At 33.0% G+C, this 72,089-nt stretch overlaps 2 protein-coding genes and 1 pseudogene across 2 annotated transcripts; 2 read left to right on the forward strand and 1 right to left on the reverse strand.

Annotated features, from left to right (window-relative positions):
• Positions 1-14,953: 14,953 nt before the first annotated feature.
• Positions 14,954-18,010, forward strand: LOC139897164 (uncharacterized protein At1g01500-like). Its single transcript, XM_071879822.1, has 2 exons — positions 14,954-15,852; positions 17,325-18,010. Exons 1-2 carry the CDS (start codon positions 15,148-15,150, stop codon positions 17,553-17,555), a joined length of 936 nt encoding a protein of 311 aa, XP_071735923.1. The 5' UTR covers positions 14,954-15,147; the 3' UTR covers positions 17,556-18,010.
• Positions 18,011-27,114: 9,104 nt separating this feature from the next.
• On the forward strand, positions 27,115-30,426 carry LOC139900763 (protein REVEILLE 6-like). Its single transcript, XM_071883518.1, has 8 exons — positions 27,115-27,402; positions 28,166-28,223; positions 28,344-28,467; positions 28,563-28,646; positions 28,748-28,846; positions 28,997-29,106; positions 29,689-29,748; positions 29,954-30,426. Exons 1-8 carry the CDS (start codon positions 27,239-27,241, stop codon positions 30,056-30,058), a joined length of 804 nt encoding a protein of 267 aa, XP_071739619.1. The 5' UTR covers positions 27,115-27,238; the 3' UTR covers positions 30,059-30,426.
• A 2,211-nt stretch (positions 30,427-32,637) lies between these two features.
• LOC139900764 (uncharacterized) lies at positions 32,638-37,464 on the reverse strand (annotated as a pseudogene).
• Positions 37,465-72,089: the final 34,625 nt, after the last annotated feature.

Below are 72,089 nucleotides of genomic sequence, written 5' to 3' on the forward strand. Positions count from 1 at the left end.
TTAATTTTCTATAATCAATACAAACACGCCATCCTGTTACAGTCCTAGTAGGAATAAGCTCATTTTTTTCATTTGTAATGACAGTCATGCCACCCTTCTTAGGCACGCATTGAACTGGGCTTACCCATGGACTATCAGAAATTAGATAAATTAAACCTGCATCTAGCAGTTTAATAATTTCTTTCTTAACAACATCTTGCAAATTAGAATTTAGTCTTCGTTGGCGTTGCACATACGTTTTATGACCTTCTTCCATATGGATTTTATGTGTGCAATACGAAGGACTTATTCCTTTAATATCATGAATTTTCCATGCAATAGCTGGTTTATGAGCTTTCAATACAGAAATGAGTGGAGATTTTTCATTTTCAGTAAGGGAAGACGATATTATTACAGGTAATTCAGATTCACCATGTAAATAAGCGTATTCCAAATGGTTTGGAAGTGGCTTTAACTCTAATGTCGGAGGTTCGTCTATCAATGATTTATATCGATATCTGTCTTCCTCTTTTAGCATTTGAATTTCTTCTGTTGTTGGCTCATATCCATTAGCCATAAGTGTAGCTAACATTTCAGTTTCATCAATTGGTTCAGTTCCTTCTCCTAAAGAACATTCTCCTGTTCCTTATAATTCTGGAAATTCTTCTAACAATTCTGTATGTGAATCTATGGTTTGAATATAATAACATGTATCATCTGCAGATTGCGGTTGTTGCATGGCTCTATCAACTGAAAAGGTAACACTCTCGTCCTCTATACTTAGGGTCAGTTTCTTACCAAACACGTCTATTATTGCTTTAGCCGTGTTTAAGAATGGTCTTCCTAATATGAGAGGAACTCGAGAATCTTCTTCCATGTCCAAAATAACAAAATCTACTGGAAATACTAAAGTACCAACTTTAACTAGCATGTTTTTCATTATCCCTCTAGGATATTTTATTGATCTATCGGCTAGTTGTATGCTTATTCTTGTTGGTTTCAATTCTCCAAGGTCTAGTTTAGTGTATAGTGAATACGGGCATTAAATTTATACTAGCACCTAAGTCTGCCAATGCTTCTATTGAACTAAGACTACCCAGAAAACATGGAATTGTGAAACTTCCTGGATCTGATAATTTTTCTAGTATCTTATTCAACAGCACTGCAGAACAATTAGCATTCATAGTAACAGCCGAGAGTTCTTTCATTTTCTTTCTATTTGTGATTAGATCTTTCAAAAATTTACCATATCTAGGCATTCCTGAAATCACATCAATGAAAGGAAGATTTACATTTATTTGTTTAAACATATTCAAGAATTTGGATTGCTCGGCTTCAAGTCTTTCTTTTCTCATTTTACTCGGGTAAGGAAGTGGTGGTTGGTATGGTTTAACATAAGGTTTAACCTTAACTGTGTTATCTTCATTAACCTTTTCAACTACCGGTTCTTTTTTCTTATCTTGATCAGATTGTGGTTCTTGTGGAGTAGGAATAGCATTATCAGAAATTACAGGTATTTCAGGTGGTTTAAGTGTGATACCACTTCTTGTGGTAATGGCTTTAGCTGTTTCATTCCGGGGGTTAGCATTAGTATCACTAGGTAGACTTCCCGGTTTTCTTTCACCTATTAACCTTGCTAGGTTGCTTACTTCTTGTTCTAGATTTTGAATAGAAGCTTGTTGATTTCTAAATGCTTGAGCATTTTGTTCATTGGTTTGTTTCTGAGATGTGAAAAACTGAGTTTGAGAATCAACTAGCTTCGACATCATGTCTTCTAAATTTGGCTTTTTATCATCGGTTTGTGGTGGTTTATTTTGAAAATTAGGTCTTTGCTGATTGTAAGTATTATTGGATACTTGTTGATTACTTGGACCTTGTTGGTTGTTGTATGGAACATTTAGGTTATAGTTCTGATTTTGATTGTAGATCGGTCTTGGCGGTTGATAATTATTCTGATAATTATTTCCAGGCCTTTGGTTTATGTATGAAACATTCTCTCTTTGTTCCAATGTTAGTTCAATACTGAGACAATCTTTTGTCAAATGTGGTCCTCCACACTGCTCACAACTAATTCGTATTGAGTGGATATCTTTAGTCATCTTTTCCATTCGTCTCTCGACAGCATCTATTTTTGCGGAAATGGAATCTAAGTCATGGCTAGAATCGGCTCTAGCTACTTTAGATGATCTAACGATATCTTTTTCTTGGTGCCACTCATGTGAGTAGGAAGCAGTGTTATCAATAATTTTGTAAGCATCAGTTGCTGTTTTCTTCATAATGGAACCACCAGCTGCTATATTTATGTCTTTTCTTGTAGTGATGTTGCATCCTTGGTAGAATATTTGTACTATTTGACAAGTGTCTAAACCATTTTGCGGACATCCTCTCAATAACTTTCCAAATCTTGTCCACGCCTCATATAGAGTTTCATTTGGTTTCTGTGTGAATGTAACAATTTCTCCTTGAAGTCTTACGGCTTTAGATGCCGGAAAGAATTGTTTAAGAAATTTTTCAACTAAAACGTCCCATGTATCAATCGCCCCTTCAGGTAAAGATTCCAACCAATCTTTGGCTTCTCCCTTTAAAGTCCAGGGAAATAACATGAGATATATTTGTTCATCCTCCACTTCTCTTATATTTTAAATAGAGTGCAGATCCTATTAAAGGTACTAAGATGTTCATTTGGATCTTCCTTCGGTGCACCACTAAATTGGCATTGATTAGTTACCATATGTAGAATTTGTCCCTTGATTTCATAATCTGGCGCATTTATGTCAGGTTGAGTAATTGCGTGACCTTGGCCAGTGCGTTTAGCTTTCATTCGGTCTTCCATACTTAGAGGTTTCAGATTCTCCATGATTGAATTTGTTGAATCTGAATCACTAGAGGATTCTGATTTAATGGTTCGTTCCTCAACAATCTCTATTTGAATGATTGGTGGTTCCGGAGGAAAGATTAGTGGTTCAGGATCTATGAATCGTCCCTGAATATTCTCCGAATTCTCAATTGTGAGGTCGGGTTCAAAAAATGGATTATCGGAAATTTGAATTGGAGTACTTGGTCGACTGGATGACGATTCTAAAGAAAAATCAACGGCGAAAATATTTGCTAGATGTCTAGATCGAGTTACAGGTGGTGAACGTACAAAAGGTGGTGAACGTTTTGCTTGGTGCATTCACTGAATATCCTATTAGTTTTTAAAAAGGAAGAAAAATTATATAAGTTATCAAATTAATAGACTTTTCTGATTTTGCCCACGTTTCGAATAGCCAAAAGATGCAGCAGAGGGGCAGGATTCGTTTGGTCTCAATATAATTGAGTACTGTTTGGCTCCAATAACCCGGTCCACGTACAAATCCAACTATTACTACGAACCAGAAAATTTTGATGTCTATCAATTTAACCACTTTAAAATAATTTTTCGTTTTGAAATTTAAAGAAATTTTAGATAAGAAATAGAAAAAATCTAAGTCCTAAAAACTAGATCGGCAAGAAATAAGAAAGAAAAAGAGCGCGTCGAAAAACGTCGAAAAATAAAAAGTGTCGAAAAATAAAAATAAGAAAGTAGCGCGTCGAAACTTAAAAAGGAACTAAAAACTAAGAATTAAAAGTTGCGTCTAAAAATATTAAAGTTTAAAAGAAAAACTAAATTCAAAATGGCAATAACTTAAAAAGGTACTAAAACTTAAAAAGGGGTCGCAAAATTCTAAAGCACCTAAATCTTAGTCTAAAGAAAAAGCACTTAAGGGATTTTACGGCAAAGCCTAAAAATCTGGAAATAAAAATAACTATGGCAAAAACTATAACTTAAAACTAAATACGAGCGAAAAATACAAATATTGCGCTAAAATAAATTAAAAGTTACAAAATATAAAAATAATCTTAAAGTTGTAAAAAGTACAATTTTTATAAAAATATTATTTTTATATTATTTATTTTATAAAAGTATTAATTTTATAATTTAATTAAACTAATTAAACTAAATATATAAATTAAATACTAAAACTAACTTAATTAATTAAATAACAAAACCCTAATTAGGGTTTTATAATAATAATAATTAAATATACTCCGTAATTAATGCGAAACTAGGTCAAATGTGGCGTGTCTGACAGGGCCATGCGATCGCATGGTCCTCACGTTAAAAATCCATGCGATCGCATGGAGTAGATTTTCGGGCCTGAAATTGGGCTGCTACAGTACGGGCCGAGTAGATTTCTTTTATATATTTTTTTTCTGTTTTTTTGTTTTAAAAATATAGAATATTTATATAAAACTTATATTTTTTTTAAAATAAAAATAAAGAAACTTTATAAAACTTATATATTTAACAAACTCTTAAAAATATTTATATTTTTGTTTTTCTTTTTATATTTTCGGTTTTTAAAATTTAAAACGTATATTTTTTTACAAAAGCGTATTTTTATAAAAGTAAACTAAAAATTAATAAAAATCTTTTTTTTTCTATAGCATTGCGCTTCCGGCGTTTAAGAAGAATTGTCCCCGGCAGCGGCGCCAAAAATACTTGATGTGTGCGAGGTGTACTAGGAAACAGTATTATTTTTACAACGAAATAACTATTAAATACGATACAATTTTACACAAGATATTTATTTATTTATAGAATGGATATACCTAAACCTTGCTACAACACTTATAGGCAGTGTACCTAATTGTACAGTAGTGTAATTTTTAGTAAGTCCGGTTCGTTCCACAGGGAACTCTTAAACAAGCTTAACGCTATATTAGTTTTAAATTTATAAAAATACAAATATATATATATATATATATATATATATATATATATATATATATATATATAAGTGATATTATTATTATAAAAGGGGGTTTTTACCTTTTAATGACCGGTTTGTCGATTTTTAAAACTCTAGTCGCAGTTAAAACCTAATGTAAAATATTAAAAATAAATATAACTTAATTTAAAGCGTAAAGTAAATAACGATAATGAAATTGCGATAAATAAAAGTGCGATAAAATAAAATTGCGATAATTAAAGAGTACGATAATTAAAAGTGCAATTAAATACAATGACAATAAATAAAAGTGCGATAATTAAAAGTGCAATTACATATGAAATAAAAGAATTATGCTTATTTAAACTTCCATAATCATGATGTTTGACGTGTTGATTTTTAGTTTATTCCCATGGGTTAATTGTTCTTTGTCCTGGATTATTCGATATGTCCATACGAATTTGTCCATAATAGTCCATCAGTCATAAATATAAAGTACGAAAGTCTTCGTCAAATTATTCTTATTCCCGAAGTCAAATATTCCAACTAATTGGGGATTCGAATTATAACAAGGTCTTAATACTTTGTTTAATGAATACACCAGGTTATCGACTGCGTGTAAACCAAGGTTTTACTACTTTGTTAACAATTACACCAATTACCCTTGAATGTAATCCACCCCTATTTCAACAAGTCTATTAACTATTAATCCAGTTTCGTGTCCGGTAAAATGAACAATTATTGGTATTTATAGATATCCCGCCCACCGTACCCAGTCAAGCGTATGTGGTTATATATAAATACGTCAAATTATAAGTCTATATATTAATTTAACGAGGTATTGTTTAGTTAATATAAAACCCATTAATAGCCCATAGTCTAATTTCCACAAGTGTCGTTCTTTTGTCCAAACCCCAATTATGGTACAAAACCCAATTACCCAATCTTAATATTTTCAGCCTAACATCATAATTACTTCGTCTTAAATAAGCATAATAATAACTTAGCTACGAGACATTAATTTAAAAATAACATTAACCATAACTTACAGTGATTAAAAATAGCATAGCGTTACACGGACAGAATTTCGACTTACACCCTTACAACATTCGCTAACATACCCTTATTATTAGAATTTAAAATTAAAATTAACATTCGCTAACATATGTATGTTTACATATGAAGGAAGAAGAAAAAGATGTTAAATTTCGTCCAAAACTCGCGAACTTTATAGGACTAGGCCTGAATTTCAGGGCCATGCGATCGCATGGTTTTTGTTCTTCCAGGCCATGCGATCGCATGGCCAGCTGGGAGAGCTCAAAAGTCTTTAAAAACGTGGGCTGCTTATTTATTTATTATATAATATAATATATATAATTAAATATAATTATATATATTATATTATATTCTTGTACTCCGTTGACTTGTAATTTTAGCTCCGTTGCGTCGCGCGTTGATAGTTGGTTCATGTCTCGGTTCCGGATTTTCGAACGTCCTTGCGTACAATTTAATATCTTGTACTTTGCGTTTCGCGTCTTGTACTCTTGTAATTTTGAGACGTTTCTCATCAATAATTGGAACCACTTTGATTGTATTTTGTACTTTTGAGCTTTTTGGTCGTTTGCGTCTTCAATTCATCGAATCTGTCTTTTGTCTTCACCTTTTATTATTTAAACGAATATCACTTATAAATAGAACAATTGCAACTAAAAGCTTGTCTTTCTTGAGGAATAATGCTATGAAATATATGTTCGTTTTTAGCATTATCATTTACCCAAGGGAGGGACGAGAAATTTTATTATCATTATTTTTAATCTTATTGATTTAAAGTATGCCAAAAACATTTAAAAAAACTCAAAAATCTTTGCTTTTAAAACAAACGCTTTAAAATGACAAATTTTAAAATTTTGTCGAGGGACGGACTAGGTAAACGTACCGAAACAACCTCGTCCTAAATAAAAAGGAAAACAAAATTTTAAATTTAAATAATTGTTTTATTATTAAAGATTTTATAAAAAAAAAAGAAAAAAAAAGAAAAAAGAAATCCGCACTCGCGGAGTTTTTGTGATACCCACATCCGCACTCGCGGAGTTTGAAAATCCCAGACCAGTTTAACTGGTCGAGACAGACCAGTCCCCAACACACCCACACACAAAATTCTGCGAAAAACACACACAAAACACTCTAAAAATCGCGAATTTTCACCATTAATCATCAAATTTTTTGCTAAAATCATGTTGAGAAGGATCCTACCAAGAAGTTACTCAAGGAGATCAGTAATTTCTACATCTAAACACTCTTTAATTCGGATTTTTAGTGTTCTTGAATAAATTTATACCTAATTTGATTTTGATGATTTCTAGTTTAATTATGCTTAAATTGTTTGTGTATTATGCTTGTATAACCTAGATTGATGTTATTTAACATAATTAGAAGCCTTAAAATTCAAATTTTGAGTAATCTAGGGTTTGTGTTCTTGAGCAAAATTGAGGCTTTTTGATATAAACGGGTTATGGCCGAATTTTGTTGTTAGTTTATACTAAATTGAGTAGTGTAACATGTTTAGGTTGCTAAATGATCAAAACTTTGATCCTAAACATGATTTTTGAATATTAAAGTGTAAAGTGTACTTTTTGAGTTAAAAATGCATGAACTCGATTTAATTAATATGAATGCCATTTGGAACTCGTTTAATTGCTATAATGATTATTTTTGACATGATTTAGAAGATGAACGCTAAGGAACATTGGATACATTTTCATATATGTTTATTTGTAAAAGTGTAGAATTGTTAATATTGTGAAAATGCATATAAAGTTTAATATAGATTAAACATGTCATTATGATTGTTTTGATTTATGATTCTGATAACACTAATGCATATTTGGATGCACAAAAATTGTGTTTAATATGTTTTGCAGACTGAAAGGGGTGAATCTTCATCCGCATCTCAGGCTCACAATGCTCATCCTGAGAATGCAGAAGAACACGAGATTAACGACCAATATAGACAAAATCTACCGCATCAATTCATTTCATATTCAAATATAGAATTGGCAGATTTACACCCTAATTTAAGGTTTGACAGACATTGGATAGATTATCGAAAATATCAGAGGAACTTGCACACCCTTCAGTCTAATGTTGTTGAAGTACCCAGGGTAATAGATTGGGAACCGTTAGAAACAGTGGGATTGGCCGATCCAATCAGAGAATTACTTACACAAAGGTATGGTAATTCTACTTTTAATGATTGGGAACGTTTGTTCAATATACGTAGGCGTGTATATAGAGAATGGTGTATGGAATTATTATGTAGTGTTGAAATAAATGATCGGGTAGCTACCTTAACCGATCGGAGTTTTATTAGATTTTTATTAGGAGGTGTGATGCGCCATATGTCTCTACTAGACATGGCTCAGGCTTTGTGTATATATACGCCTGAGGAACTAGCATCTACTGATTATTAAAGGTTGATAGTTAATGGTAGGAGGGTTGATGAAAATTTTGATATGAATGGAATATGGAGTAGAATGACTAGCCATAACCGATTTCGTGGGGGGAATAACTCTTATACTGATATTGATAGAGCTGAGCTAAGAGTAATCCATAGGTTCTTAGCAAACTCGATTACACAGCGAGGTAGGAACAAAGAGAAGGTAAATGAGAATGATTTATTTTATCTCATGTGTATTCGAGACCCACAGAGCGCTGTGAGTATACCTAATTGTGTGAGTTATTATTTATCGGCTATGGTTAGGAGTATACGGCCTAATAGTATAATAGGATGTGGTATCTTTGTTACTTTAATTGCTGAGTATCTCGGTGTCGATAGAAGTCAGGGGGGATTAATAATTGCAGCACCAGAACCCCGTGATACAATTGGTTTGAAAGTATATCATGGTGCTAAGGTTTTAAAGAAATGACATAACGTTGCAGCACCATATGATGGCAATCATCCACAGGTCGAAAGAGATCAGTAGCAAGGTAATGCAGGAGGGGGAATCAGATGACAGAAATGCAAATTTTTATGGCTCAACATGAGTATGAAATGGCTAGACAACGAGCATTTCAAGATTGGCAGTATCATCAAAATCAAATCATAAGTCATTGTACATACATAAATACAAACTACATTCCTACTCCAATGCCCGTATTTCCTCCCTGGACTATACAGACCCGACCACCGTACCCTACATATGACCCAGCTCAAGCATTCTACAGCACATACGGCTATGAATGGAATCCCTACTGGCACCATCCTCATCAACCCTAATTTTCTTTTATACCTATTTTTATTTATTTGGTAACTTGTAATTTTATACTTTTAATATTTCTTTTAATACTATAATAGTTTTTATAATTTTCTAACTTTTATTATTAGATTTTTAATAATTTTTGAATGTGGGGTGATATACTCAACTTCAAAAATATGTATATATATGTTTGTAGTTTATCTCATGGACAAAACAGGGTAAAACAGCGCACTTTCAAAGACTGACATTAAGTTCAGCAAAAGCTATTAATTTTGACGACAAAACGAAAAACAAGTGTGATGTAACAATAGACGGAATGAACAAATGATGTGCACCATTTATCATTCAACACAAACAACAATATGTTTGGAAACTTTGGTAAAATTTAATCATTTTTCTACGCTAATCACCCTCAATAATTTAAATTGTTACTGATTTCTTGCAAATGAGGGCATTGCAAGATCTTAAGTGTGGGAAGGGGTTAAATTCTTTCGGATAAATTCTTTCGGATTTTTAAAATTTTAATTTAAACACTTGGTTACCATAAAAAAATACTAGTAACGCAGTAGTTGTATTAGAATCTAATGCTCTCTGATAATAAAGAACAACCCTAGTCTTATATACTAACTACCCAATTCTAGTAAAATTTTTCAAACTTTTAACTAAATGAACTCAAAATCATGTTTATACATATTTATGAACGATAAAACTAGGTGTTAACACTGAAATTATTGTTACCTCGGAAAGGACATAAATTGAGAAACAACTCAAAACGCTTGAATTCATTAAAAAATGGAATAGAGGAGAATAAAAAGGCAAAGAAAGAAAAATAAAATCCAAGTGTGGAAAAATTTACCAAGTTATTTAGAACATATATCACATATTTTTATACAAATAATTGAAGATACTTTTGTTTTGGACAACTTTATCAGTTTTACCCGATTTCTTATAATATATTTGAAAGAAATGTGCCACTTGATTTAAAAGGAAGTAAAGTCTTCCGAGAAAAAATAAACGCGCTTCTTAATTTAGGTCAGGAAGTTGTCGTCCAGACCAGTTGTAGAGTCTACGAAAAACCTTGAAAAGTTTTCTCGAAAATCAGCTGGAAATCCACAGACCTCAGCATCAAACAGGGTCGCCAAGTGGTCAGACTTATCCTAACCATGAGAGGATCTGTCTCGTACAATGGGGGGGGCACCATGCAAATTAGCTTATAAGACTAATGAATCAGATCCCCAGAAAGGATAATCTCCTTAAAAGATCAAAAATCAGCTTTTAAGCCTGATATTACTCAATCCTTGAGATTGACTTTAAAGATTGAGAATTCAAACTCATGGAATTCGATGATATCTAGACTCGAGCTTGAACGAGAAAATATTTTGATCAAATTACAAACCGATTTGTTTTCTGAAAATCCATTTTCAATGCGTTCATTACCATTGAACGTAAAATCCTAGAAATTCACCTGGAATTCATTAGGTCACCTGAACCAAATCGGGTGTCAACCGTAAGAACGGTGGTTACATAGCATGGTCAAAGAGAGGACCTTGTGCCAGACCGAAAAACTATAGGGTGATCTTTACTATTGCTCCTACAAAGGATAGTAATTTCATCCGACGCGTTATAGACCATAATCAAAAGCATGTCACGGGACATTGCCTTAACAGTTGCTTGTTCAAAGCTTTCCTTTACAACCGGACGGTAGTTTACCGAAAGGTAATATACGGAGCAAGTAAACTGGACGTGTTGCTTTCCTAATACAAGGTTAGCAAGTGGGTGACACAAAACCATAAGTTTTGAGCTAAAATTTTCAAACCTGAAACCCACGAAACCCACAAAAATAATTTGCAAACACCGGTGAAGGGTTATTCCGGAAAACGTATCTAGGGTAAAAACTAGATTGAATTTTCAAAAGATCAAATATTTTCATAAAGATCTAATTTCCTAACGGATCTAAATTGTCATAATCATGTGGGACTGTAAACCACAATGTTACTATCATTGTTCATACCGCCATATAGAAATCACTGATGTACAAAGTGTGAAGAATAAAGAAGTGATTCAAGTATGTTTTTATTCAAAGTTCTATATTGCTTGAGGACAAGCAACGCTCAAGTGTGGGAATATTTGATAATGCTAAAAACGAACATATATTTCATAGCATTATCCTTCAAGAAAGACAAGCTTTTAGTTGCAGTTGTTCTATTTACAAGTTATATTCGTTTAAATAATAAAAGGTGAAGACAAAAGACAGATTCGACGATTTGAAGACGCTAATGACCAAAAAGCTAAAAAGTACAAAGTACAATCCAAGTGGTTCAAATTATTGATGAGAAACGTCTAAAAATGGCAAGAGTACAAGCCGCAAAAAGCAAAGTACAAGATATTAAATTATACGAAAAGTCGTTCGAAAATTCGGAACCGAGACATGAACCAACTTTCAACGCGCGACGTAACGGACCAAAAATTACAAGTCAACTATGCACAAGAATATAATATAATATATAATTAATTATATATATTATTATATATTATAATTATACGCAGCCCACGTTTTGAATTTGATCTATGAGCTGGAATCCAGACCTCCGCACTCGCGGAGCTGTGATGAAGAAAACCTCTGCACTCGCGGAGCTCAACAGTTAAACGTGGGCCTATAAAAGGTCGCGCATTCTGATCGATTAAACACACCTTTTTCTATCTATCTATCTACGATATATTTATATTTATATTTTATAATTTTAATTTTAATTTTAATTTAAGTTTAATAATAATAAGGTCATAGTGGCGAATGTTTTAAGTTTGTAAGTCGAAACTTTGTCCGTGTAACGCTACACTATTAATACTCATTGTAAGTTATGTTCAACCTTTTTAAATTAATGTCTCGTAGCTAAGTTATTATTATGCTTATTTAAGCCGAAGTAATCGTGATGTTGGGCTAAATATTAAAGACGGGGTTATTGGACTTTGTACCATAATTGGGGTTTGGACAAAAGAACGAGGGTTTCATATTAACTAAACGATACCTCGTTAATTTAATATTAAAGGTTACAATTCGACGTATCTATAAATAACCACATACGCTTAATCGGGTACGGTGGACGGGATATCTATAAATACCAATAATTGTTCATTTTACCGGACACGGGGATGGATTAATAGTCAATGGACTCGTTGAAACAGGGGTGGATTACATTCAAGGGTAATTGGTGTAATTGTTAACAAAGTATTGAAACCTTGGATTACACGCAGTCGATAACCTGGTGTATTCATTAAACAAAGTATTAAGACCTTGTTACAGTTCGAAACCCCAATTAGTTGGAATATTTGACTTCGGGTATAAGGATAATTTGACGAGGACTCTCGCATTTTATATTTATGACTGATGGACTATTATGGACAAAACCGTATGGACATATCGAATAATCTAGGACAAAGGACAATTAACCCATGGTAATAAATTAAAATTAACACGTTGAACATCATGATTATGGAAGTTTAAATAAGCATAATTCCTTTATTTTATATCTTATTGCATTTTTAATTATCGTACTTTTTAATTATCGCAATTTTATTTATCGTCATTTTATTTATCGCACTTTAAATTATCGCACTTTTATTTATCGTCATTTACTTTACGCTTTAAATTAAGTCATTTGTATATTTAATATTTTACATTAGGTTTTAATTGCGACTTAAGACATAAAATAGACAAACCGGTCATTAAACGGTAAAACCCCCTTTTATAATAATAATACTACTTATATATTTATATATTTTTACAAATATAGTTTAAAATAATTATAGCGTTAAACTTGTTTACTGTATTCCAGTGGAACGAACCGGACTTACTAAAAACTACACTACTGTACGATTAGGTACACTGCCTATAAGTGTTGTAGCAAGGTTTAGGTATATCCATTCAATAAATAAATAAATAACTTGTGTAAAATTGTATCGTATTTAATAGTATTTCGTAGTAAAAATATAAACTATTTCGTATACTACCTCGCACACATCAATGCCCCAAAGTGGTCAAACATTATTTGATCAAGAATTTTGGACTGAACAACTGCGATCGAACCTCGGTATGCCGTGGAGTCGACCGTGTACCTGGTTTCTCAGAAACCATGGTACATGACACTGTGATCGAGCCACGGTCTGCCGTGGAGTCGACCATGTACCTGGTTTCTAAGAAACCATGGTACAGGACACTCACGGTCGGACCCGTGGTCGACCGTGGACCTAGCCGTGTACTACTTGGGTTTTGCAAATGACTCTTTTGACTTATTTATTACGTGTATTGGACGTTTTCTAGAGATCATGTAGGTTTGTGAACTTGTGTTGTTCTATACGCATTAAGCACTTAAGGCTTGGTGTTATCATCAAAACAAAATGATTAACATTTGAATATTATCATTGGATTACTAACCAACACAGTTGTTGAAAAATGGGCAAATTGCCCAAAAAAGTAACATAAAAGTCAATATTTCCCAATAAAGGGTATATCGTTTTTTCTTTGCCCAAAAAGGTGTCTGATTTGAATTTAGTGCGTAAAAAGGATCCTGATATGAAAAAAATTCCAATAAAGGTAATATTCGTACACATGTGCTTTCACATAGACGTCACCTCATAAAATTTGATGAGGTGGCGCCACGTCATCATCTTCTTCGATGAGGTGGTCGCCGGAAAATTGGAATTTTGGTCAAAAAAAGTCGTCATCAAATTTTTTGGCCGAAAAATTTGATGACATGGCGCCGGAAAGTTCGATGACGTGGCGCCACCTCATCAGATTCGATGATGTGGCGTTTATGTGAAAGCACATGTGGACGGATATTACCTTTATTGATATTTTTTCAAATCAAAGTTTTTTTTACGCACTAAATTCAAATCGGACACCCTTTTGAAAAAAAGAAAAAACGATATACCCTTATTTGAGAAATTGTGACATTTATATTATTATTTTTTTGGGTAATTTGCCCTTGAAAAATTAACTTAAAGGAAAGGTATTTATGCAATCAACGATGCGTTTTTTCTAATTTCTTTTCTGCATAAGGGATTACATATACTCTAAGAAACTATCTTTATTTGATATCAATATCTCCCTGACTAATTCACAAAGTTCTATATGTAACATAATTTAAATCTTATTAGTCAATCAGTAGACACAAAATCATAACCCAGTAAATTAGTTTTCGCTGACAGTTTATATGATATTTGTTTCATACTAATTCGATTTTGGACACAACTTGACTACCTTGTTGCGAATTTACACCAAGAAAATACAATCCATAATTCGTATATGTCACTTGAACATATGTTTATTTGTGTCGATCGGAAGTCCTTCAAAATAATCCTCCTATCAAATTTCCAACAAACTTATGTTTAAACTAGTTCGAACAACTTATAGGTATGAAATCTTTATCAACATCATATAGATTTCAACGGCCTAACGCAACCCGACGATTTAAACCGGTCGGATATTATTTCAAACCTGCATAACGCAACCCAATAATAATAACCTTGTGTTGTAGCTCATGTGGTAGTGAACTGCCTCTCTTAGCGAAAGGTCAGGAGTTTGACTCCCGTAGGGTACAACATTGCACGCAAGGTTGCCCCTTAACCCTTGAATTTCACCCAATGGTGCTTTCCGCACATCGAGTTGCGGGGCAGTGAAGAAGGGGGGTTTACCGCACATGCCCTCGGATTGGGTCGGATTTCCTCCTGAACAACTGCGGGAAATGAACGCGTGGGTGGTTTAGTCCGCCCTGAGTATCCCGAACTGCTGTTAAAAAAACGCAACCCAACAATTTAAACTGGTCTGAATGCGTCATTGTATGAAACATAAAGGGTAGAGCTGCAAATACATACAAGTTTCGTCAATACATATACGACAAAAAGAAAAAATATACATACTGTACAAGTTGTTTAACGTTGTTGACATGTACATCTTTGATGGCACTGCTCACACACGTGTCATAGACATCTCCGCTGTGTGTAGTGGTGCGTATACCTTAATTTCCCCATTCTCAAATCTCAATTCCCCAAATTCCAATAATTCCCCAATTTCACAAACCCTAATTTCATATATAAACGTGCAATTCATCACCTGATAACTAACCGGGTATATATTATATTGTATATATTATTTACATTCAATGGATCGAGAACACAGTAATAATAATAATAATCTCTCAATTGCAGAATACAAGCCGTTCAATTATCATAAAACGACGTCGTCGTCTACGTCAGGTTGGTTAGAAATTCGGCTATTCTACGTCCGTATCACTCCGTGTGCCGTAAACACAGTACCGGAACATTTAACGTTACGAAATTTACGGCGTGAAATCGGAGTATCACTTGAAATTAACGGATTTAGGGTTCCGTCAGCTAACACTGCTTTAGTAACGTTACGAAGAGATCGTGTTGATAAAGAATCATCAGAAGTGACGTATGTTAGTACGGACAATATTAGGGTTACTGGAGCGATTGAATTCGAGGTTATTGATGATGAATCAGATGATAGAGATATGATTTTGTGTGGATCGTTGGAGAGAATTGAACCGAATTGGACCAATGGGAGCTTTGAAAATGGTCATGGTGTTACTGGATCAAAAACAGGGTGGAGTATGGATTTTTATGCAGCGAATTTGTCGAAATTCGGGAGTTCATCGCCTTCGATTGAAGTGTATATTGCAGGGTGTTGTAGTTCGGTGCCGGTGATATTGACGAAAACGATTCAAGTTAGTCCTAGAAGACGAGGTTGTAATAGGCATGTGATGCTTGATGCTATACCTGAAGATGAAGAAGTTGATAAGGGATTGGTGAGGGAGAATGGTGTTGTTCGACAGCGAAAATTGCCGGTAAATTGCTGTTATTTTCGTTAACTTATGTTTTATGCTTATGTTTACTGCTAGTACTACTTTGCTATATTGATATAGTTTTATTTAGGATGTTTTTTTTACGGTAACGTGCATAAAAGTGATGTACATAGCGGTTATATGTGAACTTTTTAGTGACGGTTTCCAAATGGTATAATACTTTATGCACGTTAACGACATGACTGCTGTAGCTAGCCATGTATAATGAATCTGGTTGTTTAGCTGTTGCATAGGTATCCTTAGTTCTTGATGGTGTTTAAGACTACTCTCTAAGTGATGTCAAATGTTAATTATAACGTAGAGATCAAAGATGGAACCCACAAAATAGATAAAGTTATAGAAACAAATGAATTTTTAGTCGGAGTGATTATAAAAGAATGTTAAAAATTGTATTTGAATCAAACTCAACAGAAGATCTAATTTGAGGAGACTATCCACTTCTCAAAACGTGTTAACCGATAGGGACACGCAAACCCTGTGTTACCTTTAGCAACCCACAAAACCCACAATGTAAGAGTCAGATGCCTGTGTAATACCTCCACCGAATACCCAATGAGTGGCAGATACGAGTCTATCCCGAAGGCTTACTCCGAGTGGCTAGTACCCGAAGTATCCGGTTATCAGTTCGACATAGTTTAACCACAGTATTTACTGTTGCGTAAACAGTTCCGATTCCCTCTCTTATGGACTTTCTAGTGATAATTGTTGGGTAAATTTTACTCAAACGTACATAGAAATGAATAGTACAGTGCATGTATGTCTCTTAGGGAATTGCATATGTTATGTATAGTGGTGAATCTAGGATAAAAACACAAAGGGGTCCTGAATTTGTTTTTTCAAAACTAATTATATTTGAAGGGCACCCTAGTGGCGGCTTATCTCAAAAAATCATACTTTCAAAAGAATATATGGGTCCTATAGTTAAATTTAGTGGTGTCCTATACAAATTGAAGGGTACCTTGTAAAAATAAATTCGAAACTACACCACTTATCAAAAGGTAGAATCACTGTTGATTAGGTACTGCTTTTTGAAGCTGTGAAATTCACATGCTGAATGGTTAAGGATGGAAAATAATGCTAAAAGATTCTGATCATTTTACTTAATTCAGAGACCATGAATTTCAGATCAAACAGCACATGTGCTGACCGAATGAGATGTAGGCCTCTGAACAGCCCCATTCAGAGCCACTCAAACATAGCCTCAGTTTTCTACTTTTCTTCTATCGGAGGGATCTATGCTATTGTTGAATGTTGACTAGGTGTGTATTAAAGCTGTAACATTGCATCTTATAATGCCTGGTTGTGTAATGTGATTTTTCCGTGTTTGTTAAAACGACATATGCATTGTGAATTTTGAGGTTGGATTTCAATTTACAACATAGTAGTTTTTGTACATGCGCACACAATATAAAGTAAAATCTATGGCTGATTTATCCTTGCATTTGTTTATTCAGCATACAGGGGAAGAAGCCAATGAGTATGAATCAGAAAGGAAAGTGGGACCCAGCTACTATTCAGAGGATATGTATTATGATGAAGATGGACAACTTACATGGTTCAATGCTGGTGTAAGAGTTGGTGTCGGGATCGGTCTCGGGATGTGTCTTGGTATCGGGATTGGTGTCGGTCTATTAATGCGCTCGTACCAAGCAACCACCAGGAATTTCAGGAGGCGATTCTTTTGACGTTATCTTACTTTCTGCACCTTCAAAAATTGGCAAATGTAACACAGCAAGCAGCATGTTATGCTGATGATGTCAGCTGATGGAGTTTATACGACATGTATACAGTTGTAGCACGATAATGCAAGTGTGGGCTTGCTCGCAAGGGTTCTTTTTGTAGATAGGTTCGGGTGTCGGTCATACAAAGGTTTGTTTTTCAATGTTGTCGTTTTAGTGTAATAATATTCCTGTGGCAGCACAAGCTTTTAATTTAACCAACTTCTTTTCTTCTAATTTTCTTGTAATAAGTTCTTATATGATATTTCTTTGAATAACCCAGTATTGGGGTTGTATAGTTTTGGGGGTTGTGTTCTACTACTGCTACGTTGGTTTTGTTTTGTAATTAAAAAGTTGAAAAGAATTGTGAAAAACTGAACCGTGTGTGTATTCTTTACGTGTTAAAAAAACTCCAGTTTTGAAAAGGCACTTAAGGTTAATGATATGATAACTTAGTTCTTTAACCCTGTGATTTGGATATTTGTATCTTCTAATCATTTGTAATTTTAGATGAGGATTAAAAGGACAATGTAGCCCTTGAGAATTTAATTTCTCTTATTAGGTGACAAAATGCGGAGAACTTGATCAGATTATCGTGATGATATGCCGATTTATTTACACTGTTGATTCCTATTTTTTTGTACTGGTCTTGTTCAATATGTAACAAGTAGGCATCTTGTATACGAAGTTTTTGCATATATTTACGAATATGTTCAATAATACTAAAAATGTCATAAATAAATAGTTGAAAATATGGACTCTCTTGAATATTCATGGGTTCTGTGCACGTGTACGTCTTGCACGCTTCAAGATGCGGCTATGTATTTACAAAATATTCATCGGCTTAGTGGTATAAACTTGCTCTCTCTCTCTCTATATATATATATATGAAGTTATGGGTTAGATATAACTGTATATTGGTGAACTATTTTCTATCGTATTTGTAAGTCTACCTTTTGAAAAAATATGCCATTTTACTGAAATTCAAGCAGTATTTTTTTTCATATAGAGAACATAGATATATAATGTGGTTGAATATATAAGATTTAATTCTAATAAGATGATTATAATTGGCGATTAAATATATATTTCACTTTCATCTTTTTTTTTTTTTCCCAGAAAAACTTGTAAATTTATAACTAATCCGGAAGACTCCATTTGGATGAAGCACCAAATACAACATACAAACGATGATAACAAAGTTCGATCCCAACTAAAACACGAAAACCTAAACGAAAGCTAACAAACTAACATTAGAATTAGAACGTAACAATTAATCAAGAAAAACCAAAGCCCAACATAATAACAAGAAACAAAACCGAAAACGGTGCTCAATCATAACGCCGACGAAAGATTAGGCACCATCTTTGAAACGACAACCAAACAAGAGTTTTTCGAGTCTTTTAGGCTTAGCCGGGACTTTGGGCGGATTTTTTGAATCAATACGAATAGCTTCGACTTTTTAGGCTCCGATATTCTTCATCATCTCATCGTGAGCCTAAAGGAAAATCCGCTTTGAGACTTGAATTTGCCAAACCCGGATCCTCAATAATAGGCTTTTTACTGATGGCCTTGTCGAACTTAGAAGCTACCGAAGCAAAGTCATTCATTCCCTTAGAACACCCACAAAAATTCACAAAAGCACTCTCTTGCGGGACAGAGACAACCATGACCGAAGCCAGAGAAGATCCAATGTGACCAGAGATAACTAGTTCCAACATCTACGCGCACATCAACCAAACAATTATCGACTTCATCCGGCTTAGAAATCGGCACGTTCCCGATAAGCATATCCTTGTATAACAGCCTCGAACCTGAATGGTTCAATAAGCTAGGGACATCCGAAACCAAGGGGGCGGGAGGAGCCATGATCGAACCACACGAAACCACAATCACCCAACGGTTCGGACCACATAGCAAACCCGGACACTAATTGAATCCAAAACCACAGAGGTTGTGGATCAACAGAAGTTTTACCCAAATCATTCGAAACACGTACCGGATCAATCGAATAATTTATTGTGTCATTCATCGTATTAGAAGGATCACGTAGTACGTGAGATCTCAAAGCTTGATTGAAAATGTTTAAGTGACTGGAATACGCTTCACTCCCAACATAAGTGGGCCCATGTTTAACGCCAACATCATCACCACCAATCGAATCAACTCTAGTTTCAAAGATCTCCTTAGCTGAAATCTTTTCGCCAAGCCAAGCCGCACGGTTAGACTTAGCGATGCGGTCAATGGAACTCATTTCAAGATTTCACTTAACCGAGTGGAAAAGGAATTCAAGTGGGCTTGCTTGAATTGAGTTCCATGAATAAACCAGACACCCAGTATTAGGGTCGTATAGTTTTGGGCGTTGAGTTATACTACTACGTTGGTTTTGTTTTAATTGCAAAGAATTGTGAGAAACTGAACCCGAGTGTTTATTCTTCACGTGTAAAAACCTCAGGTTTGAAAAGGCACTTAAATGAATTCAACTTAATTCTAATTCTAATCTATTACAAAGAGGATTGATTATATTTATATATATGTACACAATGAATTATGTATTAGATTGTTGTATATTGATGTATATTGATATTGATTGTGTACATATAAAAATAAGTTGAATTCACATATTATTATCCTTATATATATATATCTATATTTGGTTCGGTAGCAATTTTCTTTGACACTACTAGAAAAGACACTTGTATTCTCACAAAAAAGTAGCTATACGATAAAAATGTAAGCCTGAGTTTAACTTTTAATTTAAGTAACATTATTGTTAGGACATGTCACCACATCGTCACAATAAATGTTTTATCTTATTTTTTCTTTTTCTTTTTCAGTCAAATAAGAAAAATAAAGAAACGTTGAATTTATTATTTGACCAGAACTATTACAAGGATATATTCTCACATTAAATAATTACTTTTATTTCAATAAATCTTTTTTTATTAAAATGAACGATTTCAGTTCCCTCTAAATAAAAAAAAAAAAAAGGTGTAACCTATTGAGAAAACATGTCCTCACAATAGGTAATTCCTTTTTTTAAATAAATCCATTAATAATGAAACGAATTATATTTAGATTTTCATTTCCTCCAAAATAAAATAAAAATAAAAACGGGCAACTTATTGCGAGGACGTATCCTCATAATAGGTAACTAAATTGATTTTTTTAATAATTTTTTAAAACTAATTATATTAATGTAAGGACACTGTCCTCGCAATACAGTATTTACGGTTTCTTTTTCATTTTCTTCCAAATAAGTTATTAAATAAGTTATTGCGTGACATCATCCTCGCAATAAGTCGATCATTTAGCGACGACTATTGTGAGAACTTGTCCTCACAATAAACCTATTGTGAGGACTTTCGTACTTATTGCGAGAATTTGTCCTCTCTAAAGGGTCCCATTCATGTAGTGAGGAGGCTTGTTTCTTTTTGTTTTTAACGGCGGTTAAGAGTCACTGACGAGAGTTCGAACACAATGTCGGAATTCACCCACCCGATCATTTTCTGGAACGAACTTGTTGGTTTAAGATCCAAAGGTAATATTCAAATGTTAATTTATGTTTAGATGATGACGACGACCTTGAGTGATTAACAAGAATGATTAAGTAAAAATGCAAGTTCATAATCTACCCTTTCTCTAGTAAATGACCAAAACACGCACATACAACACCAAACGTGTCGTTTTACAGAAAAAATATGCATACGATCAACACCACTGTTGGATTGTTGAATGGACCATCCATGCTTTGTAACATATGGCCAACATCAAGTTATGCTGCAAATCGACTGTAGTCTAGACTAAGCAAACTACAATTTTCAAATCTAATGATCACCTATAGTATGACACTATTAATGGTTGAAACTTCATCTAATGCACATTATAGTATAACACTATTAATGGTTGAAACTTCATCTAATGCACATTACAGGAGTTTTCAAATGATAATTAACTAAGTTCAATCACTTTTACATGTGAACATAATTGTCATCATTAGTCACCATATGACTTAAAACTAATCATCACAAACGCATAAATGTTTGATGATTTTTGCAATCATAAAATCTATCTATACATCTTAAAAATGGTCATCAAGTCCAGACTAGGAGAAGCTTCTCCTTGTACATAAGTTGTACATCAATGTACACTTATACAATTGTATGTTTAGATATTAATATGTTTAGCATACTATGTGCTTAGACATTAATGTAATATGATTAGTTATCATATGGTATTACAAGTATAGGTGCCTAAGTGAATATCTACCCTATGATCAAATCGAATTACGTTCGAACATATTAAGCTACGATTTGACTTGTTACAACTGTAAATCATGTCCTTATTGATTAACTGAAATCAAATTATCACAAGTAAATGTACTTGGATAAAGGAATAATAAATCGAGATAAGACCATATAAAACTATGTGTCTAACACATTGAAAATGTGATCTTGTCTATGTGCCTACTTGAATAACTGATTAAGTAATTGGGAACGCTTAGCCAAAAGCATGTTAATTAATAAGCAAAATCAATTGAGTATATTCCTTAATATTCTAAGAACACGATTCTGCTTAAAGCTTAAATGACTAATGCATGTTATTTGTTTAAATGATCAATACGTGTTACCTGCTTAAATGACTTAATAACAAATGCATGTTGGTTTAAGAAAAGAATTTTAACTTGCTTATTGATTAATAATCATTCACATATGCTTAATATCCTATTCACATACTTTAGTTAAGATTATAAGATTACTCATATGCCTAAGATTTATGAGGTTAAATAATGCCTATAGTTGCTGCTTAGATATTACCCTTTGATACACTTGTCTACCTCTTGATATACATATATATTCGTGTGTATGTATTGAAACATGTTTAGTTCTGAAAGAGACTTTTAGCTGTAAAAATGAATGAGATACTGAACTATTTCTTCACTTCTAGGCATGTGCATGGTACGGGATTGGACCAAACTAATTCGGTTCGGTTCCGTCCCGAGTCCCAAATTATTGAAAGAAGTCGTACCGGGGACCGTACCAAATAATTTTGGTTCGGTTCGATTCGGTTCCATAAGTTTCGGTTCGGTTTTGTGGAAAGAACCGTCCCACTTCAAACTTTTTTTTGTTGCAAGTATTAATCATATATATACGTTGTACGTTGTACGTTGTAAGTATTGATCATGAAAATGTTTACTACTATATGTCAACCCTATAAGCAACTAAATCAATTAATAAAGAACTACATCAAGTGAAAACAACTTATAAAGAAAACGATGAACGTCCAATATTTATTTTTAAAGCAACAATTTTATTTTTTATGTATATGATATACAATGTACAGTAGTACTACAGAGTGGAAAGCCATGAGAGTATGACCTAACTCAGGCACCAAAACAAACCACAATGACCCAAACTCAAACTTGATTACTTTACAGTCACTGTACTACGGTTGTTAATGTTTATTTCCTAGAAAATTAATTAGTAATTACATAAATTATATTTATCTATAAGAATATTATATTATATATTTATCTATATATAATGTAATCATGTAGATATAGAAGTATTATTATGAGTTTGGTACATGAGTATATTTACATGATTCATTTCTTAGTATGGGGACCTTATTGTTCCTTTTGTAATATCATTTTAATGATTCTTTTCATATATTATCGTTTTTCACTAAAAAAAAAAAATAGACCGTCAATTATTGAACGAATCAATAGTTCTACTAAATGATATATGAACAAGATTATACGCATTGGTTATTTAAAAGATCACGAATAAGACTAAACTCATTCATTATTTAAAATTTTTGACATAAAGATCCATCCATTACTTATTAAAAGGTGCAAGATAAAGTGAACAAGTTGGATCTACATAATGTAAATATTTCGGTCCGGTCCGTTTCCCGTTTTATTCGGCTTCGGTCCTTCCCGTACCGAGGACCAAAAAATATGAAAATTAAGGACCATGGACCGTACCAAAACTCCTCGGCCCGGTTCAGTTCGGTTCTAGTCCGGTTCTTGGTTTTTTCGGTTATTTCCCGTCCCATGCACACCCCTAAATCATTTCCGCGTTCCGTAAATTTCAGTGTCTAACTAGACGCTGAAATTAAACAATGAACCCAATATCACGACTGGTCATGCTCTAAATAATACTCCATCTGTCCCATATTAATAGTCCACAGACAAAAAACACACAGTTTAAGAAAATGTCATAAAAGTATTATACTTTATGTTTACTTTCTAATTTTACCCTTACCTTTTCTTTCTCCTTTAATCCAATTCATATACATTAAGGGCATAATAGGATTTAAGCTTCTTATTAATTTCTATTTGTGGAAGTGGACTATTAATTTGGGACATCTCAAAATGGAATACTGAACTATTAATATGGGACGGATGGAGTAGTATATAGTTATAGTTATCGCGTCAAAAACAAACGTCGCTTTATTGGCGACTTGACTGCCACTTAGAGTCTAAATTGAACCTCATGCTAATTTAAAATCCATTAAAATTTGATTCTACAATTTTTATAGGATCTCACACTTTTTTCTTTCTTTTTTTAACCTACTTATTTTTTTTAGAACGGCGAAAATTTTATTAAAAACGGGCCCTCTAGCAAGGAGCTAGAAAAGCAATTACACAGGCTTTAGGAGCCATAAGTTCCAATTTGAAACCATGTTACTCCTATTTTTTAGCCAAGAAAAAGAATACAATTTAACAAAATTAAATAAAGTACTCTTTCGAATTGACGTGTCGTTGAAGACAACACAATTTCGGAACCTCCAAATCATCCAAAGGATCGAAGCGACAATCACCTGAATCTTCCTCTTGTCATCTAACGTGGCATTCCATGATCCCAACCACAGGAGTAGCTCGACCAACTTGAAACACTAGGAAAATCACAGTCTAGCCATACGAACAAGTCTCCATAATTCCTTAGCCGTTGGGCACGAAAAGAAAAGATGATCTATATTTTCAACATCTTTCCACAAATTGGGCAACATATAGAATTAATTTCCATACCTTTTGAAGAAATATTAAGTCTATGAGGAAGCTTGTCTAAATAAAATCGCCACATAAAAATATTGATTTTTCGAGGGAGATCTTTATTCTAAAATGTTGAAGATGAACTCGAAGGAAGTAACCGATCGTCAATCTGTAGACGAGCAGAAGCTACTGAAAAAATCTCATTAGAATTTAGGTTCCAACACCATTTATCAACTTGAGACTCATAAAGCTGTAAAGTACCAATTTCATTCTAGAACATTGACAACCCTTCTTCATTTCTATATATCTTAAATTTACCCGACTCCAATGCCACTCCCAACATCCGTTAACCAAGCGATTACAAAGATTTACATCTTTATCAATTTCCAGATGAAATAGCCGTGGATACCTTGAATCAAGAGAAGAGTCATCACACCAATGATCGGTCCAAAACCGTGTATTATTCCCGTCCCCTATTTAGCGCCTAATGGCAGTAGAAGAAATCTAACCATTAGAGTTGGCTGCATTGCAACATACCACAATACCAAACCATGTCCCATTGAAGTAGCATATGTTGAATACGGAACCTTGAATTGCCAAAATCACTTTGCACCATAATGAGTCCTCGTTCGTTAAATACCTCCATTTCCATTTGTAAAGAAGAGCAATATTAAAGGCCTTTAAGCTTCCAACATTTAAACCCCCTTTGACGAATGAATTTAAGATTGCGTCCCATTTGACCCATGCAGTTTTCCTCTTAGTTTCATTTCCTCCCCCAAAAAAAGCGAGAACGTAGAGCTTCAATGATATTGAGAATAGTTTCCGGGCACCTATAAATGGACATTAAATAGATACCGAGACTACCCATGACCGACTTTATAAGTGTCAATCTACCGCTAAATGATAAAAGACTACTATTCCAAGACGAAAGTCTCGTGCGGTATTTATCAATAAGGCCTTGCCAATTACTCACCAATTTCATGTTAGCACCAACCGGAATACCAAGATATAAAGAAGGAAACGTACCAGACCCTGCTGCCATGTAGGAGACTAGGTCATGATTGACACCAACGCCGAAAATGCTTGACTTTGAGACATTTTTTTGCAAAGTTTTTTTTTTATTTTTTATTTTTGCAAAGTTGACTTTGAGACATTAATCTTTAACCCGGATGCAAGATAGAAAACCTTCAAAATTCTTAGGATGTTTTCTAAGTCATCCTTACACCATTTTGACATAAGAATAGCATCGTCAGCTTACAATAAATGAGATAAACATAGACGGGACTCACCTGACTTAACCCTGCTGATCATATTAGAATCTTTCGCCTTATTGAATGCCAAATGAAGTCCTTCCATTACATTTAAAAATAAAAATGGACTTAACGGATCGCCCTATCTCAATCCCCTTTTTATAGGGAATTCACGAGTCGGGCTACCATTGACAAGTACCAAAGTTCTGGCAGACACAAGACAACCTCGCATCCAATCACACCATTTATCATCGAACCCGATAGTCCTTAGCATAAAAAATAAATGGTCCCAACTTACTGAATCAAACACCTTCTCAAAGTCCACTTTAAACAAAAGTATCTTATTTTTCTTCTTTTTGGCCCAATTAATAATCTCACTGAGAATCAGTGGCTCATCTAAGATTTGTCGTCCCGTGATAAATGCTGATTGCCCATCTAAGATTTTTAACCTACTTATTAACCGGAAGTTTATTCAGAAAAATATGTTTATCTATAGAATATTGAGAGGAAGATTTTCTCTACTTTTGAAGTAGAAAGAAATAACTTTTGTTTATTTTGTGATAGGGAATCATCGTATACATTTTATCTTCTTATAGTCACTTGTATGAGATCGAGTATTTTTTTTTGTTTACAACAACAACAAAACCCAATACCACATGAGTGGTGTATGGGGGAGGTGAGATGTAGACAATCCTTCCCCTATCCGAGAAATAAAGACAAGTCATTTCTCCACCCAGAGTGAAACACTCTCAAGAGTAGAGAAAGTCATCCCTCTCTTTATTCGACGGATAAAGAGATTGCTTCCGAGAGGACCTCCGGCCTTTAAGTAGAAAAAGTTTTTTTATTAAAAAAAATAAATTAAAAATACAGAATAAAAATAATAATAATAGACGCCATGAAAATGGTAGAATCAAAATTTCCATGGGTTTTAAATCTTGCCTGGAATTTAATTTAGGATCTAAGAGTCAGTCAAGTCGCCAATAAATCGACGATTGTTGTCGACCCAATAATAGAGCCGTAACTATAAGAAGATATAGCGACAAAGTATTAGGTATAGGTATAGTTATAGCGACAAAGTCTACCTTAAATTTGACGCCAAATTAAAAATTCTATTTTTAGGATTTTACGGCGGAGAGTTACAGAATATTGCTTATTTTATTTTATCATTCAGCTTCCAACACGTGTCAGCTCAATAATAATTTAATTTATATTTATTTATTTTAATATAATAATAAAATTGAAGAATTAAGATAAAAACGTCTAGACCATATACTTTGAAATCTAGAGAAGTTTCTCAAATCAACCGGAAATAAAAAAACTCGGCACACAATTGAAAAACCCTAACTTATTTCTCCTAAGCATCTGCCTCTTAATTTGAATCGATTGATATTAGGTGCGATTTAATGGACTTCGATTCAACGGTACCGGCGCCGGTGTTTACTGATAATCCTATTGCCGCCGGAGATGATACGACGAATAAGAAGATTCGGAAGCCGTATACAATTACTAAATCTAGACAAAATTGGACTGATATTGAACACGATAAGTTTCTCGAAGCTCTTCAGCTGTATGTATATCTATCCTTGTATCTCAAATTCATAGTCCTGATTACTATTCCTTTTTAGATCAATATTGTTGCTCGTTTTAAAATGAATAGCTATAGTTTTAAATTAGGATTATTCTCATTTTAAGTTTTAACCTAAGTTAATTTACTTTATCAGTGATGTAAGTTTTTCAAGTCATATGAGCAGGATAAAATTGACATTATACTAATTTAAACTTGGATTAACTGCACATATTATTAATTTCTTTGTTTGTGGTTAATCAAAATGGTTACCAGGGAGTATTGGTTGAAGTGTATGATGTAGTGAAATGAAGATATTTGATGCTATTTTATGTTTCTAGATTGTAGTTGTTTTATTTATTGATTGACTTGAATCTGTTATGTTTTAGGATGTATATGAATGAAATGATATACTATGTAATAAGTAGATAAACTGCATATGAGGAGTTATTGTCTTCATTGCTTGTTTGGGATATTTATCATAATTGCCAGAAGTAAATTTTGAAGGAACAAGTAGTTAAATTTGATTAGAATATACATTATGTCTATTGATGATGAACACTTGTATTTATGTGGCTCTGGTTGTGTGAGTCTGAAACTTTGGTTCTTTGATTGACACTTACAATTTCACCCTCAAAAGAAGCTCTCAGTTCGATTGTATATAAAGTATTAAGAGTCTAGATGATGTACTCCGTATATGATAAAGTTAAATATGTTCAAATTTTAAATATTTTTCATTTTCAATTTCTTTCTTAATATTTTTCAGCTTCGATCGTGACTGGAAAAAAATTGAAGCTTTTGTTGGGTCCAAGACTGCTATTCAGGTATTATAGTTAATGACTATATGCTTACCATGTGTAGATAACCTACAACTTTCCGTTACTTATAAGTTATAACTGCAAATCATAACTTAACTGAATAAACTTATCATCAATTTTTTATAGATACGCAGCCATGCACAAAAATACTTTTTGAAAGTCCAAAAAACTGGGACAAATGAGCACCTCCCACCACCTCGTCCAAAGAGGAAAGCAGCTCATCCATACCCTCACAAGGCCCCTAAAAATGGTTCGTTTATAATTATTATTTTTTAGGTTCATATCTCTCTCAAATCAAGTTTAAACACGATCTAAATGACATTATATGTACTGCTTGATTCTCAGATGTACCCAAAGTAGGAGGAACTTCTGATTTAATCAAACACGATGATGTCACCACCAGAGATTCATGTATGTGGCCTACACAAGGTATGGCCCCACACAGACCTATTTTTGTTAGAAATAGGAAAATAATGCATGTGATTTCCGATGTTAATTTTTGTAATTTTTTTTTTTTTTTGGCATTTTAGATGATGTCACTAGTAGCAGCATTGATAGTGGTCCCGGGTTATGGCAATCTGTTGAAACACATAACCAACATGAAGTAAAGCAGATGATGCCAGGACGAGGTTTGTTCCTAACTCTTCTACGTATGCTAAATATGAATCATTACGAGCCATTGCAAATTAAACTTTGTGGTTCTTGTTAATGATAAATCAATTGTTAGACGCATTGTTAATATCTTTGCACGCTAATAATTATTCTTTTTTCACGTGCAGTGTTGCCAGACTTCCCGAAAGTCTACAGATTCATTGGTGGGGTCTTTGACCCCGATCAAAGCAATCACTTACAGAAGTTGAAGACAATGGATCCGGTGGACGCTGAAACGGTACGGTTATTTGTAAATATTACAGTCCGGTACGATTAGATATTAAAACAAACCAATGTCATTGATAGTAATTCAATATGACATAATGGGCGGGTGGATGGAAGTAGGAACCGTGTTTGGGTCCTAACGGGTTGGACTGACCAAGAAACATTAATTTTCTAATTTTTTTTTTTTTCCTTTTCCGTTTTTTTTTTTTTTTTTTTTTTTTTTTATAAAAGTTATGTGTTAAGTACAATTACAAGAAGTAGCGTATGATAATAATGATGCAACTTAATAGCAATTTAGAAGGTTCCACCACCCATTTAAATAAAGTTCAGATGGCTTCGAACCCCTTTGACCACTTTCTGCTTTAGGTTAATCATTTTGTTCAACAAATTTGATCCCTTAAAGCTAAAACGTAACACAAACGACCAAATGAACGACTATAATCGAGTTGAATTTTCACCTCTACTGTTGAATTTTCACCTCTACTAGTAATCTATACGATGTGTGTCAACTTGGATGCTACTTGTACATGCTCAATCATCTTCGCGTGTATTAAAATTGTTGTTATTTAAGAGGCTATGTAATGTTTTTGTTCAGGTGGTTTTGTTGATGAAGAATCTATGTGCTAATCTGAAAAGCCCCCAATTCGAGGACTATGTATGTACTCTTCCAGTTTGGTCTCCTTTTTTCGTATTTTATTGGTTATAGAAAATTTTTAATCTGATATCATCATGCTCAAACTTCTTGAAAATAACTGTTTTATATAGCTATGTGTTGAGTAAAGAAAGAAATATAAATCCTTAGTCAACTATTTTCATCATCAATTGAGTGGAAACTTACTTTTCCTTATGATGACATACAGAGGAGATTATTTTCTTCGTATGATCCGGCTACCGGGAAAGTTACATCAACCAGTCCATTCAGTGGTTTCCAAACACTTCCGGGGAATGCGATCCCGTCTTCGTAGTTCGTTTATCATTTTCTGAAATGCTTTTAGTGTGTACAAAATCTCGACGCTTGCAATCAAATAGGGTCTAGATGTTTTGCAGGTTGGTGTACATGTTTGTTTTCTTACTTCCGGCATATGTCAACTGCTAGAATGAATGAATGAAAGCTTGTATATAGCATGTTCTGATAAAACATAGGAGGTTGTGTTTGCAGTCACAAATTACTGTATAAGAACAGATGATCAAGTTTTGTTAGTTTGTTGTTTGATACTGTAGGTTCTGTTGTTGTGAATGAATGATCATGTTTTTAGTTGTGAATGTTTTTTGTGTTATAGGGTTATTAACAACAAAGATACTGAATTAAGTGATGATGTGTGAACGCTGAACATTGTTGTTTAGCGTCTTGTTAAGAAGATGATGATGATACTTGATTATTATTCTTTTTATTTCTGTCATCAAATGCTCTCCATATTTTTAGTCTTGAGGTGGTCGGGCGTGTATATTGTGGATGTTGTTGGTGAATCAATGTTTCTGAAAACATTCGTGATATGGTTTTCATCTGTGATTTTTGTGCTTCGTACATATTATTTGAGAACCAGATTTATATTCGATGGTGCACATGTTTCAACGCTATAATGGTATTCATTGGTTGTATTTGAGTTTATTGGTGCAAAATGTTTCAATGTATTTGGATTACACTAGGTTTTAGGTCAATAGTTGTACTAAAGGTCGTAAGATTTTCCAATCAGACAGGTGTTACACTCAATTGTAACATCTATGCCACTCTCTCAACTACTTCCAAGTTATTTATTTTGTTTGAAATAGTAACAATCGCCACTATTTCAACTACTCTGGGGTTATTTGACGTTTCCAGAACATCTACGATTCAAGCCGTTTGAAAAAAACTAGTTGTGGAGCCCTCGATTCGAGCCGTGGGCTCCGTTTTGAATGCGAGTTAAAAAAAGTCTTGATCTATTTTGTAAAAAAATTTTTTTTTTCGACATCTAACATTGAAGGGTCGTTCCTTTTGTGAAAGTTGCTTCTTTTAGCGTTCGAGTTTTATTTAAAAAAAAAGGTAGTAAAATGGGGGTTCGATTTGTATTTTAATAAAAATTAGGGATTAAGTTTGTGAAATTTGAAAAAAATATACGTATAAAGTAGTGAAAGTTTGATTTGTATTTTAATAAAAGTTAGGGTGTTAATTTTGTGAAAATTGAATATTAGTAATAAAAAAAAGTTGGTAAAGTGGGGGTTCGATTTGTATTTTAATAAAAGTTGGGGGTTAAGTTTTGTATTATAATAAGAGTATAAAGTGGGGGTCGATTTGTATTTTAATAGAAGTTGGGGGTTAAGTTTACGAAAAGTGAAAAATGAATAGTACTATTAATTTCACTTTTTCTTGTAGATATAGGTATTAATATTAATATTAATATTAATATTAATATTAATATTAATGTATTTTGTTTGATTTAGTTTACTTTCCTTCTTTCTTTTAGAGAGGTAATTTAGTTGTTAGTTAGAACGGAGGAGTTTTAAAACCTTTGTAATTTTGTTTTGCTCCCTCACTAGCTTTTTGTAAGAGAGTGGTTTCTGATATTTCCAGCCGTTCAAAAATAAAAAAAAAAAAATTCTAACATGTATAGATTGTCCGATCTATTTTGTTTTAGATTCCTGTTATTTTGTTAAAAGAAACTGTCCGCGAACATACTGTGCCACATGTTCAATTACGCAACTCACGCTGTCCAGCACCAATTCGCCAACTGCTGGTTGCAACATTTTTGGCTATTATTAAAAAATTTTGTTTTAAGAAATTTTGAAGAAGGGTATTTGGGTGATTTTCCCTATACACCAAAAAAGTAATCAGCTACTACTAGTTTTCAGTCAACTATAACCAAGAAAGCCTCCAACATAAAAGCTTGATCACAAATCACATTCTGAATCTCAGGTAAACGGAATCTAAGGTAAACGGTATTGCAGACGAAATCTTAACTAGAAGAAACCTTTGTCTAAGAATCCAAAAAAACAAGGCTAAAAAAAAGTTCCACGCCTACGTTTCTAATGGTTTCTAGGTTATCAGTAACAAACACGCTAACTTGGATACTCTCAGCAGCTACATATGGATATTAGCCAACAGAGTTCAAAACGTTGAATAATACATACATGATCACAAAACTACACTGATGTTATGATATGCTTACATTCTATCTGTATCGGAAACCCATATCCAGCTCAGGCACCCCAAATACCCCTTGATTATTATGCTGTTTCGACTGGGCCCGCAATTCCATCTCCATCATCCTCTGAAATGCTTCGGGATGGTTACCTCCGCTGCTACCATTAGCAACTGGGACAAAGATGCAGGATTAGCATACTTACAGAATGATCATACCAAGTGACACGGTATTATATCATAACACTAAAAAGGCATCAATAAGTTCAACCAACTTTTTGCAACTGGGGGAGTACTTGAATGTTGACCAAGTTTGACTTTGACCGAATGTTATAAAGATTATTATACCTGGTAATTGCATACAGTGGCGGAAGATAGTGGTAGCTAGAGGGGGTATCCGCCCCACCTGGATTTAACGGAGAAAAAAATTTTACACTAAAAAAATAAAATTTTACCAAAAAATAAGATTTTTTTAGTGTTTGCCCCTGCTGACAATAAAAAATTTATTAAACTTTTACACTCGCCCCACCTGTATCCGGGTTTAAGTTCCGCCACTGATTGCATACCAAGTCCACCAACGATGGTTCGCTGATGAGCAAAAGGGAGTCCATGCATTGCTTCCCTGTCTTGCATAAAATTCGGTGTTTGATTGCCTTGCATCCTCATTAGAGAAGGTAACATTTGAGGGTTATTATCTTGAACATCAAAACCGGTTACTCGAGCATCAGGGTGATGAAACGGGCAAGGTGATAACTGTTGATTAAAATGATGCACGGGAAATCTCATCTGGGAATTCATATGGTCTAACGGGTGAAACATTGACTGCCTATTTTGAGGAGACGAAGCTTGACCATGAAGATTACTATTACTATTATTGTTAAACTTTCTTTCGGGTTCCAACATGTCACATGTCCCACGAACAAAACAACTACCTTCTTGACCACCAATAAAACCAGAATTCAAGGCCGAAAGTTTATCTGATATATTAAACGGTACATCAGAAGGTGTTTGATTATATACGTTTGCAGGATCGTAAACCGTCCCAATGGGTAGTTGACCATATTGTGACATCCCACCTTGAAGTTCTAACGGGTTACAATCTACCCATTGACCAACATAAGTTGACAAGATTTCAGCTTCATTTGATTTGGCAGGTTGCTTCATGGTGGGCCCGATTCCATCAACACTAGAAGACAAAGGCCCATTTGTCACTGGGCCGGATAACTCATTTGGGTCATATATGTCAATTCTAGCAGAAACGGGTGCTTGACCCGACTGCAGTTCTTTCATGAACGCGGTCCCAAACAAAGGTTCCAGTGAAAGATTCTGATCCGCATTAGCATCTTTTGACTTTTCTTGACTGTCCGTAACCAACGCAAGGTATGTATTAGACGTATTGTCATTTGCAGTTCCTTTTTGTAAGAACGAAAGCAAGTGATTGGTTGCATGATTATCAACTATTTTACAATCCATGTTTTCTTGGCCCGAAACAGTCCGCTCGTGATTAAGTGGCTGCAAAGTCGGAACTTTTTCACTATTATATTGTGATAGCATAGCCTGTTCAAGGTCTTCACATGTAAGGACCGCAGTAACCGGCAGTACAGACTCGTGCATAAAATTGTTGTACAATTCCGTCGAGTCTGAATGTATTTTGGTAGGTCCACCACCAATCAACGAAAGCAAGTCATTTGGTCTGTTAGATGACAGGTCATCAACCGGTTTCGTTTCTGCAAAAAAAGATTCAATAAAATGTAAAAATTCGGTACTCATATGGCACAAAGCCAAAGCAATCGAAAATCATTAGCTATATATATATATATATATATATATATATATATATATATATATATATATATATATATATATATATATATATATATATATATATATAAATATAATTTTATTTCCTGTAGATTTGTTTGTCACAAGTTCGAAAACTTCACCATCGACGAATTCGTGGTTATCTAGCGTCCCATTTTGAGTGAGACTGCGCTGGGCAAGTGTATTTATTTCTTCTAGTCTGGGTTTAGGATTCTGCTGAACAATATATGAACAAGAAATATGTTATTCACAACAATTATAAGAATATAAGATAGTTTAAGTTATTTAACATGAGTTGACCTTTATCGGAAAATAAATAAATAGAAAAGGGTGATGACTTTAATTAGTTGATTCGGCAACTGAGTAGTTCATATAGAGGCATAGAGCCAGAGAAAATTCTTACTAAGGTTGCAAAATCACTACTCGGGGAGTAGTCGGTCAGGACTTTTTAGAGAGTAATCGGAAACTCGAGAAGTACTAGGGGAGTAATCGGAAACTCAAGAAGTACTAGGGGAGTAATCGGATGTTGACCAAGTTTGACTTTGACCAGTTTGACCTATTTTCCAAGTAATCACGAGTATTGGCCGAGTAATTCCGAGATTTGGCTAAGCAAACCCGATTAATCCCCGTTGACCAAGGGTTGATCAAGGTTGACCGAGTTTGAACCAAGTACTCGTCCCGAATTTTTAACCGACTACATGGCGAGTTTTATCGAGTTCTGCAACAGAGGGTACACACATAAATAAATTACGATAGGTTGAGCCCTAACGGGACGTGGTAAACGACATTTAGTTTAGTGTACTCCGATTTTAGTTTTCAGTTAAATATTGCATCAACCGAGTCTAATTGGTACAAACTAGTGTACGAACCTTCGTTTCGCGCCGGGGGTTCGATTTTTAATGTATTTTATTGCGTTTAGTTTGTAAAATTATTTTGTAGCTAACGATGATGTCGTTGAAGCGCAACTCGAGTCGAACTAAAAGGTATAACCCGTGAAAGATTTAAATGTCATTTTAAATTAACAATATATGTGTATCTCCGCGTTTCGCTATGGAATTGTCGACTTTTAAAAATTTAACGCAAAATCAACGTGTATGAAAAGTACCCCAAATATTTAGCGTTTTTTAAAAAGCGTCCGTTTTGCGTATAGCTAGTGACATTGTGTTCCTAAAATTATTTCGAGTTTAACGATGGTGCCGGAAAAATTTGACTCGTTGCGAGATAGAAGATATGACCCGTTGAATATTTGTGTGGAGTTTATTTAAGATTTTTTATGAAACTAGTAATTTGACACTTTACCCACTGTATGAGGGTTCGATTTGATTTTTTGGAGAAAGTATAGGGGGTTTTGTTGTGCAAATGAAATTTAGTTCTGTTAAAAAAAATGAGAAGTCGAAAATGCCCTTGGGCACTATTCATTACCCCTCTCTTTGTCTTTTAAACTAGGTAAGAAGCCCTCGCTACGCGTCGGTCTCCGTTTCAAATATAGTTTATTGCGTTTAGTTCGTAGAATTATTTCGAGTTTAACGGTTATGTCGTTTAAACGTAACTCGACCCGAGCGAATAGATAAATCCCATCAAAAGTTAAGGTTGTCAAGTTTTAGTAGAGGTTCCTTGTGTGTACAACATCCGAAGCATGGGGTACAAAGATTTTTAGCATAAGAGTGTGTTACTATCATAACGTTGTCGGTTAGATATAGATATAATATAATATAATATAATAATAGAAAACACCACTAAGGACACTTTAGTCCACTCACACATTTTTACTATTCACTTTCATATACTATCTTTTAGGTATATGGAATAGAAAACATTAAGGGCACTAAAACATTTTTACTATTCACTTTCTCTATATCTAAAAAGATATAAGTATATAATATAATATAATATAATATAATATAATATAATTACTTTTCAGTATAATTTTAGAAGGAAATTACAAAGTTAATTAATGTTTATCACTTTATTGACTGCAATTATCATTTTTTTAGGAAACTTAAGTTTATTAGATGAACCTTAACATGTAGAAAACCTCTTCAATTTAGTTACCTCTTTATCGATGGAAGAGATTAGTTTTGTAGTATTAAATCCCGGAGGTACAAGTGGTCGAGGTTCGGAAGACTGAAAAAGAGAAGACGATTTCCCAGAATTCGATTCAAGCCCTTCTTCCTTGGTCTCCTCAGCGATAAGGTCCGTAAATTCGTCATTTTTAAGCCTATTTCCACTTGATTTCTGCTTTTCATGTAGCACTTTTCGCTGTTCCTTCCTCATTAACTCAAACGAAGCTTCAAGGAACTAGAAAAGCGTAAATCAAACTATGAAAATCATCAATCACCAATATAACGGCTTTCCAAAAAATGCAATGTTAGGGTTCAAAGGTGCGTACCTCTTCTCGTTATTTCCTCTTCTGCTCTATCTTGACTTGTAGACTCACTGGAACCAAAAGTCTCATCATTAAACGAATCATGGGTGTTCGGACGAGAATGTGGCACAGCCTGAACAAAACATTATCTTTAACTGAGTACAAACAGAATCGTACGTACGTAGTACGTGTATAGCTATTGCATTTATTTTTCTCATTGCACCCAATCTCATCCCCAAGCTACCGGCTCCTATTCCGTATAGATGTTGGTTTTTGCTTGAAAGAGGTCCATTGAAAAGAAATATATACTGATCCAAAGTACAGACGTGAAAAGTCAAAATAAGCAATTTTGACCTTATAAGGGCGAGGGGGCTGATATGGCTCGTTACTCCTGTTGAGATGGTGGTGTTCATTTGCGGGGCCCTTTGGAGCAGAAGTGCCAGCTGTAAATCCCGAGGGTCATTGAAAAGAACCACTACCAAGAAGTCCATCATGTTCTGCGTTTTGCCAAGGTCGTCAAGATTGATTGCCAAAACCACGCCTTCCAGAATCTAAACGAGAATATTATAAATCAAATATTGATTTGGAATTTAGTATCCGGATAATTACTATCCCTAAGAGAACCGACGGATTTCGAATCAACCAATTATAGCCAATGTACATGATGAAAATTTTGTAATGATGGAAAACAGCTAGATGTGGTGTCATGAAAGATAGATTCTTATAAAAATGATGTATAATCAATCACGATAGAAAGTACTTAATAAATCAATATATTTTTAACTATAATGATAGTTATGACTCCAACTGTATTATAAAATTAGCCCTTAGACAAGACAACATGCTCTAGTTCAGATTGCTTTCCCCAATACAGATGAGGTTGTATTTATTCATCAAATCATCACACCGTGACTAATTTTGTCCCAAGAAGTTAATAAAGCTCTTGAAATAGAAAAACGGACAACAGGGCAAGCGTTCAAACATATAAAATCTAAAATCTCCAAATAGAAAAATTTACATTCAAAACAAGGCAAAAATTAAGGTAAACTAAAATTACATTTTTCTTTCATTTATTATTGAATTTTATTTTATTATTGTGGGGAGACCAAAACGTCAAGCTTCGGGTTCTTCTGATCAACAACGAAATTTGGTAACTGCTACTCTTAGTTGTAATATTAATCCTAACCCTCTCTTGTCAAGCAATTTACAGCTTTCTGTATTGTTGGTTGATCGTGTCCCGTTAGTGGAAACGAAGGTTTCTGCCTTTTTAATTGCACACAATGCTCACATGTCTCGTGTCAGTTTGTTGGGCCCGTTTAGCTGTGTGTGTGTTTTTTGGTAATCAAGAGAGTTTCAACAGTATTGTTTATTCTAGTGCAACGGATTTTGCTGTCATTACTCCTTTTGAATCTTTAGCCAATACTTTCTTTCGATATGCTTGGCTTGAAATAACGGGCATCCCAGTGTTGTGTGCTTCGAAAGAAAGCGTTTTGAAAGTGGGCGAATTATTCGGTGAGGTTGTTGACGTTGCTCAATCGTCCTCGTCTTTGGATTGTGTGGGCTCATTTTTCGCTTTTGTTAAATCGACAAAAGTGAAACACATTCACGATATGGTCGTGGCCAATGTGGGAGACAAGTTAGGTTCGAGATGCGATGTATGGGTTTCTGAAATCTCGGACCATACGAGTTTACACAGGGTTCTTTTTAATCACTTTGATCGTCGTTTACTCGAGTCCACCAATCGTTTTGTTGTTTCTAGTGGGACGTTGATGGGTGAAAGTGTTGCTCGAGAGAGGGTTCTTTTTAATCACTTTGATCGTCGTTTACTCGAGTCCACCAATCATTTTGTTGTTTCTAGTGGGACGTTGATGGGTGAAAGTGTTGCTCGAGAGTATGAGGAGCGACCAAATAAGAATAACACGGGTTCTGTTTTTTCTTCACAATTTGATGCAGCTACTGAACTTTTGAAACGAACTCGTGATGACAACGTTCCTACTACTGTTGTGTTAAATGATACAACAACTTCATCCACTCATGTTTTAGATCCTAAAGTTGGTTCCTGTGTTGATGTTGTTCATAATGCAAATCAGATTGGGCTCAAGTTTGGCTCAATGGATGAGTTTGTTTTTTCGAAAACTGGGCCTGGGTCAGTTTGTGTTGGTAATGGGTCTGTTTTATCTGGGGGCCCAATTTCAGCCTCTACTGTTATTTCGAAGGGTGCAGGGCAGGTTACATCATCGAATGAGAATGATGCTGTTTCTAATCTCGATTCAGAACCAAATGATGATAACATAACTTTTGCGGAAAGATTGGTTCGTTTGAAGAAGGAGAAGAAAATAAAGAAAGAAGAATTGTTGGCAAAACAAAAGGAAAAAACGAACAAAGATAGGCCATTACCGAAGGCGAACGAGGCTTCCACTTCGAGTACTTATAAGCTTAAAGATAACATTGATGACTTGGATTACGGGGACGCAATTCAAAACTTGTTTATGGGTTCTCATGATGGAAGAGACGGCGGTTCACGAGCAAACGGGAAAGGATATATGTCCGTGAAGGCTTTCGCGGCATTCGATGAAATGATGACACGATTGGCCAAGGAGAGCGAACCGGGTGATGGATGCACAAATGTATTATCTTACAAGATAGAGAATCGGTCCGGGAAGAACACTTTGAAAGAGACGGTTAACGGTAAGCTGAAAAGGGCGGGACTTAGAGGTTGATAGGTTGGGTTTGTCTCGGCTTTTTTTTTTTTTTTCGTTCTCTTTTTTTGTACGTTGATTTCACTTTGTTCGTTTAGTTTGGTTAAATAGTGGTTAGCTTGTTGTAAGGTTTTCCGGGTTGTTAGGAGAGGCTCATTTATAGATAGTTTTTGTTTAGATGGGTGCTTTCTATAGGTGTGAGCTTCTCTGTTTGCCCCGTTAGGAAAACACCCTCATTTCTATATGAGTTTAAGTTATTTTCGCCGGAAAAAAAAATACCAGTGATCCTTATTACCAGTAAAAATAGGTTTCTCCTTTAAGTATCATACGAAGAGGATCTAGCGTTGAAGTTACTACGTCTAAAAATGCATCCTATAAAACATGAGATTATCCCAATGAAACACATACCGCTAGCTCACATACTATGATTAAAGAAATTTTAACTGCCGTTCTCTTGTAAGAATTCCTCTTTAACAAGTATGACGTAGGTATTCAATTGACTAGTAAAAATATATAACATTTCTCACTACCAAAATAAGACCTAATGACCACAATAGTCAAAACCTTCCAATTATGAAGTCATAAGAAGAGACATATTTAGAGCAGGTAATGGAAGTTTTTTCTTCAAACCAAAACATATTATATAGATTAGGAACAATGAAATATGTTGTAACAGCCATTAGTAACCCTATTAGTCATATCAGCTCAAACACACTTTCAAGAATAGGATGGGAACAATACAATAATGATCTAATTTATCTAAAGAGTGAAAAAGTAGGTGCGGCAGCGGTACTTCATAACATTGATAGGAGACCCAAGTCGTCAATTTAGGTTTACCTCTATTATCTTCTCCTTAATAGCGCAACTAGCCATACCAAGAAGTTCACGACACATATTTAAAGTATTTGAACAACTAATAGTAAGAGATCCATTTCATTCACTGGAAAAGGTAAACTAATTACTCTAAATTTTAAACGTTACCTACGTATAGGATGTGAATAAACTGACCCAAATCTTGTTTGTGAATCGTAGTAATCCGAGTTGCATATTGTTCATGAAAAAATATATTTTAATATATTATAATCTCAATGAATCGGCTCTCCTAGCTATAATCATCACATAAGAACATTATTCGCCTAGTTGTTTACATACATCAAACAATAAGACATGAACTCACACACATTAGAACAAATGCTAAAGTAAGCCAATAGACTACCAGCAGATCAATCATCCATGATGATTATCCATTTTTCAACCAACTACTAGTATTCAAAGATATGAGTATCTAAAAAGTAATTACTTCTCAGATTGAGTAGCCGATTTGATAACCTCCACAGTTGAGCTATCATCTTCAATTTCCAAGCTCATTTTTCAGTACGAAGCATAATCTAAAGGCTGACTAAATGAATAACCTAATCAATATGGTGAAATGAGAACTGCCCAAAAACACAATCTAACAGTAAAAAATATAGAACATCAAAAGAACAAAAAAGGGATAACTACAAAATAGTGTTTCTTTTCATAATTAACTTCAATAAATATGAATAAGAAAATTGCGTAATACATCATTTAAAAATCATTTAAGGGGTGGGCACACATCTTTTTAAAGCTTATGAGAGCTTATTGAAGTTTGAGCTTATAATTTTATTAAACTTCAAGTCATAAGTTTTGTTTGGTAAACATAAAAAGTAGAGCTTATGAAAATCATAAACTTTTAGAATATAAGCTACTTCTAGTAGCTTATGAAAAAAAGTAGAGCTTATAAACTGGAAAATAAACTCCAGCTAGTTTACCAAACATTTATAAAAAATAATAAGCTCCAGCTACCAGCTCTAGCCCAAAAGCTCTAGCTCCAACTATAAACTCCAGCTCCAGCTAGTTTCATCCAAACACACCCAAGAATGAAATTGTAATTTTAAGTAGATTTAGTAAAATGAGAAGTGGAAATATCAATCCCATTATACATTTATATGTATATTAATTTTTTTTGGGGGTAAGCGTGTTGGTGCATGTAATCTCCAATCTAATGTTTAATACTCATTCTATTGTTTGATACTACGTACTTGTTATAATTCGGTCATGTAATGTGAACACTTGTGTGTTTGAATATTGATTATCGTTTATTAATGATTATTGCGTTTAACCAATGTCGAATGATGGTTTTAGAGTTGTTTGGTTGGCAACTCTGACCATTGTCTGATGGTCGCTGCAGACTCCTATAAATAGAGATGTCGGGTTTCTTTGATAGTTTACGAACCCTGCACCTCCTAGCCATCATATTGCAGTCTATTGTCGTCCCTAAACACAACCCAACCGAATGCAAACTCTTAGGCGTCGATTTAATCATCATCTAGTTGGTTTATTCGATCCCGAAGCGTAATCGTATTCGTCTCAACGTAGGTTATTGTTTTCCGCCTTTAATCTAGTGTTTTACGTTTGATCTAAGATCCTATAATCGTCTACAAAGCGAGGAAACTCTACTATGAACGAGCACATTGGCTCCCCCATAGAAAGTAAAACCTCGGGTAATCAAGCCCCCCGAGCGCGATACCTGATATTTGTTGAATTTCTCATTGTGTGCACCCTCCAGTCAAACTCTCTTTTTGAACAATTTGGTATAGCCAATAAATACAGGAAAAATAAGATAAAGATATTAATTTTTTATATACACGAAAAAATGATGATATTTCAAGGTTTTTTAAGAAAAGAAAAATAAAAGATATTAAGATATATTAATTTTTAATATTAATATTAATATAAATATAATAAAAACCCTCAAAATACAAAGTCCAATAAATAAGCAGAGGAACATGAGCTAACAGAAGCATTAGTAAATGATAAGGCTAAAAAGGAACATATATTTCATAGCATTATTCCCCAAGAAAGACAAGATTTTAGTTGCAATTGTTCCATTTTCAAGTGATATCCGTTTATATTAAATAAGTGCGAAGACAAAAGGCGAAAATGACGATTTGAAGACACAAAGGTCCAAAAAGCTAAAAAGTACAAGATACAATTCAAGAGGTTCAAATTATTGATGAGGAACGTCTCAAAATTACAAGAATACAAGACGCAAAACGCAAAGTACACGATATAAAATTGTACGAAAGGACGTTCGAAAATCCGGAACCGAGGCATGAACCAACTTTCAACGCTCAACGCAACGGAGCTGAAAGTACAAGTCAACTATGCAAAATAATATAATATAATATTTAAATAATTCATAATAAGAATAATATTAAATAATAAAAAGTTATTAATTGAGCATAGTTCAGGAGTCATAAGTGAAAATTCAAATTAATCTTTTGCCTATAAAAGGCGATGTAATTCAATGAATTGAGTACACCTTTTTCAATCTTTCTTTCTCCCTATATGTAATTTATATTTATAATTTTAATTTTAATTTAAGTTTAATAATAATTGGGTTATTGTAAGAAATGTTTTACGGGTTTTAAGTCGAAGCTCTGCCCGTGTAATACTACGCTATTAATACCCACTGTAAGTTATGTTTATATTATTTCCATTAATGTTTAGTAGCTAAGCCGTTATTATGCTTATTTAATACCGAAGTAATCGTGATGTTAGGCTAAATACTAAAAATGGGGTAATTGGGCTTTGGACCATAATTGGGGTTTGGACAAAAGAACGACACTTGTGGAAATTAGACTATGGGCTTTTAATGGGCTTTATATTTAATTAACGATACCTCGTTAATTTTATATAAAGGTTATAATTTTATGTATCTATAAATATCCATATACGCTTAATCGGACACGGTGGGCGGAATATTTATAAGTACATATTATTGTTCATTTGACCGGACACGGGGGTGAATTATTGGTCACTAGACTAGTTGAAACAGGGGTGGATTACATTTAAGGAAACTTGGGTGTAATTGTTAACAGAGTATTAAAACCTTGGAATACATGCAGTCGATAACCTGGTGTATTCATTAAACAAAGAATTAAGACCTTGTTACAGTTTAAATCCCCAATTAGTTGGAGTTATTTGACTTCGGGTATAAGGCTAAATTGCCGAGCATTTTATAATTATAACCGATGAACTATTTTGGTCAAAAGCCAGATAGGTTTCAAATAATTCCAGGACAAAGGACAATTAACCCATCGGACTAAATTAAAATCAACACGCTAAACATCATGATTACGGAAGTTTAAATAAGCATAATTCCTTTATTTCATATTTTATCGCACTTAAATTTTCTGTCATTTTAATTATTGTCATTTACTTTACGCTTTAAAATTAAGATATATTTATATTTAATATTTTGCATTAGGTTTTAATTGTAACTTAAGTTTTAAAATCGACAAACCGGTCACTAAACGGTAAAAACCCCCCTTTATATAATAATAATAATACAACTTATATTTATTTATATTTTTGTAAAAATATAGTTTTAAAAATATAGTGTTAAACTTCACTAGCTCCCTGTGGAACGAACCGGACTTACTAAAAACTGCACTACTCTACGATTAGGTACACTGCCTATAAGTGTTGTAGCAACGTTTAGGTATATTCCATCCGTAAATTAATTAAAACTTGTGTAATATTTCGTCGCATTTCATATTAAAAATAATAGTATTTTCGTACACCACGTGCAACACATCAAGTTTTTGGCGCCGCTGCCGGGGAGCGCTAAAACGCTATATTTTTAATTATAATAATATTGAAATAAAATATAATAATATAATAATATTGAAATAGAATATAATAATATAATAATATTGAAATAGAATATAATAATATAATAATATTTTAGAATCAAAATTTGATACGTAAAGTTTTAAAAAGTCGTATTTATTAAATACTTCAGGGGTATATTATGTAACTTATAATTAATAATTTCTATAATGTCGCTTTCATGTGAATAGTAAATTAATTAATAATCGTAAAAGTTTTTAAAAAGTCGTATTTATTAAATACTTCAGGGGTATATTATGTAACTTATAATTAATAATTTCTATCATGTCGCTTTCATGTAAATAGTAAATTAATTAATTTATTTTCATTTACTATTCATGAATAGTAAATGAATTAAAAAAAAAGTTTTGAAAAAAAAATTATAATTATAAAAAAATTATTAATTTGTAAAAAAAAAATCGTTTTTTTTTTTTAAAAAAAAATTGTAAAAAAAAAAAAAAAAAATTTTAAAAAAAAAAATTTTAAAAAAAATTTTAAAAAAAATAATAAATAATATTTTTTTTTAAGTTTTATTACCTTTAGATTTTTAGACTATAGTTACAATTTTTAGTATTAAGTTTAGTTTTGCCATAGTTATTTTTATTTCTAGAATTTTTAGGCTTTGCCGTAAAATCCCTTAAGTGCTATTTCTTTAAGACTAAGATTTAGGTGCTTTAGAATTTTGTGACGCCGTTTTTCGCGCTACTTTCTTATTTTTATTTTTCGACACCTATTTTTCGACCCTTTTTATTTTTTTCGACACTTTTCGACGCGCAATCTATTTCTTTCTTATTTCTCGACATTCTAGTTTTTAGGACTTAGAATTTTCTATATTTCTTATCTAAATTCTTCAAACGGGAAAGAAAAATTATTTAAACGGTTAAATTAATGGACGTTGACATTTTTCTGGTTCGTAGTAATAGTTGGATTTGTTAGTGGCTAGTTGTGGGCTTCCGATTTAAAGGGTCCTGGCTACCTGCTGCATCTTTTGGCTATTCGAAACGTGGGCAAAATCAGAAAAGTCTATTAATTGGACAACTTATATAAATTTTTCTATTTTTATAACTAATAGGATAATTCGTGAATGCATCACATTGTAGCTAAAATTTGGCCATCGCAATAAAATGGAAAATTTTGAAAACAAGGCCTTGGAAACTCTTTTTGAACTCCAAAATCAATTAAGTCAATACTCTCAAACGAGTGTTGATGACAATTCGTTCAGTCAATCTTGGATCACAAATGACGAAACAATAACTGGTTGTGAAATCTGTGCAGATTATCACTCAACATGGGAATGTTACTATTACGTTCCTATGGAAAATTACGCACCCACGGAACCTGAATGGAACGATGACAAAGAATACAATTCTAAATGAGATTATTCCCAAGAATTTATCCAAAATCAACAACCAGAAGACGAGGAAAATTATGTGTCTGAAAATTCTTTAGATCATATGAAAATCAAAGTCGAAAAACTCGATGCTCAAAATGAACAATTGAGAGAGTTTGTAACTAGGCAAGCTGAAACTCTATCAGACTACACACCTGTTGATCTGAGGAGTCGTGTGCAAGAAAATCTCAAATCATCGAATTTTGATGAATTCGAGAGCTCCGAAATCACCAACTATCCCGATGATACTTTTTATTCAGTCTTACCAAATTCACAACATATCAACACATTAGCCTCTACCGACGAAATCATCGATCCATCAATGGATGAAGAAGAAGTAAGGGTGGCAAATTGGTACTCTTGGAAAAACGATAACGTTGAAAATTTTACCCCCGAGACTAAAGTGGTGGGACCGATAAGTACCATTAATGAAGAAGAATCTACTTCGATCCCGAAATTCACCATTCCACAACCTTCCAACCCAATATTCTCAATAGACAAATCATCTACCGAAGATGAACTAAGAACTGTAATAGATAATGACACCTCAAATTTTACCCAAATGGGTAATAGAGGTAAAAACTTTGATCCCGAGAATGAACGGAAGGAAATGTTAGGAATTGACCACCCTATAGGAATATGTATGTCAGTGTATGACGATCCATTTGACCAAGAACCAGAAAAGAGACATATCCATTTACTAAAAGCTACACTTAAAAAAGAATTAAGTAGTGACGATCGGGTGAGTCTAAACTTTAAACCCATTGATATATTATACACCACCCGAGATATAAATAATTGGCTCACTATTCTAATTCGTGGAACTTATTCTACCGACTTCACATGTCGTCAGCTAAGTGTGGGGAAGTCTAACCCCACTTAACTTTAAACTAGGGGTTCGGGTTAGTGCATAACTCGTTAATAAAAATGCATGATGATTAGGGTAAAAAAAATGCATTTTCAAAAATTAGCAAACAGTTCAGAAAAGCAACCGTTTTTGAAGAAAAATATGTGTGATAAAACAACATTAAGGAATGAACGATGAGGCGCGCCATCTATCATTCGAAGAGCTTTGTAAGTACAAACTAGGTTTCTTAATCACTTTTCTACACTAATCACCCTCATGAATTTATAATTATAGTCTGATTTCATGCAAATGAGGGCATTGCATGATCTCAAGTGTGGGGAAGGGTTATAAATTCTCTCGGGTTTGCACTTGGTTTATTTGCCAAATTTTGTGTAAATTTGAAAAATTTTCAATTAAATGAAGTCAAAATTATGTTTATACATATTTATGAACGGTGAAAACTAGGTGTTAATACCGAAATTATCGTTACCTCGTAAAGGGCATAAATTGAGAAACAACCTAAAACGCTTGAATTCATTTAAAATGGAATAAAGGAGAATAAAAAGGCAAAGAAAGAAACTAAGTGTGGGGAGAATGTACCAAGTTATTCAATTAAAAACTATCTATCACATGTTTCTGTAAAGTTATTGCAGGTGTTTTTGTTTTGGACTAAATTAACTGTTTTACCCGATTTATTAAAGAAAGATGGATCTACACGATGAATCAATTCCATCATTAAAAGGAAGTAAAGTCTTCCGAAAAAGACACGCGCTTCTTGATTTAGGTCATGAAGTTGTCGTCCAGACCAGCTGTAGGTTGACGAAAAATCTAGAAAAGTCATCTCTAAAATCAGCAGGAAATCCACAGACCTCAGCATCAAACAGGGTCGCCAAGTGGTCAGATTTATCCTAACCATGAGAAGGATTTATCTCGTACAATGGGGGGCACCGTGCAAATTAGCTTGATAAGACTAATGAATCAGATCCCCAGAAAGGATAATCTCCTTAAAGATTAAAAATCAGCTTTTAAGTCTGATATTACTCAATCCTTGAGATTGACCTTAAAGATTGAGAATTCAAACTCATGGAATTCGATGATATCTAAACTCGAGCTTGAACGAGAAAATATTTTGATCAAAAATACAAACCAATTTGTTTTCTGAAACCCATTTTCAATGCGTTCATTACCATTGAACGTAACATCCTAGGAATTCACCTGGAATTCATTAGGTCACCTGAACCAAATCGGGTGTCAACCGTAAGAACGGTGGTTGCATAGCATGGTCGGAGACAGGACCTTGTGCCAGACCGAAAAATCAAAGGATGATCTTTACTATTGCTCCTACCAAGGATAGTACTAGCATCCGACACGTTAAAAAGACCATAATCAAATGCATGTCATTAGACATTGCCTTAACAGTTTCTTGTTCATCGCTTTCCTTTACAACCGGACGGTAGTTTACCGAAAGGTAATATACGAGACAAATAAACTGGATGTGTGCTTTCCGATACAGGGATAGCAGTGGATTACACGAGCCTAAAAGTTTTTAGCCAAACTATTGATCCACAAATATATTTTGCAACACCAATGGTGGATCAAATCGGAAAACTTGTCTAGGGTAAAAGCTAGAATGAATTTTCAAAAAGATCAAATGTTTTCATAAAGATCCAATTTTCCTAAAGGATCTACATTTTTATAGTCATGTGGGACTGTAAACCGCCTTTCAAATGTGCACTTTGCTTTGGAAACCGAAAGTAAATCGGCTATTTGATTGCAAGTGTCATTGACCTAAACCCGAGGCAACTGTGGATGACACACCCACCTTTAACCATGGTTCTATTGTTACTATCATTGTTTATACCGCCATATCAAAATCACTGATGTACAAAGTGTGAAGAATAAAGAAGTGATTCGTGTGATGTATTATATTATTTCAAGACTGTATTGCTTGAGGACAAGCAACGCTCAAGTGTGGGGATATTGATAAGGCTAAAAAGGAACATATATTTCATAGCATTATTCCCCAAGAAAGACAAGATTTTAGTTGCAATTGTTCCATTTTCAAGTGATATCCGTTTATATTAAATAAGTGCGAAGAGAAAAGGCGAAAATGACGATTTGAAGACACAAAGGTCCAAAAAGCTAAAAAGTACAAGATACAATTCAAGAGGTTCAAATTATTGATGAGGAACGTCTCAAAATTACAAGAATACAAGACGCAAAACGCAAAGTACACGATATAAAATTGTACGAAAGGACGTTCGAAAATCCGGAACCGAGGCATGAACCAACTTTCAACGCTCGACGCAACGGAGCTGAAAGTACAAGTCAACTATGCAAAAGAATATAATATAATATTTAAATAATTCATAATAAGAATAATATTAAATAATAAAAAGTTGTTAATTGAGTATAGTTCAGGGGTCATAAGTGAAAATTCAAATTAATCTTTTGCCTATAAAAGGCGATGTAATTCAATGAATTGAGTACACCTTTTTCAATCTTTCTTTCTCCATATATGTAATTTATATTTATAATTTTAATTTTAATTTAAGTTTAATAATAATTGAGTTATTGTAAGAAATGTTTTACGGGTTTTAAGTCGAAGCTCTGCCCGTGTAATACTACGCTATTAATACCCACTGTAAGTTATGTTTATATTATTTCCATTAATGTTTAGTAGCTAAGCCGTTATTATGCTTATTTAATACCGAAGTAATCGTGATGTTAGGCTAAATACTAAAAATGGGGTAATTGGGCTTTGGACCATAATTGGGGTTTGGACAAAAGAACGACACTTGTGGAAATTAGACTATGGGCTTTTAATGGGCTTTATATTTAATTAACGATACCTCGTTAATTTTATATAAAGGTTATAATTTTATGTATCTATAAATATCCATATACGCTTAATCGGACACGGTGGGCGGAATATTTATAAGTACATATTATTGTTCATTTGACCGGACACGGGGGTGAATTATTGGTCACTAGACTAGTTGAAACAGGGGTGGATTACATTTAAGGAAACTTGGGTGTAATTGTTAACAGAGTATTAAAACCTTGGAATACATGCAGTCGATAACCTGGTGTATTCATTAAACAAAGAATTAAGACCTTGTTACAGTTTAAATCCCCAATTAGTTGGAGTTATTTGACTTCGGGTATAAGGCTAAATTGCCGAGCATTTTATAATTATAACCGATGAACTATTTTGGTCAAAAGCCAGATAGGTTTCAAATAATTCCAGGACAAAGGACAATTAACCCATCGGACTAAATTAAAATCAACACGCTAAACATCATGATTACGGAAGTTTAAATAAGCATAATTCCTTTATTTCATATTTTATCGCACTTAAATGTTCTGTCATTTTAATTATTGTCATTTACTTTACGCTTTAAAATTAAGATATATTTATATTTAATATTTTGCATTAGGTTTTAATTGTAACTTAAGTTTTAAAATCGACAAACCGGTCACTAAACGGTAAAAACCCCCTTTATATAATAATAATAATACTACTTATATTTATTTATATTTTTGTAAAAATATAGTTTTAAAAATATAGTGTTAAACTTCACTAGCTCCCTGTGGAACGAACCGGACTTACTAAAAACTGCACTACTCTACGATTAGGTACACTGCCTATAAGTGTTGTAGCAACGTTTAGGTATATTCCATCCGTAAATTAATTAAAACTTGTGTAATATTTCGTCGCATTTCATATTAAAAATAATAGTATTTTCGTACACCACGTGCAACACATCAAGTTTTTGGCGCCGCTGCCGGGGAGCGCTAAAACGCTATATTTTTAATTATAATAATATTGAAATAAAATATAATAATATAATAATATTGAAATAGAATATAATAATATAATAATATTGAAATAGAATATAATAATATAATAATATTTTAGAATCAAAATTTGATACGTAAAGTTTTAAAAAGTCGTATTTATTAAATACTTCAGGGGTATATTATGTAACTTATAATTAATAATTTCTATAATGTCGCTTTCATGTGAATAGTAAATTAATTAATAATCGTAAAAGTTTTTAAAAAGTCGTATTTATTAAATACTTCAGGGGTATATTATGTAACTTATAATTAATAATTTCTATCATGTCGCTTTCATGTGAATAGTAAATTAATTAATTTATTTTCATTTACTATTCATGAATAGTAAATGAATTAAAAAAAAAGTTTTGAAAAAAAAATTATAATTATAAAAAAATTATTAATTTGTAAAAAAAAAATCGTTTTTTTTTTTTAAAAAAAAATTGTAAAAAAAAAAAAAAAAATTTAAAAAAAAAAAATTTTAAAAAAAAATTTTAAAAAAAATAATAAATAATATTTTTTTTTAAGTTTTATTACCTTTAGATTTTTAGACTATAGTTACAATTTTTAGTATTAAGTTTAGTTTTGCCATAGTTATTTTTATTTCTAGAATTTTTAGGCTTTGCCGTAAAATCCCTTAAGTGCTATTTCTTTAAGACTAAGATTTAGGTGCTTTAGAATTTTGTGACGCCGTTTTTCGCGCTACTTTCTTATTTTTATTTTTCGACACCTATTTTTCGACCCTTTTTATTTTTTTCGACATTTTTCGACGCGCAATCTATTTCTTTCTTATTTCTCGACATTCTAGTTTTTAGGACTTAGAATTTTCTATATTTCTTATCTAAATTCTTCAAACGGGAAAGAAAAATTATTTAAGCGGTTAAATTAATGGACGTTGACATTTTTCTGGTTCGTAGTAATAGTTGAATTTGTTAGTGGCTAGTTGTGGGCTTCCGATTTAAAGGGTCCTGGCTACCTGCTGCATCTTTTGGCTATTCGAAACGTGGGCAAAATCAGAAAAGTCTATTAATTGGACAACTTATATAAGTTTTTCTATTTTTATAACTAATAGGATAATTCGTGAATGCACCACATTGTAGCTAAAATTTGGCCATCGCAATAAAATGGAAAATTTTGAAAACAAGGCCTTGAAAACTCTTTTTGAACTCCAAAATCAATTAAGTCAATACTCTCAAACGAGTGTTGATGACAATTCGTTCAGTCAATCTTGGATCACAAATGACGAAACAATAACTGGTTGTGAAATCTGTGCAGATTATCACTCAACATGGGAATGTTACTATTACGTTGCTATGGAAAATTACGCACCCACAGAACCTGAATGGAACGATGACAAAGAATACATTTCTAAATGGGATTATTCCCAAGAATTTATCCAAAATCAACAACCAGAAGACGAGGAAAATTATGTGTCTGAAAATTCTTTAGATCATATGAAAATCAAAGTCGAAAAACTCGATGCTCAAAATGAACAATTGAGAGTGTTTGTAACTAGGCAAGCTGAAACTCTATCAGACTACACACCTGTTGATCTGAGGAGTCGTGTGCAAGAAAATCTCAAATCATCGAATTTTGATGAATTCGAGAGCTCCGAAATCACCAACTATCCCGATGATACTTTTTATTCAGTCTTACCAAATTCACAACATATCAACACATTAGCCTCTACCGACGAAATCATCGATCCATCAATGGATGAAGAAGAAGTAAGGGTGACAAATTGGTACTCTTGGGAAAACGATAACGTTGAAAATTTTACCCCCGAGACTAAAGTGGTGGGACCGATAAGTACCATTAATGAAGAAGAATCTACTTCGATCCCGAAATTCACCATTCCACAACCTTCCAACCCAATATTCTCAATAGACAAATCATCTACCGAAGATGAACTAAGAACTGTAATAGATAATGACACCTCAAATTTTACCCAAATGGGTAATAGAGGTAAAAACTTTGATCCCGAGAATGAACGGAAGGAAATGTTAGGAATTGACCACCCTATAGGAATATGTATGTCAGTGTATGACGATCCATTTGACCAAGAACCAGAAAAGAGACATATCCATTTACTAAAAGCTACACTTAAAAAATAATTAAGTAGTGACGATCGGGTGAGTCTAAACTTTAAACCCATTGATATATTATACACCACCCGAGATATAAATAATTGGCTCACTATTCTAATTCGTGGAACTTATTCTGAGTTATGTCAAGTAAACTTGCAGGTTTGAGAGTCATTCATGCCATTCAATCTTTATATTCTTTTATCATTTTTTAATTCACTCGAAGCTCATAATTTGAATTTTATTAATCGTCATAAGCCCATTCCAACATTTATTTTTAAAATATTTACAGTTATGGGTCTTTCAAATAAGATACTCACACGTCCATTCCACCGTTTGTCATATCTTTGCTCCTAATTCTGATGATGCCCGATTCGGGTTTCCCACAAACGTTTCACTAGTGTTAAGATTTGCAAAATTACCAAACCCCCACCATTTGTAGATACGATTCCAAATATCCATTGCCGACATACAAAGCACTAATGAGTAATCAATAGATTCGACATCATCATCACACACAGGCACCGAACCGAGTGTAAATCAATACCCCGCTTATCTAATTCTGTTAGTACCAGCTATCTTTTTTTCATGGCTCTCCAAATGAATACCTCAACTTTCATTGGCACAAGATTATTGCGAAGCATTTCCGGTTGTCCTCTTCCATCAATGAGCATCTTATCTTCGAGTAAGTTGGAAAGTTTTTTAGTTGTGAACATTCCAATCCTTGCTATCAACCATCGCCAATTATCATCACCGTTATAATGGCAAGCAAAAGAATTCATAAGGTTAGTCAAAGAAACGAGTTCGTCCTTCGTTCGGCACATAATGTCTCTCGACCATTGCCAAGATTTTACGCATTTACCGGGCTCCCATCTTGCAAAATCTGCAACCCTTACATTTTTGTTTGTTTCGAACCGAAATAACCTGGGATACTTGATTTCCAAGCGCTCCTCACGCAGCCACAAATCCTTCTAGAAAGAGGTTTTTGCATCATCTCTGATCGCCTTGCAAAAAGAGTTGTAAATTAAATCCCCACGTTCGAAATACTTGTACATGCATTGATAATCGATGGCCAAAGGCCTAATGCTCCAGGAACCGAATTAGGTGCAGCTAGCAGACCCCCAGCAGACCCATACATGCTTTTGATTAGCTTAACCCATAGTGAGTCGGTTTCAATACAAAACCTCCAACACCATTTGTCGAGCAAAGCCAAACTTTTGCATTTGAGAGACCCGATATTGAGACCCCCGTCCGAATATGGAAGGAGAATTCTCTCCCATTTTATACAAGACATTTTGTTACCCGACCCGTTAACCCCCTATAAAAATTTCTTCTCACACTCTCGAGTTCTTTTATCACACAAGGCAGGGCATGAAAGATCAAAAAGCAATATAAGGGAAGACTAGAGAGTACCAATTTAACAAGCGTTAAACGACCACCGAAAGATATCGAACATGTTTTCCATTCAAAGGGTCTATTCTTAAATTTGTCCATCACCGAAGCCCAATCTCCTGGTTTCTTCATTTTTCTACAGATTAGTAGTCCGAAGTAGGTGAAAGGAAGGCATCCCCCTTTCCAACCAAAGAGACCGGCCAGATCTTCTATTTTCTCTTTTTTAACCCCAACTCCAAAGATGTTGCTCTTATGAATTTTTTAGTTTTAATCTCGACTTGAATTTAAAACATTTAAGGAGGTTCATTAGCATATGAATATTTCACTTCCCCATTCGCAAAAAAGATCGTGTCATCTGCATATTGGAGATGCGAGATGATTATGTTATCAATTCCCACTTCAACACCTTTATAAAGATTTTTATCTACTGTCGCTTTTGCTAGAATATTGAGTCCTTCGATCACCAAAATAAAAAGGAACGAGGATAGAGCATCCTCTTATCGAAACCACCACCCCCCGACTCATATGGAATTCGTTGGTAGGCGACACATTAACCAAAACTGAACCGACATGAGATACAAGGAGCATGAGTAGACTCTGGTGTTCTCAACCTCACATCACCTTCATCTTCAAAGTTTGGGTCATTCCTCGTCTTCTGTGAATTATCATCCTTGGATTTTTCATCAATTGCATTATTTACATCATCCACAAGAACATCCATGTCATCAGCTTCAATGTAATCAATCGGATTAAATTCTCCACCCACTTCTTGTACCCATAAACTCACCAATTGTTCATTCATTAAAACAGTACATTTTGTTTTGCAATCGTAGAAGACACAAACACCTCCATAAAAATGAATAATGAACCAACATGAGTTAAATTAGGTGAGCTCTTAGGGAAATAAAGAACATTACTCAAATCTTGCACAACAGCTGAAACATTTTCCATGCACCCATAATCAACAGGGATGCCCCGAACCTCCAACCAAACAGATCTCGAGTATCTCCCACGTATATCATTCATCGGACATGTAAGTAACTAGAGGGGGGGGGGGTGAATAGTTACTTAATACATTTTTAACACTTAATTGATCACCAAATTCGATTCAACTTTGATCAACCTACTCAACTCAAACTTGATGTGTGTAGTGTATATGTTCAAAATGATAAATGAAATAATGTAAAGAATATAGACACAAGGATTTATAGTGGTTCAGGTGGATGTTAACTAATCCACCTTAATCCACTCCCCGATTATACTAATCGGGATTTGTTGCTTCACTAAGCACTTTTCTCCAAACCCGGAGGAGATCCGATTTACAAGTCTTCAACTTCTTTGGTAGACAACAAACCTAATCTTTCTATCCCTTTGAAAGATCAACTCCAACCTAGATTAACTTGTCTTCACCTTGGATAAGTATTAATCTTCAAATAAGATTAATCAACTTCCTAAGTCCCTTTAAGGAAGTAGATCACTAAGCTAGCCTATGCTTCTACTAATTGAAGTTACAAGACTTATACACTTTGCAATGATGATCCTAACACAATACTAGGACATACATTACATTAATTAAACTCACAAGATAAATGATTTTGATTAGTAAGTTTACAACAACCCAATTCTATATCTATAAGATCATAGAATCTTCTATTGCTTGATCACATTTGAGTAGTAATTGATGCACTTGTGATCACTAGAAATATGCCTTTGAAATATGCAAGAGGGTCACCTTCAAATGCTCTTAAATGTTTGCCTTTTATAGTGAGATTCAAAAAGTAGCCGTTTACACACGGTTGCCATCACGGTCGATCGTGGTGCGACCGTGCGTGCTCCAGTCCAAATTTGGTATCCGTTGTATAGTCGTTTGACTCAAATTTGAACACTACATTTTGGCACCTTTACTCCTTCTAGCACCTGCAAAAGAAACCAAACATCTTATACAAGTACTATATGCATTAAGTGTGTGAGATTTGGTCTTAATGCATGAAAGTGACTAATCATTCCAAAAGTGGTAAACCCAACATTCTTGGAGAAGTGTCTTGATTGATATTTTGGGAAATCTCTGTTTGGTCAAGACTTAGTTAGTCACTTTAATGCCCTTGGTTCAATTCTAAAGACTAGTCACTATGTCATTAACTTCCTAGTTTCAATTAATCATAAGTCATGTCCTCTTGAGTTTAATTAGAGATTAATTAAATGATGTCTCTATAAGATAATCGTGAAGTATGTAGAGACATTAAAGTTAAGTTATTCTTGAATAAGCAATCACACTTAGTTACTTAGACTAGACCAAATAGACAATTGACTCTAATTTCATTGTGAACCATTTTACACTTAATCTATTGGAGTAGGTTAGTTACTTGAATCCTAACTAATGAGCACATAGCAAACATATTAATCAAGTTGACAAGTTTATGAGTATTAAGCATATTGACAAGTAGCAAGTAATACTCACATAGCATGAGATAGTTATTCTAGGATCAATCATATAGATACTTGCACAACTTATAATTCAAGCACTTAATAAGTTTAATTTGCAATATAACATATTGCTTGATTAATGTGTAAGCACACATTAATGTCCAACACATGCACAAGGGAAGAGCAATCACTAGTTGGGACTTGGTGGCCATCCTAAATGTATCTAAGTGTGTTTTAGGATTACAAGTCATTACTAGTTAACCTTGAGAGCATTGTTCCTCATTTAGCCTTAATTAATCACTAAGTCATTTCTAATAGCAATCATTTTTCTAGTGACATTGGCTTAAGTGTGTTGGTACTTGATGATCATACTAAGGATATCTAGATAAGAATTAAGATCATAAGTTGTTGATTAACACTTATGTGTTATGCCTAATCTTGGTTAATTTGTCATTAAGATGTCATTAGGCGTAATTAATCACAATTAGTGTTTTTATGACCAAAACTCGATTGAGTATGAAGAAGGCATCTATTCTAAGCATGTTGAGAAATGTTTCATGAATTATAGATGTTGGGAACTAGTCAAACTTTATTTGGTCGAAAATGGTAACAGAGAAACCTGCGGTCGCACTGCGGTTGATCGTGATGGTGACCGTGCAACTTGTTTTCACAAAACTGCGTTGCAATTCAGTTTGGGGTTTCACGGTTGACTATGCGGTCGACCGTACTGTAGTGACCCGAACTTTTCCATATTTATATATATATTAAATGAAATTGTTATTTACATGATTAAGTGTTTCCAACATGTTAAGTAATCAAACTTGTTAAGACTTGATTAATTGAAATAGGTTTCATATAGACAATTGACCACCCAAGTTGACCGGTGATTCACGAACGTTAAAACTTGTAAAAAACTATATGATGACATATATATGGTTATATATATAGTTAACATGATATTATGATAAGTAAACATATCATTAAGTATATTAACAATGAACTTCATTTGTAAAAACAAGACTACTAACTTAATGATTTTGAAACGAGACATATATGTAACGATTATCGTTGTAACGACATTTAATGTATATATATCATATTAAGAGATATTCGTACATCATAATATCATGATAATATAATAATTTAAAATCTCATTTGATATTATAAACATTGGGTTAACAACATTTAACAAGATCGTTAACCTAAAGGTTTCAAAACAACACTTACATGTAACGACTGACAATGACTTAACGACTCAGTTAAAATGTATATACATGTAGTGTTTTAATATGTATTCATACATTTTTGAAAGACTTCAAGACACTTTTTCAAAATACTTCTACTTAACAAAAATGCTTACAATTACATCCTCGTTCAGTTTCATCAATAATTCTACTCGTATGCACCCGTATTCGTACTCGTACAATACACAGCTTTTAGATGTATGTACTATTGGTATATACACTCCAATGATCAGCTCTTAGCAGCCCATGTGAGTCACATAACACATTTAGGAATTGTGATGACCCGGGAATTTCCGACCAAATTTAAACTTAAACTTCATATGATTTCGATACGTTAAGCAAAGTCTGTAACATGGAATCTTAAAACTTTTGAACTGTTTCATGAAATCATTTGACCTTGACTATTCCCGACGATTCATGAACAATAGTCGTAAATATACATACATACATATATATGTATATATATATATATATATATATATATATATATATATATATATATATATATATATATATATATATATATATATATATATATATAGATAAATATAAATTTAAATAGTAAATCGAAATGATAAAATACAGATTTAATCCATTGAGTTAATTATGTAATGCATTACACAAGATAAAAATTTTGTTAATAATAAAACTATATATGTATATACATTTCGTATAATTATTATTAATTGTATTACATAAATAAAATATATTCAATGAAGGTTAATATATAATATATATTACATAAGTAATGATACATATATATAATACAAATATAAATATAGGATATATAATAATATTCTTACTATTCCAATATTAACATCAATATTAATGCTATTAATAAATTATAAATGTGAACTTAATATATATAGATTGATAAAGTAATATCATTATTCATATTATTGATATTAATAATATTAGTATTATTAGTACTATTGTTATTAACAATATTATAGTTATGCATTTTATGATAACTAATATCATTATCATTAGTAATATTATTATTATAAATTTGTCTTATTTTAAATATCAAGAGCATTATTATTATAGTTAAAATTTAATATTAAGATTAATTATAATTTATATAGAAAATAAATAAATATAATAGATATACAATTGGTATGTAAATATAAATATACATATATATATATATATATATACGTATATTTATACTATATATACAGATATATATATATATATATATTTAGGAAATCTATATTATTCATTATTATTATTATATATTATATATATGTTAATTATAAATTTAAACTAAATAAAATGACCTATAATTGTAAAGAGTTGTTACCAGTACCTTTCAATCCTGTAGATGATTTATTTTGCAGTACAATCACGACCTACTCCAAACAACACTCCAAAATCCAGTACAAGCAATTTTGTTCTTTATATCCTTTATTTACTTTTTTATTTTTCTGTGTATCTGCTCCAAAAATTGCTGTCGATTAGAACAACCATAAATCAATCGAATTGCTGAGTAAGATTAGTGAAATTATTCAGTTCTTTTATCACCACTATCAATTAACAAATATAACAGCTCTCATTTTATGAAATTAATATGAATTTTTTTAATAAACAGTTCGTATCCCCTGTTATGGTTTTAATTTTCAAAAATATCGATTTCTTGATTCATTTAAAAATCTATCAATGCAGTTTCATTCTAAATCTTTTATTTAAACTTCCTGGAAAGTTTTAAAGTCCAATTCATCTTATTGAATCCTAATTCGAAGGTCAAACGTTTATTTTCAAAAAGTCAACTAAGGTGTTCATCACGAAATTCGATTGATTTTTGATGTTTCAGTTTCAATTGAAGGCCCAGAAAGATTCTAGGCAAGTTTTAAAACGTATTTCATTTAGGAATTAGGAGCTAAAACGTTTTTAAATTCGAGTTGAGAGTTTGAGTTCATACGTACTATTTTTTTTATTTATTTCAGTTACAGCTATTTTTTTTTAAATCCTTTTATTTTGATTAGTTTGATCACTCAAATAAACCGTTTCTGTTGTTGTTACAATCTTAAACCATTCTAACACTCTGATGTATGTTTGATTTCATTCTTGGGCGATTGAATCCTGATTAATCAGGAAGATGGTGAGAGGGGATGTAAACGGGTTTAAATATTTATGTTATAAGAATATAATCAAAAATATAAAACCGGAGCAATGGTTAAGTGTTGGTGCGGGTATCCGAGAGGTCGCGGGTTCGAATCCCAACTTGAGCAATTCTTTTTAGCACGATTTTTTAAAAAAAGGGTATATACTTTTAAATTTTATTCTTTTATTATTTTTATGATTTTTATTGAAGTTATTATTATTATGATAAGTTATTATTGTTATTATTATAATTATTATTGTTATTAGTGTTAAATTAATTATTATTATCATTAATATGATTTATGTTATTATTATCTTTTGGAAGTATTATGAACATAAGAATTTATTATCATTAACATAACTAATATTGTTATTATTATCATCGCTATTATTAATATGAAAAATGATAATTGTTATTACTCAAATAATAATTATAAATATCCTTAGTTTAATCAAATTAAGAGTATTATCAATTCCGATAACATTAGTATAAGTATCATAATCATAATTAGGACTATTGTTATTATTATTATCATTAATATTATTATTATTATTATTATTATTATTAATGATATTATTAGTGTTATAATTATTAGTACTACAAATATTATAATTATATTATAAGTATTAAAAACATTGATATTTATTAACATTTTTATAAGTAGGATTATTATAAATTTTGTCATTTGAGTATTATTATTAATATGATTATGATTAATATTAATATTAATATCACTTTTGTAACTATTAGTATTATTAATTTTATAATTAGATAAAAGTATCATTATTAACAATATCATTATTATTATTAAAATTATCATTTTAATAAAGTTAATATATGTTTTATTATTACTCTAAGTAAAACAGTAATATCAAAATCATCATTTTTTTTAACTATTTTGTATATAAAACAAACTTATTATATATACTACAATTATATTAATAGGCCAACTAACATTAGTTATATAAAAACTTATATACAATAAATTATGTATTTTCAGATATAGACATATTAATATAACTATATAAATAATAATCATTTACAAATATATATATACAAACTAAATATATAATACACAAAGTTATAAGATATGAAATTGTTCGATTACGAGTATATATTTTAATATATATAAATGAATGATATAGGTTCGTGAATCCGAGGCCAACCCTACACGTGTTTAATGTCGTTATATGTATTTTTACTACAAAATACATTAGGTGAGTTTCATTACTCCCTTTTTATATATATTTTTGGGACTAAGAATACATGCGCTGCTTTTATAATTGTTTTACGAAATAGACACAAGTAATCGAAACTACATTCTATGGTTGGATTATCTAATCGAATATGCCTTTTTTATTAAGCCTGGTAATCTAAGAATTAGGGAACAGACACCCTAATTGACGCGAACTCTAAAGATAGATCTATCGGGCCCAACAAGCCCCATCCAAAGTACCGGATGCTTTAGTACTTCGAAATTTATATCATGTCCGAAGGAGGATCCCGGAATGATGGGGATATTCTTATATGTATATTGTGAATGTCGATTACCAGGTGTTCAATCCATATGAATGATATTTTGTCTCTATGCATGGGACGTATATTTATGAGAACTGTTTATGGAAATCTTGTGGTCTATTAAAATGATGATAATGATTATTTATGTTAAACTAATGAACTCACCAACCTTTTGGTTGACACTTTAAAGCATGTTTATTCTCAGGTACGAAAGAAATCTTCCGCTGTGTAATTGCTCATTTTAAAGATATTATTTGGAATCATTCATGACATATTTCAAAAGACGTTGCATTCGAGTCGTTGAGATCATCAAGATTATTATTAAATCAGTTATAGTTAGATATATTATAAAATGGTATGCATGCCGTCAACTTTCGTTGTAATGAAAGATTGTCTTTTCAAAAACGAATGCAATGTTTGTAAAATGTATCATATAGAGGTCAAATACCTCGCGATGTAATCAACTGTTGTGAATCGTTTATAATCGATATGGACTTCGTCCGGATGGATTAGGACGGGTCCTTTCAGTTGGTATCAGAGCGGAGGTCTTAGCGAACCAGGTCTGCATTAGTGTGTCTAACTGATAAGTCGATAGGATACATTAGTGAGTCTGGACTTCGACCGTGTCTGCATGTCAAAAGTTTTGCTTATCATTTTTGTCAGAAATCATCTGCTTATCATCCTTAGGAAATTACCAGCTTATCATTCTTAGTCTAGACACATCTTACTGCAATGATTGCATAAATAGTGTATAGACAAAATTCGTATCTTATCGTATTTGATAATCCATATCTTAGCGTATCTGTTACTGTAACTTTGCCTGACATATTCTGTAGATTCCTCCGAACTTATGGGATTTTAGTATTATATATGCATATGTAAATTATGTATTGCAGGGTACTAATCTACATTCTAATCTATTTCTTATTGAAAATCCTTCATCTGATTGTACGGGATGAATCCCTCAACCAGTTCGAGTCCCTCAGATTTCGATAGCTATTCCGATAATTATTCCAACAACTATTCCGACATGGATATTCACCTAAGCTTCGAAAATGGTGTCACCAAAATGAATCAATCAAACGGCCATCCCCAATTCATCTGATGGGTTCGTAGTCGACTTAATCAATGAAGATGAAAATAAGTCGATCCCTTCCACCAACCGAATTCACCTCTTGACAAGGAACCTGAAGCGTTTACCGGTGGACCTATCCAAAACACCATCTTCAGCCTCATTTCCAGGGTAGCTCGTCAAGATTATATACTATCAAAAATTCTAAACCTTATTCCTCTGCTCGTTCCGACCGACAATCATCTTGGAATAATAGGAGAAGTCAACGAACTTCGCGCTCGAGTAATCAATCTAGAGAATATGGTACAAAATGTACCAGCTTCAGCAACATCACCGGCACCAACAGTACCATCAGTAACAGCACCAGTACCATCAGCAATCCATGCCTCAACATCTCATTATGTACCTAGAGTATAATCATCGTTCTACGTATCGTTTTACATCGATTATCTTCGTTCTTCATGACGATTAAGTAATCTCTAAATGTTTTAGAGATTATGTATTCTAGTTCTAATGGTAAACCAAATGAGTTTAATATCATATTAACTCATTAAATCCATGATTATATCTGAAGAAAATATATATGTATATATATTTTCATAAAGATTGTAATTAAAAATTCTTTTGTACAAACCGTTGATGATGAAAATATTTTAACGGGTAGGTAATACCCGAGGAATATTTAAATTTTACATTAATAAGTTATATTGTACGTTCTTCGAATCTGTTTCAACAGTCATATACTATCCTACTTACATTCATCGATATACGTATCCGTTCACCAAAGAATAACTATTTTCATTCAAATTCAAAATTTCATATTAGGATTTTGACATATCAGAATTCAACAAGTGGCATAATGAAGAAAAATGGACACAATAAAAATTGTTTAGAAACACACTAATTAACAATATGAAATTTTGTTAAGAATCCACGCTAACAAAATCCTAGCTAACTGTTCCTAGCTAACTGTTAATTCCGTATTACATTTTATTTATCGCAATTTAATTATCGCAATTTATTTTATCGCAATTTAATTCTCGCAATTTTATTTACTGTTATTTAATTTCTGTTATTTACTTTACGCACTTTATTTATCGTTATTTAATTTCTGTTATTTATTTTACGCACTTTAAATATCGGGACACGTATTTAAGGTTTTGACATATCATATCGACGCATCTATATATATTATTTGGAATCACCATAGACACTCTATATGCAGTAATGATCGAGTTCTCTATACAGGGTTGAGGTTGATTCTACAATAATATATATAGTTTGAGTTGTGATCGAGTCTGAGACGTATACGGGTCACGACACGTATTAATTAATTCGAATATTATATATTAAACTATATATATGAATTATTGGACTGTCAACTGTAGACTATCGACTGTAGACTAATAACATTAAACAATTAAAATAAATTAAAATATTGATTATAACATATGAAACTAAACAATTCTTCAAGTTGTCACTTGAATTCATCTTAAACCTCATTTGTATCTTCACGATTACATTCTGCGTTCAAACCTTTCATGATTCTTGAAAACACCTCAATCGATAGGATGAATCAACCACACTTCATCTACGGAAGGAAAGATTTATGCATATAGTTATGCACCTGAGAAACTCTCGGCAATTGAGTAAAAGTTCAACACGTAGCCGCGTCAGATCCTTTGGCATTTATTAACAAAATAACTTTGCGATCCTTTTTCAAAAGTAGCCAATTTTGTCACAGCTCCAACAAGTCAACTTCAACTTTTTGTACGAAACAACCTTATTATAACGTTTATATATACGCGTGCTCTTTTATTGTTACCAGGTAACCTTTCATATTCCATCATATTACCATCAGCGTTTAATCATCTAAAAACACAATTCTCCTGAAACCACCTCGGGTTAATAATCGATGATTCAGATATCATAGCATTAAATGCAGAGGAAACAGAAAAATGGTAGATGGTCTAAACGGACAAAAGTTTGATGATAAAGAAAGGAGTGTTAGGAACGCTCGATAGAAAATTGAGTATTGAAAAACAGATTGAGCTACCCATGAAGGAGACCAAGGACAAATACAAGGACCAAATCATATATTCAAAGGATTCAGGTAATTCTGGATCCGTTGAAATCTTTAGAGAATATCTTGCTCCGAAGTCATGTTAAAATCTCGCGGAAAATCTTTCTCCATCAACCGTCGAACTTAGAAATTCCAAAATATCATCATCAATATCTTTGATATTTCTGAGGATATTTTCATAAATATTCTCGTCCGAAATTATATACCTCTTCGTGCTTCCTGTGTATCAATATATTGGAAACATTCAATAGAAAATATAGTACCGAAACGCAGATTATGCGAAACTATAAAGAAAGTCGTGGACAAATCACAAAGAATAAGTTTGACTTCAAAGAATCCAAATAATTCAATGACTGCTAAAGTCTATAGTGAATAACTTGCTCCTTACTCTAAACCCTTGCAGACAATAGTTTCTATCATCCTCTGATCTTAGATATTCTGAGATATTACCGTACCTTTCATTATAAATATCCTCCATATTTCTGGAGATATTTTTATAACTATTCTTATCTGAAATCATTAATCTTTTCGTGCTATCAGTATTACATCATATAGAAACTGTTAGTTTCTATATTCTGTAAATTTTCAAGCTTAAAATATGAATGTTATTGAAGTAATGATAGGAACTGATGCATGAGTTAGTATAATATAATGACACTTGATCAACGTGATTATATTACAGTAAGTCATGCTGAGTTTCTAAATGAAATGTGATGATTCACAGATCATAACGTCATCATGTGCCATGTTACATAACTCTTTCATCCTACATTAACTCCGTAACAAATCAAGAAAATGTATTCTTGATGGTTCTATCTTCCGTGATGTTGATAAATTTGAAAATCAAATCGTGCTATCACGTTCCTTCATGCTTAGAACATTATAATCATTCGAAACTCTATATCTATAAATTTTGGACCATTATTCGCTTGACTTGAAGTCGGGAAGAGAAAACAAAAGCATAGAACTTTGAAATATAAGGGAGAATATAAAGTCCGATAACAACACATAAATTACAAACCGTGTATATCCATGTTTATCGCAACATAAAGACACGGGAGAATTAAAAACATTATAATCCCGAGGGCGAAGTAGAAGAAAGCAGATTCCTCTGGTGGAAGTTGGAAAAGGAGAATGATTGTTGCGATAGTAAGGATGAGGACAAGGATCAGAACTGAATTAATCATTTTCAGAATCTTTTGGATGTATGAACTAAGAAAGAAAGTATAAGAATGGTGAGAATAATGGAAAGGAAGAGCTTAATTTATACTGGAAATATCAGACAGAGTAATCGAGACAGATCACCGTATTTATTTATAGAGATCTTCATTTCCTTATCCGCTGAAGAATTCAAATCTGTTAGATTTCAAAGATTTTCTTCAAATCCCTTAAATTCCGGAATTCAACCATGACTAGTCAAAAGTTATGATGAAACATGTCCTTCTCATTTCATTTTTTTAGTGATAGCTTCACTCGTACTCCTCGAGTAATCGAATTACCTTATCCACATTACTCAATGATGATAAAATTCTATTTACCAACTCATAATCGTCATGAAAACATTTTTATTGTTAGCCATGACGACCTCACTCAAATTTCGGGACGAAATTTCTTTAACGGGTAGGTACTGTGATGACCCGGGAATTTCCGACCAAATTTAAACTTAAACTTCATATGATTTCGATACGTTAAGCAAAGTCTGTAAAATGGAATCTTAAAACTTTTGAACTGTTTCATGAAATCATTTGACCTTGACTATTCCCGACGATTCATGAACAATAGTCGTAAATATACATACATATATATATCTATCTATATATATATATATATATATATATATATATATATATATATATATATATATATATATATATATATATATATATATATATATATATAGATATATATATATATATAGATAGATAAATTTAAATTTAAATTTAAATAGTAAATCAAAATGATAAAATACAGATTTAATCCATTGAGTTAATTATGTAATGCATTACACAAGATAAAAATTTTGTTAATAATAAAACTATATATGTATATACATTTCGTATAATTATTATTAATTGTATTACATAAATAAAATATATTCAATGAAGGTTAATATATAATATATATTACATAAGTAATGATACATATATATAATACAAATATAAATATAGGATATATAATAATATTCTTACTATTCCAATATTAACATCAATATTAATGCTATTAATAAATTATAAATGTGAACTTAATATATATAGATTGATAAAGTAATATCATTATTGATATTATTGATATTAATAATATTAGTATTATTAGTACTATTGTTATTAACAATATTATAGTTATGCATTTTATGATAACTAATATCATTATCATTAGTAATATTATTATTATAAATTTGTCTTATTTTAAATATCAAGAGCATTATTATTATAGTTAAAATTTAATATTAAGATTAATTATAATTTATATAGAAAATAAATAAATATAATAGATATACAATTGGTATGTAAATATAAATATAAATATACATATATATATATATACGTATATTTATATTATATATACAGATATATATATATATATATATATATATATATATATATATATATATATATATATATATATATATATATATATATATATATATATATATTTAGGAAATCTATATTATTCATTATTATTATTATATATTATATATATGTTAATTATAAATTTAAACTAAATAAAATGACCTATAATTGTAAAGAGTTGTTACCAGTACCTTTCAATCCTGTAGATGATTTATTTTGCAGTACAATCACGACCTACTCCAAACAACACTCCAAAATCCAGTACAAGCAATTTTGTTCTTTATATCCTTTATTTACTTTTTTATTTTTCTGTGTATCTGCTCCAAAAATTGCTGTCGATTAGAACAACCATAAATCAATCGAATTGCTGAGTAAGATTAGTGAAATTATTCAGTTCTTTTATCACCACTATCAATTAACAAATATAACAGCTCTCATTTTATGAAATTAATATGAATTTTTTTAATAAACAGTTCGTATCCCCTGTTATGGTTTTAATTTTCAAAAATATCGATTTCTTGATTCATTTAAAAATCTATCAATGCAGTTTCATTCTAAATCTTTTATTTAAACTTCCTGGAAAGTTTTAAAGTCCAATTCATCTTATTGAATCCTAATTCGAAGGTCAAACGTTTATTTTCAAAAAGTCAACTAAGGTGTTCATCACGAAATTCGATTGATTTTTGATGTTTCAGTTTCAATTGAAGGCCCAGAAAGATTCTAGGCAAGTTTTAAAACGTATTTCATTTAGGAATTAGGAGCTAAAACGTTTTTAAATTCGAGTTGAGAGTTTGAGTTCATACGTACTATTTTTTTTATTTATTTCAGTTACAGCTATTTTTTTTTAAATCCTTTTATTTTGATTAGTTTGATCACTCAAATAAACCATTTCTGTTGTTGTTACAATCCTAAACCATTCTAACACTCTGATGTATGTTTGATTTCATTCTTGGGCGATTGAATCCTGATTAATCAGGAAGATGGTGAGAGGGGATGTAAACGGGTTTAAATATTTATGTTATAAGAATATAATTAGAAATATAAAACCGGAGCAATGGTTAAGTGTTGGTGCGGGTATCCGAGAGGTCGCGGGTTCGAATCCCAACTTGAGCAATTCTTTTTAGCACGATTTTTTAAAAAAAGGGTATATACTTTTAAATTTTATTCTTTTATTATTTTTATGATTTTTATTGAAGTTATTATTATTATGATAAGTTATTATTGTTATTATTATAATTATTATTGTTATTAGTGTTAAATTAATTATTATTATCATTAATATGATTTATGTTATTATTATCTTTAGGAAGTATTATGAACATAAGAATTTATTATCATTAACATAACTAATATTGTTATTATTATCATCGCTATTATTAATATGAAAAATGATAATTGTTATTACTCAAATAATAATTATAAATATCCTTAGTTTAATCAAATTAAGAGTATTATCAATTCCGATAACATTAGTGAAATTTAACATCTACGAACATCTAAACTCTCTGTAATTTCATCTCTCTTAATTGATACCAATTTACAAGATACAACGAGGATATTTATAGACCCGAGATACAAGACCTTACTGCCCAATAAATGCAGCAACCCAACTAACTACATTAATTGCACCGTCCCAACTAACTACATTAATTGCACCGACTACCTACTAACATTAAATGTGTATTCGTATGTCTTATGTATTGTAACACTCCCCCTCAAGCTGGAGCATAGATATTGATCATGCCCAGCTTGTCACAAAACTGACGGATACAATTTCTAGGTAATGCTTTGGTGAATAAGTCAGCCAACTGTTCATTACTTTTGATATGAGGTGTTTGAATAATTCCTTCTTCTAACTTTTCTCGAGTAAAATGACAGTCAACTTCAATATGTTTGGTCCTTTCATGGAAAACGGGGTTGCTTGCAATATGAATAGCTGCTTTGTTATCACACCACAGATTCATTGGTTCGGACTGAGCAAAACCGATCTCGCTAAGAAGGTTACGAACCCAAATAAGTTCACAAGTTGTCTGGGCCATGGCTCGATACTCAGATTCCGCACTTGAACGAGATACCACATTTTGTTTCTTACTTTTCCAAGATACAAGATTTCCTCCAACAAAGACACAATAACCAGTTGTAGAGCGTTTAGTTGCAGGATCACCATTATAATCAGCATCAGAAAATACCTCAATAGTGTGATGACCATGATTCTGGTATAAAAGACCACGACCAGGTGTACCTTTTAAGTACTTTAAGATATGAGTGACAGCATCCCAATGTGAGGTTCTCGGAGATGACAAGAACTGACTAACAACACTCACCGGGAAAGCAATATCAGGACCGGTGAGTGTAAGATAATTTAGCTTGCCAACAATCCTTCTATATTTTTCTGGGTTCATAAGAAGTTCTCCTTCGTCAGTTTTTAATTTTACACTAGGTATCATTGGTGTTTCACAAGTTTTTGCATTAATCATCCCAGAATCACTGAGCACATCAAGGCAATACTTTCTCTGAGATAAGAAAATACCTCTTTTATTTCGAGAGACTTCAATACCGAGAAAATATTTCAAAGGACCAAGGTCCTTCGTTTAAAATTGAGTACTTAAGAATGTTTTTAACTTGTGAATTCCTTCTTTATCACTCCCAGTAATTACAATGTCATCCACATAAACAACAAGCAAGATGCACCCAGAGTTTGATGAAGCGAAGAATACGGAGTGATCATATGCACTTCTTCTTAGGCCAAAGTTTCTAACTACCGCATTGAATTTTCCGAACCAGGCACTAGGAGATTGCTTCAAACCGTAAATTGCTTTTCGTAATTTGCATACTTTACCAGACTCCCCTGAGCAACAAACCCAGGTGGTTGCTCCATATAGACTTCTTCTTGCAAATTTCCATGTAAAAAAGCATTTTTCACATCAAGTTGGTGAAGTGTCCATTGATATGTAGCAGCTAAAGAAACGAATAATCTGATAGATGTGAGTTTAGCAACAGGAGAAAAGGTCTCAGAATAATCCACCCCATATGTTTGAGCATATCCCTTAGCAACTAAACGAGCTTTCAACCATGCCAAAGAACCATCAGGATTAACCTTTACCGTGAAGACCCACTTACAACCAATTGCCTTTTTAGAAACAGGTAAGTTAACTAATGCCCAGGTGCCATTATGATCGAGTGCATTCATTTCCTCAATCATAGCAGCACGCCATCCAGAATGAGCCAAAGCTTCACCAACAGTTTTCGGAATGGAGACAGAGTCTAAAGTGGCAACAAAAGCACGAGAAGAGACGGACAATTTATCATAAGAGACAAAGGAAGCAATAGGATAAGTACACTTACGTTTACCTTTTCGAAGAGCAATCGGTATATCAGAATCAGAATCGGAAGATTGGGTATCATGAATATCACTAGAAACATTACTCGGTGACTCACCGGGAGGATCTACCGACGATGACTGTGGCTCAGGAGCGGGCACTGATGTAGGACGGGGTCGTCGACTGTATATATATTGAAAATGGTCAGTTTGTTCTGATGGTGTGGGCTCTGGTGTAGGATCTGGTGTATGATCTGGTGTGGGATCTGGTGTGGGATCTGGTGTAGGAACTTCCATGCTATATCTCAATAAGTCATCACTCTCCTCATGATTGCTAGAAATGGTTGTAGGAAAGAACGGTAATTCTTCTTGAAATGTGACGTCTCTGGAAACAACATAGCGTTGGAGAGTTGGTGAAAAGCATCCATACCCTTTCTGAAGACGAGAGTATCCTAGAAAGACACACTTAATAGATTTAGGATCTAATTTGGTTAGGTGAGGTTGGGTGTCTCGAACAAAACAAGTGCTACCAAATATCTTAGGCTCGATTGGAAACAAGGATTTTGTAGGAAATAAAATACTATATGGAATATCACCATTACGAACTTCAGACGGCATGCGATTTATAAGAAAGCACGCAGTTGATACGGCATCAGCCCAAAAAGGTTTTGGAACATTCATTTGAAATAATAGTGCTCGGGCCACCTCAAGAAGGTGTCTATTTTTCCGTTCCGCAACCCCATTTTGTGCTGGTGTATCAACACATGATGACTCATGCAGGATACCTTCTTGTAGCATATATGATTTAAAAGACTCTGAGAGAAATTCTTTTGCGTTATCACTTCTCAGAGTTAGAACAGAAGTATGAAATTGTGTTTTTACTTCAGCAACAAAGGAACAAAAATGATTAAACACTTCCGAGCGACTTTTCATTAAATAAAGCCATGTAACACGAGAGTAGTCATCAATAAAAGTAACAAAATATTTAAAACCAGATTTTGATGTCACAGAACACGGACCCCAAACATCAGAATGTACTAATTCAAATGGGGACGCAGCCCGCTTATTGACTCTAGGACTTAAGTGGACTCGTTGATGCTTAGCGAACTGACAAGACTCACAATATAAAGAGGATAAACCGGAAAACTTAGAACATAGTTTCTTCAGATTATGTAAAGAAGGATGACCTAACCGACAATGCATCATAAGAGGAGAGGATGACTTTGAGCAAACTAATGATCGGGGAATTTTTGTTGTAGTTTCAAGTATGTAAAGTCCATCAGATACCCGTCCTTTACCAATAATCTGTTTCGTCGAGCGATCCTGAAAGATACAAGAGTCAGGAAACAGTAAGGCTACATAATTTAAGTCACGAGTAAGTTTGCTGACGGATAGTAGGTTAAATGAGAAATTAGGCAGACACAAAACGGATGATAAAGATATAGGTGGGGTGAGGTTGATAGTGCCGAAACCAAGAACAGGGGAGGTGGTACCATTTGCAATTGTGACATACGATGAGTGAGTATTGAAGTCAGAGTAAAGATGGTTATTACCTGTCATATGATCTGAGGCACCAGAATCAATGACCCATTTGGAGGCTGATGATAAGAGACACGTGTCCTTACCTGTTTCGGAAAAAGCAGCGGTTGAAGTAGTAGGTTTCACAGATTCACCATTTGCAACAGTTGAAGATGCAGCATGTGCTGAAAGATTATTCCTCATATTTTGAGTTTGCAATTTCTTGCAAAATCGTTTAGTATGTCCAAGTTCATGACAATAAAAACACTCCACACCAGAATTAGTGGGTTCTTCCGTTGTTCTATCAGTATGGCCTCCTCTTGAACTTCCTCGATAACTTCCTCGATAACTTCCTCGATAGCCTCCACGAGACCTCCCTCCTCCTCTAAATCCTCCACGACTGACAAGAGCAGTGTTGTGCTCAGAAACTTGAGGTGTTTTAACATCCTCGTGACGGAGGACACGAGCAAATGTTTCTTGAAGAGAGGGAATTGTAGACTCGTTCAAAAACTGGGACTTAATAGCATCATGTTCTGGTCGTAAACCAGTTAGAAAGCTCATGACCGCTACTTGCTCATGTTGTGTCTGCATAGTCTTAATATCAGCACTCAAAGGCATCACAGAGTTAAACTCCTCATATGTTTTCTTAAATTCCATAACATAAGCCATTAAAGATCGATCGTGTTGTTCACCGCGATGAAAAGATTTGCACACATTAAATATTCTAGAGATATTGCTCTTTCCAGAATATAGAAAATCGAGATACTCCATAAGCTCTTTTACATACTCACAATGATTTACCAACGAAGTAACCGAAGATTCAATGGAATTCATAATTTGAAGAAAGAGTCTGGCGTCATTTTGTAGCCACAGATCCCGTGTATCATCTT

This window comes from Rutidosis leptorrhynchoides, chromosome 3 (assembly GCF_046630445.1).
Source record: "Rutidosis leptorrhynchoides isolate AG116_Rl617_1_P2 chromosome 3, CSIRO_AGI_Rlap_v1, whole genome shotgun sequence".
Lineage (NCBI taxonomy): Eukaryota > Viridiplantae > Streptophyta > Magnoliopsida > Asterales > Asteraceae > Rutidosis > Rutidosis leptorrhynchoides.

Bases quoted from the DNA above. Each gene is read 5' to 3' on its own strand.
- LOC139897164 (XM_071879822.1), top strand. From the start codon at position 15,148: ATGGATCGAGAACACAGTAATAATAATAATAATCTCTCAATTGCAGAA. The intron at 15,853-17,324 runs GTAAATTGCTGT...TTGTTTATTCAG, and splicing joins TTCGACAGCGAAAATTGCCG to CATACAGGGGAAGAAGCCAA.
- LOC139900763 (XM_071883518.1), top strand. From the start codon at position 27,239: ATGGACTTCGATTCAACGGTACCGGCGCCGGTGTTTACTGATAATCCT. The intron at 27,403-28,165 runs GTATGTATATCT...AATATTTTTCAG, and splicing joins TTTCTCGAAGCTCTTCAGCT to CTTCGATCGTGACTGGAAAA. The intron at 28,224-28,343 runs GTATTATAGTTA...AATTTTTTATAG, and splicing joins GGTCCAAGACTGCTATTCAG to ATACGCAGCCATGCACAAAA.